The 72,089-nt window shown below is 39.5% G+C and overlaps 6 non-coding genes across 6 annotated transcripts; all 6 read left to right on the top strand.

The window, feature by feature from the left end:
* Positions 1-46,245: 46,245 nt before the first annotated feature.
* Positions 46,246-46,335, top strand: trnar-ucu (transfer RNA arginine (anticodon UCU)). The gene is given in 2 exon segments: positions 46,246-46,282; positions 46,300-46,335. It is a non-coding gene; the product is annotated as a tRNA-Arg (tRNA).
* Positions 46,336-47,168: 833 nt separating this feature from the next.
* On the top strand, positions 47,169-47,258 carry trnar-ucu (transfer RNA arginine (anticodon UCU)). The gene is given in 2 exon segments: positions 47,169-47,205; positions 47,223-47,258. It is a non-coding gene; the product is annotated as a tRNA-Arg (tRNA).
* Positions 47,259-49,578: 2,320 nt separating this feature from the next.
* Positions 49,579-49,652, top strand: trnat-agu (transfer RNA threonine (anticodon AGU)). The gene has a single exon. It is a non-coding gene; the product is annotated as a tRNA-Thr (tRNA).
* Positions 49,653-52,347: 2,695 nt separating this feature from the next.
* trnat-agu (transfer RNA threonine (anticodon AGU)) lies at positions 52,348-52,421 on the top strand. Its single transcript has one exon. It is a non-coding gene; the product is annotated as a tRNA-Thr (tRNA).
* Positions 52,422-57,886: 5,465 nt separating this feature from the next.
* trnat-agu (transfer RNA threonine (anticodon AGU)) lies at positions 57,887-57,960 on the top strand. Its single transcript has one exon. It is a non-coding gene; the product is annotated as a tRNA-Thr (tRNA).
* Positions 57,961-60,655: 2,695 nt separating this feature from the next.
* Positions 60,656-60,729, top strand: trnat-agu (transfer RNA threonine (anticodon AGU)). The gene has a single exon. It is a non-coding gene; the product is annotated as a tRNA-Thr (tRNA).
* Positions 60,730-72,089: the final 11,360 nt, after the last annotated feature.

Genomic DNA, 72,089 nt, shown 5'->3' with positions numbered 1-72,089 from the left:
ACCCTTGGTTCATGTGGTCCGAAAGACCTTTAAGACAAAAAAGAAAGTCAATACATGTATAGAAACTGAATGATCACCTACCTGTTACACACTCGCAGACAGATAGTAGCGAGTCACACACAGTTGCAGATGCACAGACCCTTGGTTCATGTGGTCCGAAAAACCTGTAAGACAAAAAAAGAAAGTCAATGCATGTATAGAAACTGAATGATCACCTACCTGTTACACACTTGCAGACAGATAGTAGACAGTCACACACAGTTGCAGATGCACAGACTCTTGGTTCATGCGGTCCGAAAAACCTGTAAGACAAAAAAAGAAAGTCAAAACATGTATAGAAACTCAATGATCACCTACCTGTTACACACTTGCAGACAGATAGTAGCGAGTCACACACAGTTGCAGATGCACAGACCCTTGGTTCATGTGGTCCGAAAGACCTTTAAGACAAAAAAGAAAGTCAATACATGTATAGAAACTGAATGATCACCTACCTGTTACACACTCGCAGACAGATAGTAGCGAGTCACACACAGTTGCAGATGCACAGACCCTTGGTTCATGTGGTCCGAAAAACGTATAAGACAAAAAAAAAAGTCAATACATGTATAGAAACTGAATGATCACCTACCTGTTACACACTTGCAGACAGATTGATAGCGAGCCACACACACAGTGGCAATGGAAAGACCCTTGGTTCATGCGGTCCGAAAAACCTGTAAGACAAAAAAAAAAAGTCAATACATGTATAGAAAATGAATGATGACTTACCTGTTACACACTTGCAGATAGATAATAGTGAGTCACACACAGTTGCAGATGCACAAACCCTTGGTTCATGTGGTCCGAAAAACCTGTAAAACAAAAAAAGAAAGTCAAAACATGTATAGAAACTGAATGATCACCTACCTGTTGCACAATTGCAGACAGATAGTAGCGAGTCACACACAGTTGCAGATGTACAGACCCTTGGTTCATGTGTTCCGAAAAACCTTTAAGACAAAAAAAAGAAAGTCAATACATGTATAGAAACTGAATGATCACCTACCTGTTACACACTTGCAGACAGATAGTAGCGAGTCACACACAGTTGCAGATGCACAGACCCTTGGTTCATGCGGTCCAAAAAACCTGTAAGACAAAAAAAGAAAGTCAATGAATGTATAGAAACTGAATGATCACCAACCTGTTACACACTTGCAGACAGATAGTAGCGAGTCACACACAGTTGCAGATGCACAGAACCTTGGTTCATGTGGTCCGAAAAACCTGTAAGACAAAAAAAGAAAGTCAAAACCTGTTACACACTTGCAGACAGATTGATAGCGAGTCACACAAACAGTGGCAATGGAAAGACCCTTGGTTCATGCGGTCCGAAAAACCTGTAAGACAAAAAAGAAAGTCAATACATGTATAGAAACTGAAGGATCACCTACCTATTACACACATGCAGAATATAGTAGCGAGTCAAACACAGTTGCAGATGCACAGACCCTTGGTTCATGTGGTATGAAAGACCTTTAAGACAAAAAAAGAAAGTCAATACATGTATAGAAACTGAATGATCACCTACCTATTACACACTTGCAGACAGATAGTAGTGAATCAAACACAGTTGCAGATGCACAGACCCTTGGTTCATGTGGTCCGAAAGACCTTTAAGACAAAAAAAGAAAGTCAAAACATGTATAGAAACTGAATGATCACCTACCTATTACACACTTGCAGACAGATAGTAGCGAGTCACACACAGTTGCAGATGCACAGACCCTTGGTTCATGCGGTCCGAAAGACCTTTAAGACAAAAAGAGAAAGTCAATACATGTATAGAAACTGAATGATCACCAACCTGTTAAACACTTATACAGATAGTAGCGAGTCACACACAGTTGCAGATGCACAGACCCTTAGTTCATGCGGTCCGAAAAACCTGTAAGACAAAAAAAGAAAGTCAAAACATGTATAGAAACTGAATGATCACCTACCTATTACACACTTGCAAACAGATAGTAACGAGTCACACAGTTGCAGATGCACAGACCCTTGGTTCATGTGGTCCGAAAAACCTGTAAGACAAAAAAAGAAAGTCAAAACATGTATAGAAACTGAATGATCACCTACCTGTTACACACTTGCAGACAGATAGTAGCGAATCACACACAGTTGCAGATGCACAGACTCTTGGTTCATGCGGTCCGATAAACCTGTAAGACAAAAAAAGAAAGTCAAAACATGTATAGAAACTGAATGATCACCTACCTATTACACACTTGCAGACAGATAGTAGCGAGTCAAATACAGTTGCAGATGCACAGACCCTTGGTTCATGTGGTATGAAAGACCTTTAAGACAAAAAAAGAAAGTCAATACATGTATAGAAACTGAATGATCACCTACCTGTTACACACTTGCAAAAAGATAGTAGCGAGTCACACACAGTTGCAGATGCACAGACCCTTGGTTCATGTGGTCCGAAAAACCTGTAAGACAAAAAAAGAAAGTCAAAACATGTATAGAAACTGAATGATCACCTACCTGTTACACACTTGCAGACAGATAGTAGCGAGTCACACACAGTTGCAGATGCACAGACCCTTGGTTCATGTGGTCCGAAAGACCTTTAAGACAAAAAAGAAAGTCAATACATGTATAGAAACTGAATGATCACCAACCTGTTACACACTTGCAGACAGATTGATAGCGAGTCACACACAGTTGCAGATGCACAGACCCTTGGTTCATGTGGTCCGAAAGACCTTTAAGACAAAAAAGAAAGTCAATACATGTATAGAAACTGAATGATCACCAACCTGTTACACACTTGCAGACAGATAGTAGCGAGTCACACACAGTTGCAGATGCACAGACCCTTGGTTCATGCGGTCCGAAAAACCTGTAAGACAAAAAAAAGAAAGTCAAAACATGTATATAAACTGAATGATCACCTACCTATTACACACTTGCAGACAGATAGTAGCGAGTCAAACACAGTTGCAGATGCAGAGACCCTTGGTTCATGTGGTCCGAAAGACCTTTAAGACAAAAAAAGAAAGTCAAAACATGTATAGAAACTGAATGATGACCTACCTGTTACACACTTGCATAAGGATAGTAGCGAGTCAAACACAGTTGCAGATCCACAGACCCTTGGTTCATGTGGTCCGAAAGACCTTTAAGACAAAAAGAGAAAGTCAATACATGTATAGAAACTGAATGATCACCAACCTGTTACACACTTATACAGATAGTAGCGAGTCACACACAGTTGCAGAGGCACAGACCCTTAGTTCATGCGGTCCGAAAAACCTGTAAGACAAAAAAAGAAAGTCAAAACATGTATAGAAACTGAATGATCACCTACACGTTACACACTTGCAGACAGATAGTAGCGAGTCACACACAGTTGCAGATGCACAGACTCTTGGTTCATGCGGTCCGATAAACCTGTAAGACAAAAAAAGAAAGTCAAAACATGTATAGAAACTGAATGATCACCTACCTATTACACACTTGCAGACAGATAGTAGCGAGTCAAATACAGTTGCAGATGCACAGACCCTTGGTTCATGTGGTCCGAAAGACCTTTAAGACAAAAAGAGAAAGTAAATACATGTATAGAAACTGAATGATCACCTACCTGTTACACACTTGCAAACAGATAGTAGATTGTCACACACAGTTGCAGATGCACAGACCCTTGGTTCATGCGGTCCGAAAAACGTGTAAGACAAAAAAAGAAAGTCAAAACATGTATAGAAACTGAATGATGACCTACCTGTTACACACTTGCAGAAGGATAGTAGAGAGTCAAACACAGTTGCAGATGAACAGACCCTTGGTTCATGCGGTCCGAAAAACCTGTAACACAAAAAAAGAAAGTCAATACATGTATAGAAACTGAATGATCACTAACCTGTTACACACTTGCAGACAGATAGTAGCGAATCACACACAGTTGCAGATGCACAGACCCTTGGTTCATGCGGTCCGAAAAACCTATAAGGCAAAAAAAGAAAGTCAAAACATGTATAGAAACTGAATGATCACCTACCTGTTACACACTTGCAAACAGATAGTAGCAAGTCACACACAGTTGCAGATGCAAAGACCCTTGGTTCATGTGGTCCGAAAAACCTGTAAGACAAAAAAAGAAAGTCAAAACATGTATAGAAACTGAAGGATCACCTACCTATTACACACATGCAGACAGATAGTAGCGAGTCAAACACAGTTGCAGATGAGCAGACCCTTGGTTCATTCGGTCCGAAAAACCTGTAAAACAAAAAAAGAAAGTCAAAACATGTATAGAAACTGAATGATAACCTACCTATTACACACTTGCAGACAGATAGTAGCAAGTCAAACAGAGTTGCAGATGCACAGACCCTTGGTTCATGTGGTCCGAAAGACCTTTAAGACAAAAAAAGAAAGTCAATACATGTATAGAAACTGAATGATCACCAACCTGTTACACACTTGCAGACAGATAGTAGCGAGTCACACACAGTTGCAGATGCACAGACCCTTGGTTCATGTGGTCCGTAAAACCTGTAAGACAAAAAAAGAAAGTCAAAACATGTATAGAAACTGAAGACATGTATAGAAACGGCAGACAGATAGTAGCGAGTCACACACAGTTGCAGATGCACAGACCCTTGGATCATGCGGTCCTAAAAACCTGTAAGACAAAAAAAGAAAGTCAATACATGTATAGAAACTGAATGATCACCTACCTGTTACACACTTGCAGACAGATTGATAGCGAGCCACACACACAGTGGCAATGGAAAGACCCTTGGTTCATGCGGTCCAAAAAACCTGTAAGACAAAAAAAGAAAGTCAATACATGTATAGAAACTGAATGATCACCAACCTGTTACACACTTGCAGACAGATAGTAGCGAGTCACACACAGTTGCAGATGCACAGACCCTTGGTTCATGCGGTCCAAAAAACATGTAAGACAAAAAAAAGAAAGTCAATACATGTATAGAAACTGAATGATCACCTACCTGTTACACACTTGTAGACAGATAGTAGCGAGTTAAACAAAGGTGCAGATGTAAAGGCCCTTGGTTCATGAGGCCACACACACAGTGGCAATGGAAAGACCCTTGGTTCATGCGGTCCAAAAAACCTGTAAGACAAAAAAAGAAAGTCAATACATGTATAGAAACTGAATGATCACCTACCTGTTATAGAAACCTGTTACACACTTGCAGACAGATTGATAGCGAGCCACACACACAGTGGCAATGGAAAGACCCTTGGTTCATGTGGTCCGACAGACCTTTAAGACAAAAAAAGAAAGTCAATACATGTATAGAAACTGAATGATCACCTACCTGTTACACACTTGCAGACAGATAGATAGCGAGCCACACACAAAGTTGCAATAGATAGACCTTTGTTGGCTGTATTCACCATCAGGAAGGGGGGAGCCATTGGTCCTGAAAGCCTGTAAGACAACAAAAAGGCAATACATGTATAGAAACTGAATGATCACTTACCTGTTACACACTTGCAAAAAGATAGTAGCGAGTCACACACAGTTGCAGATGCACAGACCCTTGGTTCATGTGGTCCGAAAAACCTGTAAGACAAAAAAAGAAAGTCAAAACATGTATAGAAACTGAATGATCACCTACCTATTACCTATTACCTTGCAGACAGATAGTAGCGAGTCACACACAGTTGCAGATGCACAGACCCTTGGTTCATGCGGTCTGAAAGACCTTTAAGACAAAAAAAGAAAGTCAATACATGTATAGAAACTGAATGATCACCTACCTGTTACACACTTGCAAACAGATAGTAGATTGTCACACACAGTTGCAGATGCACAGACCCTTGGTTCATGTGGTCCGAAAGGCCTTTAAGACAAAAAAAGAAAGTCAAAACATGTATAGAAACTGAATGATCAGCTACCTATTACACACATGCAGACAGAGAGTAGCGAGTCAAACACAGTTGCAGATGCACAGACCCTTGGTTCATGTGGTATGAAAGACCTTTAAGACAAAAAAAGAAAGTCAATACATGTATAGAAACTGAATGATCACCAACCTGTTACACACTTGCAGACAGATAGTAGCGAGTCACACACAGTTGCAGATGCACAGACCCTTGGTTCATGTGGTCCGAAAAACCTGTAAGACAAAAAAAGAAAGTCAATACATGTATAGAAACTGAATGATCACCTACCTATTACACACTTGTAGACAGATAGTAGCGAGTCACACACAGTTGCAGATGCACAGACCCTTGGTTCATGTGGTCCGAAAAACCTGTAAGACCAAAAAAGAAAGTCAATACATGTATAGAAACTGAATGATCACCTACCTGTTACACACTTTCAGACAGAGAGTAGCGAGTCACACAGTTGCAGATGCACAGACTTTTGGTTCATGCGGTCCGAAAAACCTGTAAGACAAAAAAAGAAAGTCAAAACATGTATAGAAACTGAATGATCACCTACCTATTACACACTTGCAGACAGATAGTAGCGAGTCAAACACAGTTGCAGATGCACAGACCCTTGGTTCATGTGGTCCGAAAGACCTTTAAGACAAAAAGAGAAAGTAAATACATGTATAGAAACTGAATGATCACTAACCTGTTACACACTTGCAGACAGATAGTAACGAATCACACACAGTTGCAGATGCACAGACCCTTGGTTCATGCGGTCCGAAAAACCTATAAGACAAAAAAAGAAAGTCAAAACATGTATAGAAACTGAATGATCACCTACCTGTTACACACTTGCAAACAGATAGTAGCAAGTCACACACAGTTGCAGATGCACAGACCCTTGGTTCATGTGGTCCGAAAAACCTGTAAGACAAAAAAAGAAAGTAAAAACATATATAGAAACTGAATGATAACCTACCTATTACACACTTGCAGACAGATAGTAGAGAGTCAAACACAGTTGCAGATGCACAGACCCTTGGTTCATGTGGTCCGAAAGACCTTTAAGACAAAAAAAGAAAGTCAATACATGTATAGAAACTGAATGATCACCAACCTGTTACACACTTGCAGACAGATAGTAGCGAGTCACACACAGTTGCAGATGCACAGACCCTTGGTTCATGTGGTCCGTAAAACCTGTAAGACAAAAAAAGAAAGTCAAAACATGTATAGAAACTGAAGACATGTATAGAAACGGCAGACAGATAGTAGCGAGTCACACACAGTTGCAGATGCACAGACCCTTGGTTCATGCGGTCCTAAAAACCTGTAAGACAAAAAAAGAAAGTCAATACATGTATAGAAACTGAATGATCACCTACCTGTTGCACACTTGCAGACAGATTGATAGCGAGCCACACACACAGTGGCAATGGAAAGACCCTTGGTTCATGCGGTCCAAAAAACCTGTAAGACAAAAAAAGAAAGTCAATACATGTATAGAAACTGAATGATCACCAACCTGTTACACACTTGCAGACAGATAGTAGCGAGTCACACACAGTTGCAGATGCACAGACCCTTGGTTCATGCGGTCCAAAAAACATGTAAGACAAAAAATAGAAAGTCAATACATGTATAGAAACTGAATGATCACCTACCTGTTACACACTTGTAGACAGATAGTAGCGAGTCACACACAGTTGCAGATGTAAAGGCCCTTGGTTCATGAGGTCCGAAAAACCTTTAAGACAAAAAGAGAAAGTCAATACATGTATAGAAACTGAATGATCACCTACCTGTTACACACTTGCAGACAGATTGATAGCGAGCCACACACACAGTGGCAATGGAAAGACCCTTGGTTCATGCGGTTCAAAAAACCTGTAAGACAAAAAAAGAAAGTCAATACATGTATAGAAACTGAATGATCACCTACCTGTTATAGAAACCTGTTACACACTTGCAGACAGATTGATAGCGAGCCACACACACAGTGGCAATGGAAAGACCCTTGGTTCATGTGGTCCGACAGACCTTTAAGACAAAAAAAGAAAGTCAATACATGTATAGAAACTGAATGATCACTTACCTGTTACACACTTGCAGACAGATAGTAGCGAGTCACACACAGTCGCAGATGCACAGACCCTTGGTTCATGTGGTCCGAAAGACCTTTAAGACAAAAAAAGAAAGTCAATACATGTATAGAAACTGAATGATCACCTACCTGTTACACACTTGCAGACAGATTGATAGCAAGCCACACACACAGTGGCAATGGAAAGACCCTTGGTTCATGTGGTCCGAAAAATCTGTAAGACAAAAAAAGAAAGTCAATACATGTATAGAAACTGAATGATCACCTACCTGTTACACACTTGCAGACAGATAGATAGCGAGCCACACACAAAGTTGCAATAGATAGACCCTTGTTGGCTGTATTCACCATCAGGAAGGGGGGAGCCATTGGTCCTGAAAGCCTGTAAGACAACAAAAAGGCAATACATGTATACAACCTCAATGATCACTTACCTCTTACACACTTGCAGACAGATAGTAGCGAGTCACACACAGTTGCAGATGCACAGACCCTTGGTTTATGTGGTCTGAAAAACGTGTAAGACAAAAAAAGAAAGTCAATACATGTATAGAAACTGAATGATCACTTACCTGTTACACACTTGCAAAAAGATAGTAGCGAGTCACACACAGTTGCAGATGCACAGACCCTTGGTTCATGTGGTCCGAAAAACCTGTAAGACAAAAAAAGAAAGTCAAAACATGTATAGAAACTGAATGATCACCTACCTATTACCTATTACCTTGCAGACAGAGAGTAGCGAGTCACACACAGTTGCAGATGCACAGACCCTTGGTTCATGTGGTCCGAAAAACCTGTAAGACAAAAAAAGAAAGTCAATACATGTATAGAAACTGAATGATCACCTACCTATTACACACTTGTAGACAGATAGTAGCGAGTCATACACAGTTGCAGATGCACAGACCCTTGGTTCATGTGGTCCGAACAACCTGTAAGACAAAAAAAGAAAGTCAATACATGTATAGAAACTGAATGATCACCTACCTGTTACACACTTTCAGACAGAGAGTAGCGAGTCACACACAGTTGCAGATGCACAGACTCTTGGTTCATGCGGTCCGAAAAACTTGTAAGACAAAAAAAAAAAGTCAATACATGAATAGAAACTGAATGATCACCTACCTGTTACACACTTGCAGACAGATAGTAGCGAGTCACACACAGTTGCAGATGCAAAGACCCTTGGTTCATGAGGTCCGAAAAACTTGTAAGACAAAAAAAGAAAGTCAATACATGTATAGAAACTGAATGATCACCTACCTGTTACACACTTGTAGACAGATAGTAGCGAGTCAAACACAGTTGCAGATGCACAGACCCTTGGTTCATGTGGTCCGAAAAACCTGTAAGACAAAAAAAGAAAGTCAAAACATGTATAGAAACTGAATGATCACCTACCTATTACACACTTGCAGACAGATAGTAGCGAGTCAAACACAGTTGCAGATGCACAGACCCTTGGTTCATGTGGTCCGAAAGACCTTTAAGACAAAAAGAGAAAGTAAATACATGTATAGAAACTGAATGATCACTAACCTGTTACACACTTGCAGACAGATAGTAACGAATCACACACAGTTGCAGATGCACAGACCCTTGGTTCATGCGGTCCGAAAAACCTGTAAGACAAAAAAAGAAAGTCAATACATGTATAGAAACTGAATGATCACTTACCTGTTACACACTTGCAGACAGATAGTAGCGAGTCACACACAGTTGCAGATGCACAGACCCTTGGTTTATGAGGTCCGAAAAACCTTTAAGACAAAAAAAGAAAGTCAATACATGTATAGAAACTGAATGATCACCTACCTGTTACACACTTGCAGACAGATTGATAGCAAGCCACACACACAGTGGCAATGGAAAGACCCTTGGTTTATGAGGTCCGAAAAACCTTTAAGACAAAAAAAGAAAGTCAATACATGTATAGAAACTGAATGATCACCTACCTGTTACATACTTGCAGACAGATTGATAGCAAGCCACACACACAGTGGCAATGGAAAGACCCTTGGTTCATGTGGTCCGAAAAATCTGTAAGACAAAAAAAGAAAGTCAATACATGTATAGAAACTGAATGATCACCTACCTGTTACACACTTGTAGACAGATAGATAGCGAGCCACACACAAAGTTGCAATAGATAGACCCTTGTTGGCTGTATTCACCATCAGGAAGGGGGGAGCCATTGGTCCTGAAAGCCTGTAAGACAACAAAAAGGCAATACATGTATACAACCTCAATGATCACTTACCTCTTACACACTTGCAGACAGATAGTAGCGAGTCAAACACAGTTGCAGATGCAAAGACCCTTGGTTCATGTGGTCCGAAAGACCTTTAAGACAAAAAAAGAAAGTCAATACATGTATAGAAACTGAATGATCACCTACCTGTTACACACTTGCAGACAGATAGTAGCAAGTCACACACAGTTGCAGATGCACAGACTCTTGGTTCATGCGGTCCGAAAAACTTGTAAGACAAAAAAAGAAACTCAATACATGTATAGAAACTGAATGATCACCTACCTGTTACACACTTGCAGAGAGATAGTAGCGAGTCACACACAGTTGCAGATGCAAAGACCCTTGGTTCATGAGGTCCGAAAAACCTTTAAGACAAAAAAAGAAAGTCAATACATGTATAGAAACTGAATGATCACCTACCTGTTACACACTTGTAGACAGATAGTAGCGAGTCATACACAGTTGCAGATGCACAGAACCTTGGTTCATGTGGTCCGAAAAACCTGTAAGACAAAAAAAGAAAGTCAATACATGTATAGAAACTGAATGATCACCTACCTGTTACACACTTGTAGACAGATTGATAGCGAGCCACACACAAAGTGGCAATGGAAAGACCCTTGGTTCATGCGGTCCAAAAAACCTGTAAGACAAAAAAAGAAAGTCAATACATGTATAGAAACTGAATGATCACCAACCTATTACACACTTTCAGACAGAGAGTAGCGAGTCACACACAGTTGCAGATGCACAGACCCTTGGTTCATGCGGTCCAAAAAACCTGTAAGACAAAAAAGAAAGTCAATACATGTATAGAAACTGAAGGATCACCTACCTATTACACACATGCAGAATATAGTAGCGAGTCAAACACAGTTGCAGATGCACAGACCCTTGGTTCATGTGGTATGAAAGACCTTTAAGACAAAAAAAGAAAGTCAATACATGTATAGAAACTGAATGATCACCAACCTGTTACAGACTTGCAGACAGATTGATAGCGAGTCACACACAGTTGCAGATGCACAGACCCTTGGTTCATGCGGTCCGAAAAACCTGTAAGACAAAAAAAGAAAGTCAAAACATGTATAGAAACTGAATGATCACCTACCTATTACACACTTGCAGACAGATAGTAGCGAGTCACACACAGTTGCAGATGCACAGACCCTTGGTTCATGCGGTCCGAAAGACCTTTAAGACAAAAAGAGAAAGTCAATACATGTATAGAAACTGAATGATCACCAACCTGTTAAACACTTACAGACAGATAGTAGCGAGTCACACAAAGTTGCAGATGCACAGACCCTTGGTTCATGCTGTCCGAAAAACTTGTAAGACAAAAAAATAAAGTCAATACATGTATAGAAATTGAATGATCACCTTCCTGTTACACACTTGCAAACAGATAGTAACGAGTCACACAGTTGCAGATGCACAGACCCTTGGTTCATGTGGTCCGAAAAACCTGTAAGACAAAAAAGAAAGTCAATACATGTATAGAAACTGAATGATCACCAACCTGTTACACACTTGCAGACAGATTGATAGCGAGTCACACACAGTTGCAGATGCACAGACTCTTGGTTCATGCGGTCCGATAAACCTGTAAGACAAAAAAAGAAAGTCAAAACATGTATAGAAACTGAATGATCACCTACCTATTACACACTTGCAGACAGATAGTAGCGAGTCAAATACAGTTGCAGATGCACAGACCCTTGGTTCATGTGGTATGAAAGACCTTTAAGACAAAAAAAGAAAGTCAATACATGTATAGAAACTGAATGATCACCTACCTGTTACACACTTGCAAAAAGATAGTAGCGAGTCACACACAGTTGCAGATGCACAGACCCTTGGTTCATGTGGTCCGAAAAACCTGTAAGACAAAAAAAGAAAGTCAAAACATGTATAGAAACTGAATGATCACCTACCTGTTACACACTTGCAGACAGATAGTAGCGAGTCACACACAGTTGCAGATGCACAGACCCTTGGTTCATGTGGTCCGAAAGACCTTTAAGACAAAAAAGAAAGTCAATACATGTATAGAAACTGAATGATCACCAACCTGTTACACACTTGCAGACAGATTGATAGCGAGTCACACACAGTTGCAGATGCACAGACCCTTGGTTCATGTGGTCCGAAAGACCTTTAAGACAAAAAAGAAAGTCAATACATGTATAGAAACTGAATGATCACCAACCTGTTACACACTTGCAGACAGATAGTAGCGAGTCACACACAGTTGCAGATGCACAGACCCTTGGTTCATGCGGTCCGAAAAACCTGTAAGACAAAAAAAAGAAAGTCAAAACATGTATATAAACTGAATGATCACCTACCTATTACACACTTGCAGACAGATAGTAGCGAGTCAAACACAGTTGCAGATGCAGAGACCCTTGGTTCATGTGGTCCGAAAGACCTTTAAGACAAAAAAAGAAAGTCAAAACATGTATAGAAACTGAATGATGACCTACCTGTTACACACTTGCATAAGGATAGTAGCGAGTCAAACACAGTTGCAGATCCACAGACCCTTGGTTCATGTGGTCCGAAAGACCTTTAAGACAAAAAGAGAAAGTCAATACATGTATAGAAACTGAATGATCACCAACCTGTTACACACTTATACAGATAGTAGCGAGTCACACACAGTTGCAGAGGCACAGACCCTTAGTTCATGCGGTCCGAAAAACCTGTAAGACAAAAAAAGAAAGTCAAAACATGTATAGAAACTGAATGATCACCTACACGTTACACACTTGCAGACAGATAGTAGCGAGTCACACACAGTTGCAGATGCACAGACTCTTGGTTCATGCGGTCCGATAAACCTGTAAGACAAAAAAAGAAAGTCAAAACATGTATAGAAACTGAATGATCACCTACCTATTACACACTTGCAGACAGATAGTAGCGAGTCAAATACAGTTGCAGATGCACAGACCCTTGGTTCATGTGGTCCGAAAGACCTTTAAGACAAAAAGAGAAAGTAAATACATGTATAGAAACTGAATGATCACCTACCTGTTACACACTTGCAAACAGATAGTAGATTGTCACACACAGTTGCAGATGCACAGACCCTTGGTTCATGCGGTCCGAAAAACGTGTAAGACAAAAAAAGAAAGTCAAAACATGTATAGAAACTGAATGATGACCTACCTGTTACACACTTGCAGAAGGATAGTAGAGAGTCAAACACAGTTGCAGATGAACAGACCCTTGGTTCATGCGGTCCGAAAAACCTGTAACACAAAAAAAGAAAGTCAATACATGTATAGAAACTGAATGATCACTAACCTGTTACACACTTGCAGACAGATAGTAGCGAATCACACACAGTTGCAGATGCACAGACCCTTGGTTCATGCGGTCCGAAAAACCTATAAGGCAAAAAAAGAAAGTCAAAACATGTATAGAAACTGAATGATCACCTACCTGTTACACACTTGCAAACAGATAGTAGCAAGTCACACACAGTTGCAGATGCAAAGACCCTTGGTTCATGTGGTCCGAAAAACCTGTAAGACAAAAAAAGAAAGTCAAAACATGTATAGAAACTGAAGGATCACCTACCTATTACACACATGCAGACAGATAGTAGCGAGTCAAACACAGTTGCAGATGAGCAGACCCTTGGTTCATTCGGTCCGAAAAACCTGTAAAACAAAAAAAGAAAGTCAAAACATGTATAGAAACTGAATGATAACCTACCTATTACACACTTGCAGACAGATAGTAGCAAGTCAAACAGAGTTGCAGATGCACAGACCCTTGGTTCATGTGGTCCGAAAGACCTTTAAGACAAAAAAAGAAAGTCAATACATGTATAGAAACTGAATGATCACCAACCTGTTACACACTTGCAGACAGATAGTAGCGAGTCACACACAGTTGCAGATGCACAGACCCTTGGTTCATGTGGTCCGTAAAACCTGTAAGACAAAAAAAGAAAGTCAAAACATGTATAGAAACTGAAGACATGTATAGAAACGGCAGACAGATAGTAGCGAGTCACACACAGTTGCAGATGCACAGACCCTTGGATCATGCGGTCCTAAAAACCTGTAAGACAAAAAAAGAAAGTCAATACATGTATAGAAACTGAATGATCACCTACCTGTTACACACTTGCAGACAGATTGATAGCGAGCCACACACACAGTGGCAATGGAAAGACCCTTGGTTCATGCGGTCCAAAAAACCTGTAAGACAAAAAAAGAAAGTCAATACATGTATAGAAACTGAATGATCACCAACCTGTTACACACTTGCAGACAGATAGTAGCGAGTCACACACAGTTGCAGATGCACAGACCCTTGGTTCATGCGGTCCAAAAAACATGTAAGACAAAAAAAAGAAAGTCAATACATGTATAGAAACTGAATGATCACCTACCTGTTACACACTTGTAGACAGATAGTAGCGAGTTAAACAAAGGTGCAGATGTAAAGGCCCTTGGTTCATGAGGCCACACACACAGTGGCAATGGAAAGACCCTTGGTTCATGCGGTCCAAAAAACCTGTAAGACAAAAAAAGAAAGTCAATACATGTATAGAAACTGAATGATCACCTACCTGTTATAGAAACCTGTTACACACTTGCAGACAGATTGATAGCGAGCCACACACACAGTGGCAATGGAAAGACCCTTGGTTCATGTGGTCCGACAGACCTTTAAGACAAAAAAAGAAAGTCAATACATGTATAGAAACTGAATGATCACCTACCTGTTACACACTTGCAGACAGATAGATAGCGAGCCACACACAAAGTTGCAATAGATAGACCTTTGTTGGCTGTATTCACCATCAGGAAGGGGGGAGCCATTGGTCCTGAAAGCCTGTAAGACAACAAAAAGGCAATACATGTATAGAAACTGAATGATCACTTACCTGTTACACACTTGCAAAAAGATAGTAGCGAGTCACACACAGTTGCAGATGCACAGACCCTTGGTTCATGTGGTCCGAAAAACCTGTAAGACAAAAAAAGAAAGTCAAAACATGTATAGAAACTGAATGATCACCTACCTATTACCTATTACCTTGCAGACAGATAGTAGCGAGTCACACACAGTTGCAGATGCACAGACCCTTGGTTCATGCGGTCTGAAAGACCTTTAAGACAAAAAAAGAAAGTCAATACATGTATAGAAACTGAATGATCACCTACCTGTTACACACTTGCAAACAGATAGTAGATTGTCACACACAGTTGCAGATGCACAGACCCTTGGTTCATGTGGTCCGAAAGGCCTTTAAGACAAAAAAAGAAAGTCAAAACATGTATAGAAACTGAATGATCAGCTACCTATTACACACATGCAGACAGAGAGTAGCGAGTCAAACACAGTTGCAGATGCACAGACCCTTGGTTCATGTGGTATGAAAGACCTTTAAGACAAAAAAAGAAAGTCAATACATGTATAGAAACTGAATGATCACCAACCTGTTACACACTTGCAGACAGATAGTAGCGAGTCACACACAGTTGCAGATGCACAGACCCTTGGTTCATGTGGTCCGAAAAACCTGTAAGACAAAAAAAGAAAGTCAATACATGTATAGAAACTGAATGATCACCTACCTATTACACACTTGTAGACAGATAGTAGCGAGTCATACACAGTTGCAGATGCACAGACCCTTGGTTCATGTGGTCCGAAAAACCTGTAAGACAAAAAAAGAAAGTCAATACATGTATAGAAACTGAATGATCACCTACCTGTTACACACTTTCAGACAGAGAGTAGCGAGTCACACAGTTGCAGATGCACAGACTTTTGGTTCATGCGGTCCGAAAAACCTGTAAGACAAAAAAAGAAAGTCAAAACATGTATAGAAACTGAATGATCACCTACCTATTACACACTTGCAGACAGATAGTAGCGAGTCAAACACAGTTGCAGATGCACAGACCCTTGGTTCATGTGGTCCGAAAGACCTTTAAGACAAAAAGAGAAAGTAAATACATGTATAGAAACTGAATGATCACTAACCTGTTACACACTTGCAGACAGATAGTAACGAATCACACACAGTTGCAGATGCACAGACCCTTGGTTCATGCGGTCCGAAAAACCTATAAGACAAAAAAAGAAAGTCAAAACATGTATAGAAACTGAATGATCACCTACCTGTTACACACTTGCAAACAGATAGTAGCAAGTCACACACAGTTGCAGATGCACAGACCCTTGGTTCATGTGGTCCGAAAAACCTGTAAGACAAAAAAAGAAAGTAAAAACATATATAGAAACTGAATGATAACCTACCTATTACACACTTGCAGACAGATAGTAGAGAGTCAAACACAGTTGCAGATGCACAGACCCTTGGTTCATGTGGTCCGAAAGACCTTTAAGACAAAAAAAGAAAGTCAATACATGTATAGAAACTGAATGATCACCAACCTGTTACACACTTGCAGACAGATAGTAGCGAGTCACACACAGTTGCAGATGCACAGACCCTTGGTTCATGTGGTCCGTAAAACCTGTAAGACAAAAAAAGAAAGTCAAAACATGTATAGAAACTGAAGACATGTATAGAAACGGCAGACAGATAGTAGCGAGTCACACACAGTTGCAGATGCACAGACCCTTGGTTCATGCGGTCCTAAAAACCTGTAAGACAAAAAAAGAAAGTCAATACATGTATAGAAACTGAATGATCACCTACCTGTTGCACACTTGCAGACAGATTGATAGCGAGCCACACACACAGTGGCAATGGAAAGACCCTTGGTTCATGCGGTCCAAAAAACCTGTAAGACAAAAAAAGAAAGTCAATACATGTATAGAAACTGAATGATCACCAACCTGTTACACACTTGCAGACAGATAGTAGCGAGTCACACACAGTTGCAGATGCACAGACCCTTGGTTCATGCGGTCCAAAAAACATGTAAGACAAAAAATAGAAAGTCAATACATGTATAGAAACTGAATGATCACCTACCTGTTACACACTTGTAGACAGATAGTAGCGAGTCACACACAGTTGCAGATGTAAAGGCCCTTGGTTCATGAGGTCCGAAAAACCTTTAAGACAAAAAGAGAAAGTCAATACATGTATAGAAACTGAATGATCACCTACCTGTTACACACTTGCAGACAGATTGATAGCGAGCCACACACACAGTGGCAATGGAAAGACCCTTGGTTCATGCGGTTCAAAAAACCTGTAAGACAAAAAAAGAAAGTCAATACATGTATAGAAACTGAATGATCACCTACCTGTTATAGAAACCTGTTACACACTTGCAGACAGATTGATAGCGAGCCACACACACAGTGGCAATGGAAAGACCCTTGGTTCATGTGGTCCGACAGACCTTTAAGACAAAAAAAGAAAGTCAAAACATGTATAGAAACTGAATGATCACCTACCTGTTACACACTTGCAAACAGATAGTAGCAAGTCACACACAGTTGCAGATGCAAAGACCCTTGGTTCATGTGGTCCGAAAAACCTGTAAGACAAAAAAAGAAAGTCAAAACATGTATAGAAACTGAAGGATCACCTACCTATTACACACATGCAGACAGATAGTAGCGAGTCAAACACAGTTGCAGATGAGCAGACCCTTGGTTCATTCGGTCCGAAAAACCTGTAAAACAAAAAAAGAAAGTCAAAACATGTATAGAAACTGAATGATAACCTACCTATTACACACTTGCAGACAGATAGTAGCAAGTCAAACAGAGTTGCAGATGCACAGACCCTTGGTTCATGTGGTCCGAAAGACCTTTAAGACAAAAAAAGAAAGTCAATACATGTATAGAAACTGAATGATCACCAACCTGTTACACACTTGCAGACAGATAGTAGCGAGTCACACACAGTTGCAGATGCACAGACCCTTGGTTCACGTGGTCCGTAAAACCTGTAAGACAAAAAAAGAAAGTCAAAACATGTATAGAAACTGAAGACATGTATAGAAACGGCAGACAGATAGTAGCGAGTCACACACAGTTGCAGATGCACAGACCCTTGGATCATGCGGTCCTAAAAACCTGTAAGACAAAAAAAGAAAGTCAATACATGTATAGAAACTGAATGATCACCTACCTGTTACACACTTGCAGACAGATTGATAGCGAGCCACACACACAGTGGCAATGGAAAGACCCTTGGTTCATGCGGTCCAAAAAACCTGTAAGACAAAAAAAGAAAGTCAATACATGTATAGAAACTGAATGATCACCAACCTGTTACACACTTGCAGACAGATAGTAGCGAGTCACACACAGTTGCAGATGCACAGACCCTTGGTTCATGCGGTCCAAAAAACATGTAAGACAAAAAAAAGAAAGTCAATACATGTATAGAAACTGAATGATCACCTACCTGTTACACACTTGTAGACAGATAGTAGCGAGTTAAACAAAGGTGCAGATGTAAAGGCCCTTGGTTCATGAGGCCACACACACAGTGGCAATGGAAAGACCCTTGGTTCATGCGGTCCAAAAAACCTGTAAGACAAAAAAAGAAAGTCAATACATGTATAGAAACTGAATGATCACCTACCTGTTATAGAAACCTGTTACACACTTGCAGACAGATTGATAGCGAGCCACACACACAGTGGCAATGGAAAGACCCTTGGTTCATGTGGTCCGACAAACCTTTAAGACAAAAAAAGAAAGTCAATACATGTATAGAAACTGAATGATCACCTACCTGTTACACACTTGCAGACAGATAGATAGCGAGCCACACACAAAGTTGCAATAGATAGACCTTTGTTGGCTGTATTCACCATCAGGAAGGGGGGAGCCATTGGTCCTGAAAGCCTGTAAGACAACAAAAAGGCAATACATGTATAGAAACTGAATGATCACTTACCTGTTACACACTTGCAAAAAGATAGTAGCGAGTCACACACAGTTGCAGATGCACAGACCCTTGGTTCATGTGGTCCGAAAAACCTGTAAGACAAAAAAAGAAAGTCAAAACATGTATAGAAACTGAATGATCACCTACCTATTACCTATTACCTTGCAGACAGATAGTAGCGAGTCACACACAGTTGCAGATGCACAGACCCTTGGTTCATGCGGTCTGAAAGACCTTTAAGACAAAAAAAGAAAGTCAATACATGTATAGAAACTGAATGATCACCTACCTGTTACACACTTGCAAACAGATAGTAGATTGTCACACACAGTTGCAGATGCACAGACCCTTGGTTCATGTGGTCCGAAAGGCCCTTAAGACAAAAAAAGAAAGTCAAAACATGTATAGAAACTGAATGATCAGCTACCTATTACACACATGCAGACAGAGAGTAGCGAGTCAAACACAGTTGCAGATGCACAGACCCTTGGTTCATGTGGTATGAAAGACCTTTAAGACAAAAAAAGAAAGTCAATACATGTATAGAAACTGAATGATCACCAACCTGTTACACACTTGCAGACAGATAGTAGCGAGTCACACACAGTTGCAGATGCACAGACCCTTGGTTCATGTGGTCCGAAAAACCTGTAAGACAAAAAAAGAAAGTCAATACATGTATAGAAACTGAATGATCACCTACCTATTACACACTTGTAGACAGATAGTAGCGAGTCATACACAGTTGCAGATGCACAGACCCTTGGTTCATGTGGTCCGAAAAACCTGTAAGACAAAAAAAGAAAGTCAATACATGTATAGAAACTGAATGATCACCTACCTGTTACACACTTTCAGACAGAGAGTAGCGAGTCACACAGTTGCAGATGCACAGACTTTTGGTTCATGCGGTCCGAAAAACCTGTAAGACAAAAAAAGAAAGTCAAAACATGTATAGAAACTGAATGATCACCTACCTATTACACACTTGCAGACAGATAGTAGCGAGTCAAACACAGTTGCAGATGCACAGACCCTTGGTTCATGTGGTCCGAAAGACCTTTAAGACAAAAAGAGAAAGTAAATACATGTATAGAAACTGAATGATCACTAACCTGTTACACACTTGCAGACAGATAGTAACGAATCACACACAGTTGCAGATGCACAGACCCTTGGTTCATGCGGTCCGAAAAACCTATAAGACAAAAAAAGAAAGTCAAAACATGTATAGAAACTGAATGATCACCTACCTGTTACACACTTGCAAACAGATAGTAGCAAGTCACACACAGTTGCAGATGCACAGACCCTTGGTTCATGTGGTCCGAAAAACCTGTAAGACAAAAAAAGAAAGTAAAAACATATATAGAAACTGAATGATAACCTACCTATTACACACTTGCAGACAGATAGTAGAGAGTCAAACACAGTTGCAGATGCACAGACCCTTGGTTCATGTGGTCCGAAAGACCTTTAAGACAAAAAAAGAAAGTCAATACATGTATAGAAACTGAATGATCACCAACCTGTTACACACTTGCAGACAGATAGTAGCGAGTCACACACAGTTGCAGATGCACAGACCCTTGGTTCATGTGGTCCGTAAAACCTGTAAGACAAAAAAAGAAAGTCAAAACATGTATAGAAACTGAAGACATGTATAGAAACGGCAGACAGATAGTAGCGAGTCACACACAGTTGCAGATGCACAGACCCTTGGTTCATGCGGTCCTAAAAACCTGTAAGACAAAAAAAGAAAGTCAATACATGTATAGAAACTGAATGATCACCTACCTGTTGCACACTTGCAGACAGATTGATAGCGAGCCACACACACAGTGGCAATGGAAAGACCCTTGGTTCATGCGGTCCAAAAAACCTGTAAGACAAAAAAAGAAAGTCAATACATGTATAGAAACTGAATGATCACCAACCTGTTACACACTTGTAGACAGATAGTAGCGAGTCACACACAGTTGCAGATGTAAAGGCCCTTGGTTCATGAGGTCCGAAAAACCTTTAAGACAAAAAGAGAAAGTCAATACATGTATAGAAACTGAATGATCACCTACCTGTTACACACTTGCAGACAGATTGATAGCGAGCCACACACACAGTGGCAATGGAAAGACCCTTGGTTCATGCGGTTCAAAAAACCTGTAAGACAAAAAAAGAAAGTCAATACATGTATAGAAACTGAATGATCACCTACCTGTTATAGAAACCTGTTACACACTTGCAGACAGATTGATAGCGAGCCACACACACAGTGGCAATGGAAAGACCCTTGGTTCATGTGGTCCGACAGACCTTTAAGACAAAAAAAGAAAGTCAATACATGTATAGAAACTGAATGATCACTTACCTGTTACACACTTGCAGACAGATAGTAGCGAGTCACACACAGTCGCAGATGCACAGACCCTTGGTTCATGTGGTCCGAAAGACCTTTAAGACAAAAAAAGAAAGTCAATACATGTATAGAAACTGAATGATCACCTACCTGTTACACACTTGCAGACAGATTGATAGCAAGCCACACACACAGTGGCAATGGAAAGACCCTTGGTTCATGTGGTCCGAAAAATCTGTAAGACAAAAAAAGAAAGTCAATACATGTATAGAAACTGAATGATCACCTACCTGTTACACACTTGCAGACAGATAGATAGCGAGCCACACACAAAGTTGCAATAGATAGACCCTTGTTGGCTGTATTCACCATCAGGAAGGGGGGAGCCATTGGTCCTGAAAGCCTGTAAGACAACAAAAAGGCAATACATGTATACAACCTCAATGATCACTTACCTCTTACACACTTGCAGACAGATAGTAGCGAGTCACACACAGTTGCAGATGCACAGACCCTTGGTTTATGTGGTCTGAAAAACGTGTAAGACAAAAAAAGAAAGTCAATACATGTATAGAAACTGAATGATCACTTACCTGTTACACACTTGCAAAAAGATAGTAGCGAGTCACACACAGTTGCAGATGCACAGACCCTTGGTTCATGTGGTCCGAAAAACCTGTAAGACAAAAAAAGAAAGTCAAAACATGTATAGAAACTGAATGATCACCTACCTATTACCTATTACCTTGCAGACAGAGAGTAGCGAGTCACACACAGTTGCAGATGCACAGACCCTTGGTTCATGTGGTCCGAAAAACCTGTAAGACAAAAAAAGAAAGTCAATACATGTATAGAAACTGAATGATCACCTACCTATTACACACTTGTAGACAGATAGTAGCGAGTCATACACAGTTGCAGATGCACAGACCCTTGGTTCATGTGGTCCGAACAACCTGTAAGACAAAAAAAGAAAGTCAATACATGTATAGAAACTGAATGATCACCTACCTGTTACACACTTTCAGACAGAGAGTAGCGAGTCACACACAGTTGCAGATGCACAGACTCTTGGTTCATGCGGTCCGAAAAACTTGTAAGACAAAAAAAAAGTGTCAATACATGAATAGAAACTGAATGATCACCTACCTGTTACACACTTGCAGACAGATAGTAGCGAGTCACACACAGTTGCAGATGCAAAGACCCTTGGTTCATGAGGTCCGAAAAACTTGTAAGACAAAAAAAGAAAGTCAATACATGTATAGAAACTGAATGATCACCTACCTGTTACACACTTGTAGACAGATAGTAGCGAGTCAAACACAGTTGCAGATGCACAGACCCTTGGTTCATGTGGTCCGAAAAACCTGTAAGACAAAAAAAGAAAGTCAAAACATGTATAGAAACTGAATGATCACCTACCTATTACACACTTGCAGACAGATAGTAGCGAGTCAAACACAGTTGCAGATGCACAGACCCTTGGTTCATGTGGTCCGAAAGACCTTTAAGACAAAAAGAGAAAGTAAATACATGTATAGAAACTGAATGATCACTAACCTGTTACACACTTGCAGACAGATAGTAACGAATCACACACAGTTGCAGATGCACAGACCCTTGGTTCATGCGGTCCGAAAAACCTGTAAGACAAAAAAAGAAAGTCAATACATGTATAGAAACTGAATGATCACTTACCTGTTACACACTTGCAGACAGATAGTAGCGAGTCACACACAGTTGCAGATGCACAGACCCTTGGTTTATGAGGTCCGAAAAACCTTTAAGACAAAAAAAGAAAGTCAATACATGTATAGAAACTGAATGATCACCTACCTGTTACACACTTGCAGACAGATTGATAGCAAGCCACACACACAGTGGCAATGGAAAGACCCTTGGTTTATGAGGTCCGAAAAACCTTTAAGACAAAAAAAGAAAGTCAATACATGTATAGAAACTGAATGATCACCTACCTGTTACATACTTGCAGACAGATTGATAGCAAGCCACACACACAGTGGCAATGGAAAGACCCTTGGTTCATGTGGTCCGAAAAATCTGTAAGACAAAAAAAGAAAGTCAATACATGTATAGAAACTGAATGATCACCTACCTGTTACACACTTGTAGACAGATAGATAGCGAGCCACACACAAAGTTGCAATAGATAGACCCTTGTTGGCTGTATTCACCATCAGGAAGGGGGGAGCCATTGGTCCTGAAAGCCTGTAAGACAACAAAAAGGCAATACATGTATACAACCTCAATGATCACTTACCTCTTACACACTTGCAGACAGATAGTAGCGAGTCAAACACAGTTGCAGATGCAAAGACCCTTGGTTCATGTGGTCCGAAAGACCTTTAAGACAAAAAAAGAAAGTCAATACATGTATAGAAACTGAATGATCACCTACCTGTTACACACTTGCAGACAGATAGTAGCAAGTCACACACAGTTGCAGATGCACAGACTCTTGGTTCATGCGGTCCGAAAAACTTGTAAGACAAAAAAAGAAACTCAATACATGTATAGAAACTGAATGATCACCTACCTGTTACACACTTGCAGAGAGATAGTAGCGAGTCACACACAGTTGCAGATGCAAAGACCCTTGGTTCATGAGGTCCGAAAAACCTTTAAGACAAAAAAAGAAAGTCAATACATGTATAGAAACTGAATGATCACCTACCTGTTACACACTTGTAGACAGATAGTAGCGAGTCATACACAGTTGCAGATGCACAGAACCTTGGTTCATGTGGTCCGAAAAACCTGTAAGACAAAAAAAGAAAGTCAATACATGTATAGAAACTGAATGATCACCTACCTGTTACACACTTGTAGACAGATTGATAGCGAGCCACACACAAAGTGGCAATGGAAAGACCCTTGGTTCATGCGGTCCAAAAAACCTGTAAGACAAAAAAAGAAAGTCAATACATGTATAGAAACTGAATGATCACCAACCTATTACACACTTTCAGACAGAGAGTAGCGAGTCACACACAGTTGCAGATGCACAGACCCTTGGTTCATGCGGTTCAAAAAACCTGTAAGACAAAAAAGAAAGTCAATACATGTATAGAAACTGAAGGATCACCTACCTATTACACACATGCAGAATATAGTAGCGAGTCAAACACAGTTGCAGATGCACAGACCCTTGGTTCATGTGGTATGAAAGACCTTTAAGACAAAAAAAGAAAGTCAATACATGTATAGAAACTGAATGATCACCAACCTGTTACAGACTTGCAGACAGATTGATAGCGAGTCACACACAGTTGCAGATGCACAGACCCTTGGTTCATGCGGTCCGAAAAACCTGTAAGACAAAAAAAGAAAGTCAATACATGTATAGAAACTGAATGATCACTTACCTGTTACACACTTGCAGATAGATAGTAGCGAGTCACACACAGTTGCAGATGCACAGACCCTTGGTTTATGAGGTCCAACAAACCTTTAAGACAAAAAAAGAAAGTCAAAACATGTATAGAAACTGAATGATCACCTACCTATTACACACTTGCAGACAGATAGTAGTGAATCAAACACAGTTGCAGATGCACAGACCCTTGGTTCATGCGGTCCGAAAGAGCTTTAAGACAAAAAGAGAAAGTCAATACATGTATAGAAACTGAATGATCACCAACCTGTTACACACTTACAGACAGATAGTAGCGAGTCACACACAGTTGCAGATGCACAGACCCTTGGTTCATGCTGTCCGAAAAACCTGTAAGACAAAAAAATAAAGTCAATACATGTATAGAAACTGAATGATCACCTACCTGTTACACACTTGCAAACACATAGTAACGAGTCACACAGTTGCAGATGCACAGACCCTTGGTTCATGTGGTCCGAAAAACTTGTAAGACAAAAAAAGAAAGTCAAAACATGTATAGAAACTGAATGATCACCTACCTGTTACACACTTGCAGACAGATTGATAGCGAGTCACACACAGTTGCAGATGCACAGACCCTTGGTCCATGTGGTCCGAAAGACCTTTAAGACAAAAAAGAAAGTCAATACATGTATAGAAACTGAATGATCACCAACCTGTTACACACTTGCAGACAGATAGTAGCGAGTCACACACAGTTGCAGATGCACAGACCCTTGGTTCATGCGGTCCGCAAAACCTGTAAGACAAAAAAAGAAAGTCAAAACATGTATATAAACTGAATGATCACCTACCTATTACACACTTGCAGACAGATAGTAGCGAGTCAAACACAGTTGCAGATGCAGAGACCCTTGGTTCATGTGGTATGAAAGACCTTTAAGACAAAAAAAGAAAGTCAATACATGTATAGAAACTGAATGATCACCTACCTGTTACACACTTGCAAACAGATAGTAGACAGTCACACACAGTTGCAGATGCACAGACTCTTGGTTCATGCGGTCCGAAAAACCTGTAAGACAAAAAAAAGAAAGTCAAAACATGTATAGAAACTGAATGATCACCTACCTGTTACACACTTGCAGACAGATAGTAGTGAGTCACACACAGTTGCAGATGCAAAGACCCTTGGTTCATGAGGTCCGAAAAACCTGTAACACAAAAAAAGAAAGTCAATACATGTATAGAAACTGAATGATCACTAACCTGTTACACACTTGCAGACAGATAGTAGCGAGTCAAACACAGTTGCAGATGCACAGACCCTTGGTTCATGTGGTCCGTAAAACCTGTAAGACAAAAAAAGAAAGTCAAAACATGTATAGAAACTGAAGACATGTATAGAAACGGCAGACAGATAGTAGCGAGTCACACACAGTTGCAGATGCACAGACCCTTGGTTCATGCGGTCCTAAAAACCTGTAAGACAAAAAAAGAAAGTCAATAAATGTATAGAAACTGAATGATCACCTACCTGTTACACACTTGCAGACAGATTGATAGCGAGCCACACACACAGTGGCAATGGAAAGACCCTTGGTTCATGCGGTCCAAAAAATCTGTAAGACAAAAAAAGAAAGTCAATACATGTATAGAAACTGAATGATCACCAACCTGTTACACACTTGCAGACAGATAGTAGCGAGTCACACACAGTTGCAGATGCACAGACCCTTGGTTCATGCGGTCCAAAAAACATGTAAGACAAAAAAAAGAAAGTCAATACATGTATAGAAACTGAATGATCACCTACCTGTTACACACTTGTAGACAGATAGTAGCGAGTCACACACAGTTGCAGATGTAAAGGCCCTTGGTTCATGAGGTCCGAAAAACCTTTAAGACAAAAAGAGAAAGTCAATACATGTATAGAAACTGAATGATCACCTACCTGTTACACACTTGCAGACAGATTGATAGCGAGCCACACACACAGTGGCAATGGAAAGACCCTTGGTTCATGCGGTCCAAAAAACCTGTAAGACAAAAAAAGAAAGTCAATACATGTATAGAAACTGAATGATCACCTACCTGTTACACACTTGTAGACAGATAGATAGCGAGCCACACACAAAGTTGCAATAGATAGACCCTTGTTGGCTGTATTCACCATCAGGAAGGGGGGAGCCATTGGTCCTGAAAGCCTGTAAGACAACAAAAAGGCAATACATGTATACAACCTCAATGATCACTTACCTCTTACACACTTGCAGACAGATAGTACCGAGTCACACAGTTGCAGATGCACAGACCCTTGGTTCATGTGGTCCGAAAGACCTTTAAGACAAAAAAAGAAAGTCAATACATGTATAGAAACTGAATGATCACCTACCTGTTACACACTTGCAGACAGATAGTAGCGAGTCATACACAGTTGCAGATGCACAGACCCTTGGTTCATGTGGTCCGAAAAACCTGTAAGACAAAAAAAAAAAAAAATACATGTATAGAAACTGAATGATCACCAACCTATTACACACTTTCAGACAGAGAGTAGCGAGTCACACACAGTTGCAGATGCACAGACCCTTGGTTCATGCGGTCAAAAAAACATGTAAGACAAAAAAAAGAAAGTCAATACATGTATAGAAACTGAATGATCACCTACCTGTTACACACTTGTAGACAGATAGTAGCGAGTCACACACAGTTGCAGATGTAAAGGCCCTTGGTTCATGAGGTCCGAAAAACCTTTAAGACAAAAAGAGAAAGTCAATACATGTATAGAAACTGAATGATCACCTACCTGTTACACACTTGCAGACAGATTGATAGCGAGCCACACACACAGTGGCAATGGAAAGACCCTTGGTTCATGCGGTCCAAAAAACCTGTAAGACAAAAAAAGAAAGTCAATACATGTATAGAAACTGAATGATCACCTACCTGTTATAGAAACCTGTTAGACACTTGCAGACAGATTGATAGCGAGCCACACACACAGTGGCAATGGAAAGACCCTTGGTTCATGTGGTCCGACAGACCTTTAAGACAAAAAAAGAAAGTCAATACATGTATAGAAACTGAATGATCACTTACCTGTTACACACTTGCAGACAGATAGGAGCGATTCACACACAGTCGCAGATGCACAGACCCTTGGTTCATGTGGTCCGAAAGACCTTTAAGACAAAAAAAGAAAGTCAATACATGTATAGAAACTGAATGATCACCTACCTGTTACACACTTGCAGACAGATTGATAGCAAGCCACACACACAGTGGCAATGGAAAGACCCTTGGTTCATGTGGTCCGAAAAATCTGTAAGACAAAAAAAGAAAGTCAATACATGTATAGAAACTGAATGATCACCTACCTGTTACACACTTGCAGACAGATAGATAGCGAGCCACACACAAAGTTGCAATAGATAGACCCTTGTTGGCTGTATTCACCATCAGGAAGGGGGGAGCCATTGGTCCTGAAAGCCTGTAAGACAACAAAAAGGCAATACATGTATACAACCTCAATGATCACTTACCTCTTACACACTTGCAAAAAGATAGTAGCGAGTCACACACAGTTGCAGATGCACAGACCCTTGGTTCATGTGGTCCGAAAAACCTGTAAGACAAAAAAAGAAAGTCAAAACATGTATAGAAACTGAATGATCACCTACCTATTACCTATTACCTTGCAGACAGATAGTAGCGAGTCACACACAGTTGCAGATGCACAGACCCTTGGTTCATGTGGTCCGAAAGACCTTTAAGACAAAAAGAGAAAGTAAATACATGTATAGAAACTGAATGATCACTAACCTGTTACACACTTGCAGACAGATAGTAACGAATCACACACAGTTGCAGATGCACAGACCCTTGGTTCATGTGGTCCGAAAAACCTATAAGACAAAAAAAAGAAAGTCAAAACATGTATAGAAACTGAATGATCACCTACCTGTTACACACTTGCAAACAGATAGTAGCAAGTCACACACAGTTGCAGATGCACAGACCCTTGGTTCATGTGGTCCGAAAAACCTGAAAGACAAAAAAAGAAAGTAAAAACATATATAGAAACTGAATGATCACCTACCTGTTACACACTTGTAGACAGATAGATAGCGAGCCACACACAAAGTTGCAATAGATAGACCCTTGTTGGGTGTATTCACCATCAGGAAGGGGGGAGCCATTGGTCCTGAAAGCCTGTAAGACAACAAAAAGGCAATACATGTATACAACCTCAATGATCACTTACCTCTTACACACTTGCAGACAGATAGTACCGAGTCACACAGTTGCAGATGCACAGACCCTTGGTTCATGTGGTCCGAAAGACCTTTAAGACAAAAAAAGAAAGTCAATACATGTATAGAAACTGAATGATCACCTACCTGTTACACACTTGCAGACAGATAGTAGCGAGTCATACACAGTTGCAGATGCACAGACCCTTGGTTCATGTGGTCCCAAAAAACCTGTAAGACAAAAAAAAGAAAGTCAATACATGTATAGAAACTGAATGATCACCAACCTATTACACACTTTCAGACAGAGAGTAGCGAGTCACACACAGTTGCAGATGCACAGACTCTTGGTTCATGCGGTCCGAAAAACTTGTAAGACAAAAAAAGAAAGTCAATACATGTATAGAAACTGAATGATCACCTACCTGTTACACACTTGCAGACAGATAGTAGCGAGTCACACACAGTTGCAGATGCAAAGACCCTTGGTTCATGAGGTCCGAAAAACCTGTAAGACAAAAAAAGAAAGTCAAAACATGTATAGAAACTGAATGATCACCTACCTGTTACACACTTGCAGACAGATTGATAGCGAGTCATACACAGTTGCAGATGCACAGACCCTTGGTTCATGTGGTCCGAAAAACCTGTAAGACAAAAAAATAAAGTCAATACATGTATAGAAACTGAATGATCACCTACCTGTTACACACTTGCAAACACATAGTAACGAGTCACACAGTTGCAGATGCACAGACCCTTGGTTCATGTGGTCCGAAAAACTTGTAAGACAAAAAAAGAAAGTCAAAACATGTATAGAAACTGAATGATCACCTACCTGTTACACACTTGCAGACAGATTGATAGCGAGTCACACACAGTTGCAGATGCACAGACCCTTGGTCCATGTGGTCCGAAAGACCTTTAAGACAAAAAAGAAAGTCAATACATGTATAGAAACTGAATGATCACCAACCTGTTACACACTTGCAGACAGATAGTAGCGAGTCACACACAGTTGCAGATGCACAGACCCTTGGTTCATGCGGTCCGAAAAACCTGTAAGACAAAAAAAGAAAGTCAAAACATGTATATAAACTGAATGATCACCTACCTATTACACACTTGCAGACAGATAGTAGCGAGTCAAACACAGTTGCAGATGCAGAGACCCTTGGTTCATGTGGTATGAAAGACCTTTAAGACAAAAAAAGAAAGTCAATACATGTATAGAAACTGAATGATCACCTACCTGTTACACACTTGCAAACAGATAGTAGACAGTCACACACAGTTGCAGATGCACAGACTCTTGGTTCATGCGGTCCGAAAAACCTGTAAGACAAAAAAAAGAAAGTCAAAACATGTATAGAAACTGAATGATCACCTACCTGTTACACACTTGCAGACAGATAGTAGTGAGTCACACACAGTTGCAGATGCAAAGACCCTTGGTTCATGAGGTCCGAAAAACCTGTAACACAAAAAAAGAAAGTCAATACATGTATAGAAACTGAATGATCACTAACCTGTTACACACTTGCAGACAGATAGTAGCGAGTCAAACACAGTTGCAGATGCACAGACCCTTGGTTCATGTGGTCCGTAAAACCTGTAAGACAAAAAAAGAAAGTCAAAACATGTATAGAAACTGAAGACATGTATAGAAACGGCAGACAGATAGTAGCGAGTCACACACAGTTGCAGATGCACAGACCCTTGGTTCATGCGGTCCTAAAAACCTGTAAGACAAAAAAAGAAAGTCAATAAATGTATAGAAACTGAATGATCACCTACCTGTTACACACTTGCAGACAGATTGATAGCGAGCCACACACACAGTGGCAATGGAAAGACCCTTGGTTCATGCGTTCCAAAAAATCTGTAAGACAAAAAAAGAAAGTCAATACATGTATAGAAACTGAATGATCACCAACCTGTTACACACTTGCAGACAGATAGTAGCGAGTCACACACAGTTGCAGATGCACAGACCCTTGGTTCATGCGGTCCAAAAAACATGTAAGACAAAAAAAAGAAAGTCAATACATGTATAGAAACTGAATGATCACCTACCTGTTATAGAAACCTGTTAGACACTTGCAGACAGATTGATAGCGAGCCACACACACAGTGGCAATGGAAAGACCCTTGGTTCATGTGGTCCGACAGACCTTTAAGACAAAAAAAGAAAGTCAATACATGTATAGAAACTGAATGATCACTTACCTGTTACACACTTGCAGACAGATAGGAGCGAGTCACACACAGTCGCAGATGCACAGACCCTTGGTTCATGTGGTCCGAAAGACCTTTAAGACAAAAAAAGAAAGTCAATACATGTATAGAAACTGAATGATCACCTACCTGTTACACACTTGCAGACAGATTGATAGCAAGCCACACACACAGTGGCAATGGAAAGACCCTTGGTTCATGTGGTCCGAAAAATCTGTAAGACAAAAAAAGAAAGTCAATACATGTATAGAAACTGAATGATCACCTACCTGTTACACACTTGCAGACAGATAGATAGCGAGCCACACACAAAGTTGCAATAGATAGACCCTTGTTGGCTGTATTCACCATCAGGAAGGGGGGAGCCATTGGTCCTGAAAGCCTGTAAGACAACAAAAAGGCAATACATGTATACAACCTCAATGATCACTTACCTCTTACACACTTGCAAAAAGATAGTAGCGAGTCACACACAGTTGCAGATGCACAGACCCTTGGTTCATGTGGTCCGAAAAACCTGTAAGACAAAAAAAGAAAGTCAAAACATGTATAGAAACTGAATGATCACCTACCTATTACCTATTACCTTGCAGACAGATAGTAGCGAGTCACACACAGTTGCAGATGCACAGACCCTTGGTTCATGCGGTCTGAAAGACCTTTAAGACAAAAAAAGAAAGTCAATACATGTATAGAAACTGAATGATCACCTACCTGTTACACACTTGCAAACAGATAGTAGACTGTCACACACAGTTGCAGATGCACAGACCCTTGGTTCATGTGGTCCGAAAAACCTGTAAGACAAAAAAAGAAAGTCAATACATGTATAGAAACTGAATGATCACCTACCTGTTACACACTTGTAGACAGATAGTAGCGAGTCACACACAGTTGCAGATGCACAGACCCTTGGTTCTTGTGGTCCGAAAAACCTGTAAGACAAAAAAAGAAAGTCAATACATGTATAGAAACTGAATGATCACCTACCTATTACACACTTGTAGACAGATAGTAGCGAGTCATACACAGTTGCAGATGCACAGACCCTTGGTTCATGTGGTCCGAAAAACCTGTAAGACAAAAAAAGAAAGTCAATACATGTATAGAAACTGAATGATCACCAACCTATTACACACTTTCAGACAGAGAGTAGCGAGTCACACACAGTTACAGATGCACAGACTCTTGGTTCATGCGGTCCGAAAAACTTGTAAGACAAAAAAAGAAAGTCAATACATGTATAGAAACTGAATGATCACCTACCTATTACACACTTGCAGACAGATAGTAGCGAGTCAAACACAGTTGCAGATGCACAGACCCTTGGTTCATGTGGTCCGAAAGACCTTTAAGACAAAAAGAGAAAGTAAATACATGTATAGAAACTGAATGATCACTAACCTGTTACACACTTGCAGACAGATAGTAACGAATCACACACAGTTGCAGATGCACAGACCCTTGGTTCATGTGGTCCGAAAAACCTATAAGACAAAAAAAAGAAAGTCAAAACATGTATAGAAACTGAATGATCACCTACCTGTTACACACTTGCAAACAGATAGTAGCAAGTCACACACAGTTGCAGATGCACAGACCCTTGGTTCATGTGGTCCGAAAAACCTGTAAGACAAAAAAAGAAAGTAAAAACATATATAGAAACTGAATGATCACCTACCTGTTACACACTTGTAGACAGATAGATAGCGAGCCACACACAAAGTTGCAATAGATAGACCCTTGTTGGCTGTATTCACCATCAGGAAGGGGGGAGCCATTGGTCCTGAAAGCCTGTAAGACAACGAAAAGGCAATACATGTATAGAAACTGAATATAGTGAGGCCCATGGGGTAGTCTTGGAAAGGAGATGGTGGGGGCTAATGATGATTCCTTATGGATGAAATGCAGACATCCTGCATATGAGAACAATCTTACAACATATGACGTATAGAAGGGTATAAAACATAAGGTGTTCCTTTGTCTGGGAGAGAGAGAAGAGGGGCACCCAGAATTGGCAGACTCCCTCCACACTGTACTTTTGTTTGGAATAAAATGTTTCATTGTTACAACTGAAAGACATTGGTCACGAGTCTCCATTCAAAAGAAGTCCTCTGAAGAAGAAGTAGAAGAACCACGACAAAGTTTATTGAGGTACCTGCTGGAACAGCCTGACAAAAGTGTGTTGCAATAATCTAACCGTGAGGTTAAGTGTTGTTATGGAAAATTATATTATAACCACATTATAATTTTATGTTGATTCATAATAGACTCATTTAAAATCCACTCATTTATTGTAATCATGCTTAGCCTGGTGATAGTGTGTGCTAACTATAATCATGTGTTGGCCTTGCAACTGCCTGTACGGCATGTTAAATCGCTCTTCTTTTTCCATGAAACGCTATTGTTTTTCCTAGCATAGATTACAGCTACATTGAGAGTGCACCTGACATATTTACAGCCTATCTTGACCTGCTAGTAACCTCTCGACCCAGACAATGTGTCCTCTCAGGCGCCAGCACTCTGATCTATGGGTCACAGCGACCTGAACAATGTATCTCTTCAGATGTCGGTGTGGCACGCACACCCTCTTCCCCTCGCTTTTCTCAACTCCCTAATCTATACTATAAATATGTACGTCAATTGTTTTTACCTCAGTCTGCACTGTGGTTTCGAACTGCTAACAGACTCAATAAAACTTTGCTACTCAATGCATATTCTTGTGTGCCTTATTGATTCTTGACAGAATTCCACGACAGTGTGTACTAGCTTTTCTGCATCCTGTAGAGAAGGAATTTCTTAGTTTGGCAATGTAGGCCGTCTTAGTTATTTAGCTATATGTTGCTCAAATGATAGATCCGAATTAAATAAGACACCAAGATTTGTAGCTGCTGGACCCGAAACAATGCAAAAAAACAGCCAAGTCTAACATTTAGTCTGAGTTTACTTCTAGTGTCTTTTGGACCTAAAAAGAGAACCTATGTTTTGTTACTGTTAAGGAGAACGAAGTCATGTGGCATCCAGAGTACATCCTTCACACAGTCCTCAATTTTCTTTAATCTAGAGTTACTATCAGGTTTGGCTGATATATAGAGCAGTGTCATTTGCATCTGTAAGTTAACATCCTGTCTGCTTATAACTGCCCTGTGGTAACATCTATAATGTAAATAATAGATACCCTTAAATAGAGCTTTGTGGAACTTCATATCGGACTTCTGTGTAATTTAGAAATACGGACTGATAGGGTTCGTTTAGATATGATTTGAACCACAATAGGGCTGTTTCTGTGATTCCAACCATGTTCTCTAATCTTTCAAAGAGAATAGTGTTATCTATAGTGTCAAAGGCTAAACTGAGGGCGAGTAGGGCTACGTAGCCTTGATCAGAGGCAAGAAAGAGATCGTTTGTAATCTTTACTTGGGCTGTCTGAATCCAGATTGGAATTTCTCATACATTTAATTTTTACTCTGGTATAAGCAGAGTTGTTGAGGCACAGCATTTTCTAATATCTTGAACAGAAATGTCAGGCTTGAGATGGGTCTGTAATTGACAGTACACCAGGACCAAGATTTAGTTTCTTAATTGAAGGTTTTATAACTGCAAATTAAAGGGATTTGGGTACATGGCCTTAGGTAAGGGATGAATTTACTATTGTTAAAAGAGGTCTGATTATAATTGGGAGTAATTCTGTCAGTATTTTAAAGGGAATTGGGTCGAGTGTACAGGCTGTATTATAAAAAATTTATTATAAAAATATTACTGGTTAAGGTAGTAGGGATCTGGGGTTGAGAATCTGCCTGGCATACCTGACTTAGGTTGTATATTTAACAGTCTAAATTTAAATTTATTTGTGGAAGTTACTGGTACTGGTAAGAATTGATATGTAAGTTTCCTTTTTTCCCCCCAAGACTGTTAAAACCAATTTTCTATTCTCAATATATGCTCGATACTGCAGGGTTTGTTTAAATGTGAGCAAGTGATACTAATATTACTTTTTTAATACAAGCAGAGAAAGGGAAGAACAAATGGTTTGAATATAGTAAATAATCACTTACCTGACAGATCTCAGGCAGCACAGGTGTAGCCTTTCTCGGTGGTAGAGGACAGAATGTCAAACCTGCGCGAAGAGTCAGCTGAATGGCTTGCTTCCTCGATCCTGTCGTCTGTTTTCTTCCAAACGGTGTCTGGAATTTAGTGTACTAGAGGTCTTCCAGGCCACAGGTACCGCAGCATTACTCTTTGGGCCCGATATTAATAATAGGTGCCTTTCTCACACTTTTCTACATCTGTTGAAGAAAAAATTAAGAAAAATCTCATTAACTTGTTTACTGTAAATGCAGTGTCTTGTCTGCTAATGATACTGAACATGTATACATCACTCTGTATTTAAAAGTAAAAATTAATTAGAACATTTTTGTGTACGATGTAAGCTAATTACAAATAATGCTAATGGGTACAATACACACAGTGCAGCATACGGAATGATGAAGCATCTGGTGCTAAGGTAGTGGTATGGGGGCCCCAAATGAAAATCTGCTTAGGGCCCCATAAAGTCTTGGGCTGGCCCTGGTCATGCTGATGCTCCCAGTGCCTCTCCATGGCCACCATATTCCTCGAAAGTAAACAGAAGTTAGTTTCTTTTTTTTCTTCCTTTTTTCTCTTTGTTGTTAGTTTTGTGGACATGAATTTAACAAGAAGAGAATCCTCAGCTGGCTACTGGAGACATTTTTCTGTTCATGTTCTCTCCTCTGCTGTGGAGAAAAGATTTTTGTTGGCCTGTTTGGCTATGCTGGTTCTATTTAGAATTACAGGTATCCTAATAATGTTCACTGGTACAAAAGCAGTAGCCTATATTTTGAAATTAGGAAGGTCAGATGGCATGGAACGATTGCTATGCCAATCTTTTATTTCAGTTTTGTTATCTTATCATATGAATGGCAAATAGTGCTAATGTTAATGTTCCTGGAATATTAATAGTTCTTATGGAGTTCTTATTTTGGTCCATAGGAGGTTGAACTTTGCTGAGAGAGTATAAGGATAGTAATGGTAGAGTTATTTATATAGAAGCCAATATAAATTGGGGGGGGGGGGGGTAAATAACACTGTGTAATATCTATGCTCCTAACATGGAGGACCCATCTTTCTTTCATGGAGTTAATAAATTGGGAAATGCCCAAGGAAAAATGCTTTTGGCAGGAGACTTCAATTAGGTCTTAAATGGGATATTAGATAAAAGTAAATAATCAGGTACCTCAACGCCGAAGGATAGAGCTGCCATTCACATGCTGATGGTGGACAATGACCTGATTCAATCCTAGAAACCAGGAATGCACATTTTACTACCATTGCCATAATTCCTACCCAAGACTTGACCTTGATTTTAATCTCCCAGAGTCTAACCAATAATATCACTGATAGCACTATCAACGCTATTTCCCTGTCGGACCATGCACCTGTTTAGCTTTGTGTGAATATACATTCAGACAGGCTTAGAAGAGGTAGATGGAGAATGAATACATCTCTACTACAGATGTCTGAAAACCTGTATTAGACCTGATCAATATTTAGCACTAAATGAAGCCACCCCCGCAGGTTATATGTACATAGCCCTAGATTATCAGGCAGAGGAGGTGGAGTATGCATAATCTACCAGAAAACGCTTGATATTCAAAAACACTGTATCAAATTCACTTTGTTTGAGATTCTCTACATTAATATATCAAATCCAGCCACAAATAAAAATGCATTCACACTATTATTTGTAGGCCTTCAGCACCACATTCTGAATTTTTAAAAGAATTGAGTGATTTTGCTGCAGACTTGGCAGTGTGCAACAACAAAGTTATAATAGTAGGAGACTTTAATATTCATTTTGAAAAAGCAGACAATCCATTAACAAAGGCCCTTGCATCGATATTAGATAACTGTAACTGGACCCACACATTACTGTAATCATACCCTAGATTTAGTCCTGACCCTGGGTGTTAGCATTAAGCTTAGTAACATCAGACCATTATCTAATCTCCTATGAGCTACATCTTAGGCAAAATGTTAATTTGGCCCCTTGCCACTTTTTAAAGCATGCAAAAACCCAATGACCACTGTACAGTTTACGGAAAACCTCCCAGACCTACCGACCTTAGCTTACACTCCGTTAGATTAAACATAGCTAGATAGATTAACAAACGGTCTATAAAATACCCTTCAATTAACCGTAGACAAGGTGGCTCCGCCCGCACAGTGGTACAGTGATCAAACTCGTACCTTAAAACAAACAGCGCAGAAACTACAGCAAAAATGGCGGACGACCCAAGTGTCCCAAGATTCCAGCTTCTTTAACCAGTAATGTTTTTATGGACTATTTTAATAATAAAATAGAAAGCATTAAACAACAAATCCAACACTCCTTATTAAATCAAACATTTGACCTTAAATCAAAATTGCCTGGTATAGCTGCTTTAGAACATAACTTGGTTGTAGAATAAAGGCTGGAAGCCTTCTACCCACTTCCACAGCCAGAACTAAAAAAAGATTTCCTCAGCAAATTGCACAACCTGTACACTTGACCCAATTCCCTCTAAAATACTATACGAAATACTCCCAATTTTAATCAGACCTCTTTTAACAATAGTAAATTCATCCCTTAGCTTAGGGCATGTACCCAGAACCCTTAAATTAGCAGTCATGAAACCTTTAATTAAGAAACCAAATCTCCTAGTCCATCCATGAATAAGAAATTCCTATCTGGATTCAGACCCCATCATAGCACAGAGACAGCCCTAATGAAGATTACAAAGATCTCTTTCTTGCCTCTGATCAAGGCTACGTATTCTTTATTAGCCCTACTAGACCGCAGTGCAGCCTTTGATACAATAGGTCACACTATTCTACTAGAAAGATTAGAGAAAATGGTTGGAATCACAGGAACAGCCCTACCGTGGTTCAAATCATATCTAACTGAACACCATCAGTTTATAAAGATAAAAGATTTATCATCAAATTACACAAGTAAGATATGGAGTTCCACAATACTCTATTTTAGGACTGCTATTATTTACATTATACATGTTACCACTAGGCAGTTATAATTTCCATTGCCATTGCCAATGACACACAGCTCTATATATCAGCCCAACATGTTGATAAATTTAGATTAAAGAAAATGGAGGACTGTGTAAAGGATATAAAACTCTGGATGTCACATAACTTCTTTCTTCTTAACAGTAACAAAACAAAACTTTTCTTTTTAGGTCCAAAAGACACTAGAAATAAACTTTTTATTTAGACTTAATGTTAGATAAGCTGATTTTTCCATTATCCCTGGTCCAGCAACTAAAAATCTTTTGACTGAATAAAGATTTGAATAAAGTAAACCATCACTTACCTGACTGGTGTGACTGGGTAAGGTCTTGGTGTAGCACCTTCTCAATGTTTCCGGAGAGCACAACAGGTTCCAGGCAGCAGAGGTGAAGCCTTTCTCTGTGATAGAGGACCGGACATCATACCCAATTTCATCACTTTAACTGGTGGTACTATTTCCACATATTTCTCAGACTAGGAGAAGCTGCATTTGCAAACACTAGTAAATGAAACTTCACAGAAATTAATCGGGCTGTCTTACTAATGAGCTAAAAAACACAGTCACTTAAAATCCAAGCACATTTGAGTTTGAGAACCTTGAGTTTGGAAAGCTCAGTCAACTTAGTTTGATATTGGATCATTAGATATTCACTTTGCCCCTCCTCTCACTCACAAACAAATCCCTTAAAACCTCAAACATGACTAAAAAAAAAACAATGGAGAACAAAGAAACTACACTCATTATATTTCCTCAACATTTCCAGTCTTTCCATTTGGACAAGGATATTTAATCAGAATAGCCAGAATTCCTGCAACAGGTGCTGTTGATGCTAAAAGACAAAATGTGCGGAAATCAAAAACTCTCAGAGATAAAGAGCTGCTGGTGTTACTTAAAGACAAACAAACCTACTGAAGAACAGAGAAGAAATTAAAATCAATGACAAACCTTAACTTCAACAAACAGATTTTTTTTGCACTTTAGAGGTTCTAAACATGCATGTAGTGCATTTTCATAATGAATAAATCACTACTGTGACACTGCCTATTTTAACCATTTTTAATGTAATATAGTTCCAGTTAAACATCCATAAAGCATATAAATCCAAAATCAGCTGTAGTGTAGAGAGACATCTGAAATATACTACTACCCTTAGAATAGCCAGATCACAATTTACAAAACAAGTACTTAAGAGAACCTGCAGATTTCTTGTGGACTGCTCACTAGTGCTTGAAGGTAGGTAAAATTTTGTCTGTACTCACCCTCTTATTAACGGTACTTACTTGAAGTCCATAGAACCAACCCAAAACATAGGAGTTGGAAAGCTCTCACAAAGTGGTTTGTATTTCAGACATCCTTCTTTCTGATAACAGTTTATAATCCTGGGTGTTTCCTTGTGAAAGGAAAGTCTGAACCATGGAAATCCCTGGTTTGAGTTACTGAGAGTCAATTCAGGAGTTACATTTGTCTTCTGTGTGTAAAGTCTATCCCAGTGTCCATAAGAAGAGCAAGTTAGTTGTAAGGACTGCAAATAGAGAAACAAACAAACAGAAAACAAGACAAAAGTGAATCTTTCTGCAAAAACAGAACAGAACAAAACCTCATGAAGCCACATCTAAACCACCTTGCTGCTTCATAGTTCCCTCCCTTTTGGCTTGTAACCTGGCCTACTTCCAATATACTGCCACATAGTGGATGGAGTAGGAATTACCATGAAAAAAGGTCACAACACTGGAGTCAAACGAGTGTCAGCTATGGCTTCAAGTAGGCCTAAGTTTTAGGATTTTTTTTTTATGCCAATATAGAAAATAGACAATAGGCAAGTGGTTTAAAGATCCAACCACAACAGGCCCAATGATACCTAAAGAACCAGCACAACAGGCCCAATGATAATGATAATTACAAATCAATACACATAACCAATCATCAAATTTATTGCATTTTCAACTAAAAAAAAAAAACATTCTGTTAATAGACATCTCATATGAAGACTTTTGTATCCTTTGAAAAGAACAAAATCTGGCATGTGTGACTGTCTCCTATAAATACTTATAAATAAATGAATACATTGTAAGGTGAATGCTGTGCCAAGCTCTCACAAAGTGGTTTGTATTCCAGACATCCTTCTTTCTGATAACAGTTTATAATCTTGGGTGTTTCCTTGTGAGAGGAAAGTCTAAACCATGGAAATCCCTGGTTTGAGTTGCTGAGAGTCAATTCAGGAGTGATACATTTGTCTTCTGTGTGTAAAGTTTATCCCAATGTCCATAAGAAGAGCAAGTTAGTTGTAAGGACTGCAAATAGAGAACCAAACAAACAGAAAACAAGACAAAAGTGAAGCTTTCTGCAAAAACAGAACAGCACAAAACCTCATGAATAAAACATACACAAAGCTTGACTGAATATAGAAAGAATTAAATGATAGTAAACTTACAGTGAGTGTTAGAACCTATAGTTCCACCAGTAAGGATCTTCATTACAGTGAGGCCTGAAGTGAGCCACATCTAAACCACCTTGCTGCTTCATAGTTCCCTCCCTTTTGGCTTGTAACCTGGCCTACTTCCAATATACTGCCACATAGTGGATGGAGTAGGAATTACCATGAAAAAAAAACAGTCACAACACTGGAGTCACACGAGTGTCAGCTATGGCTTCAAGTAGGCCTAAGTTTTAGGTCCTGCACAATTGTTTCTTATTTTAGTGACAAATAAATAGCAGTTTAATACATTTATAACTATTTTACAAAGTTAGTGAGATAATGTTTACATCAATCCTGATGCTTTAAATCTCTCCCACATGGTGAGGTATACGGTTTATTTATTTAACAATGGTATCGGATCGGTACTGTGTATCGATCAATAAGTTTATGTATTGGTATCGATTATGTATGGTGTATCTGTAAATGTAACATATAGGAAACAGCATATGACAGCATTATTGTAAGGCATTTCTGGCAACTTCACTGGTTAATAGAATATGCCTACATTGATAAATCCCCTTAAGTTGCACCCTGATTGGTGAATGTTTAGCATGTCAAATGTATGCTTGAATGTGATTGGCTAATACCAACCACAATAATTGACATATCAAGTCCTCTGGTCAGACTATTATAGAACAGGCTAAAGATGCAGCATGTAAAATTGCAGGTTGACTGGATGAATGGTTTCTAAGAGTTATGTACTATTGGCCTCGCTTTCTTGTGACAAATGTCCACCAAACTTGACATACCCCCTCAAAATAATGTGCAGAACAGATTTTGTTAAAATGGGCTTGTTCAAAGTCAAAGTGTTCAAAAGGTACAAGTTATTCCTTATAATTATTATTAATTATAAATATTGCAGGTATTTTGCTACCAGATGTGTGAGGATTGGCAAAAAAATTCTTGAAGTAGAAAGGATCAAGGAATTATCCCCCCCCCCCCCCCCCCCCCCAAAAAAAAAAAAAAAAAAAAGAATTTTGTGTGTAGGACACAGATGCTACAGACCAGATGCTATTGAATAAAAAACGCTTAATGCTTTGTTGTAACGCCACCATCAGGCCAGTGAATGTCATTTTTCTTGAAGCTGCTGTAACTTTGTTGTGTCCATATGCAATGTGTTTAATGCATATATTAAACAAATTCGTTGTTATGGATTTAGGACACTGGGGGGCACTAGTGGACTGTTTGAGGTAAGAGAAAGAAGAGAGGAAAGGAGGAGAAGAATAAACAAAATAGTAAGCTCTCTGTTCCATAATCGTGTGTGGTTAATGTCTGACTCTGAACGACAAGCAACACAACAAAGTGGCGACGAGAGAAGGAGTGAAGATACAGACATGGCTCTGCTCTCCTTGCAACCTCCTGCTGTGTTCCTGGACTGCCCAGGCAACCCGACAATTCCATTTGCTACTTGGAAAATGCTATTCGATAACTATCTGCTTGCTGTCGGGGGAGGCGAGTTTCCTGCCGAGAGGAAGAGAGCCTTGCTTATTCACTGCTTGGGAACGGAGGGTAACCGAATCTACAGCACCTTACCACTCGAAAAAGATGACTATGAGGGCTCAGTAAAGGCTTTGGAGAAGCACTTCAGTCCAAAACTAAACATTGTCGCAGAAAGATACCGCTTTAGGCAAAGAGCACAAGCTGTAGGTGAGTCAATTGATCACTATGTCGCAGCATTGCGTGAACTGGTAAAAAATGTCAGTTTGGAGCTATGGAGGATGAGATGCTTCGGGATCAAATTGTAGAGAAAACAAACAGTTCCCGCATCCGTGAAAGACTTTTAATGGAAGAAGGTTTGACACTGGATAAAACTCTGGATGTAGCCAGGCGTACTGAAGCCGCTATAGCTGTTAGCGATTTCTGTGACTGATACAAAGCCCGTTGCTGCTGTGCAAGTGCAAAAGAAGGCACGTAACCCAAAACAAAAACCTGCTCGTAAAACTGATGGTGCGAGGTCATGCTACCGGCGTGGTGCTGCTGAGCACAAAGCAAATGACAAGTCGTGCCCTGCAACAAACTCTAAATGCAAGTCATGTGGAAAATTGGGACACTTCTCAAGAGTATGCAAGTCCTCTCGAAAGCCAGTTAATGAAGTGACTGTGCCTGAAATGTGTGTTTTAAGTGTTGAAAATAATTTCACTGTTGATGCAATTTAACTAATGTGCCCTGTTACCATCACTCTACCAAATACTACTGCTGCATGTAATGTAAAATTGCTAGTTGATACAGGATCTGGCGTTTCTATACTGCCTAATAGTATTTACAATGCTAATTTTAGCTCAGTTAAACTGCATAATCCAAAAGTGCAGCTTGTGACGTATTCTAAGGAAAAACTGAATGTGATAGGATGTCTTAGAGCTGACGTTACTCACAATGGTAGTACTGCCTCTACTGACTTTTACATAGTGAAGACAGGGACACCTGTACTGGGCATGGACCTGGTTACTGCTCTCCAGCTGCAGATTAAAGGAGGACAGTTACTAACACAGGCGTCGGAAATCTGTGCAACGCTCCACCAAGCCAAAGCTCCATCTACTCACTTTGAACATGATGGTGGGTCACCTGCCACGTTCGGATGTGCGAGAAACTTCGTGCACAAAGTGAAGCTCCGGCCTGATGTGAAGCCTGTACGACAGAACCTCCGACACTTACCTCTCTCAGTTCGCGATGCTGTCTCCGAGGAACTCAAGGACCTGGAAAAACACGGCATAATTGAGAAAATTGATGCGTCTGAATGGGTCTCTCCAATTGTGGTCACCAAAAAAGAGAACTGGTGGCATACGCATGTGTGTTGACCTGAGGGAACTTAACAAGGCTGTGATTAGGGATAGCCATCCATTGCCACTGATTGAGGACATTCTGTCAGAACTGCGTGGCGCCGTGATGTTCTCAACTCTGGATTTGAAATCTGCTTACCATCAACTGACGCTGCATGAAGAGAGTAGGGGGCTCACTGCTTTCATTACACATGAAGGACTGTACCGGTACTGCAGAGTCCCATATGGACTGTGTTCAGCCCCAGCAGCTTTCCAAAAGATGATGATGCAGATTCTCAGTGGCATGAAGGGGGTGCAATGCTACCTTGATGACGTCATTACATATGGATCGTCAGAGGCGGAGCATGACGCCAACCTGAGTGCGGTGTTGCGCAAAATCAACGATGCTGGACTGAAGCTCAATGTTAACAAATGCCAACTCCGGCAAACCACACTAAGCTTCCTTGGTCAAAAGATTGGACCAGAGGGTCTGCTGCCAGATGACTCTCACGTTGCTGTTATTCTGAATGCACCGTCCCCTTCCGATCCTGCAACCTTGCGCTCTTTCCTTGGCCTGAGTGCATGGTACAGCAAGTTTGTGCCAAATTACGCAACTGTCGTTGAGCCCATGAGAGCTCTTCTTTGAAAAGATTGTTCATTTCACTGGAACAAGACAGCTCAAGCAGCATTTAAGCAAGTCAAGCAGTTGATTGTGCATAGCACTGCACTGGTGATGTTTGACCCCAGTAAGTCAACCATTGTTTCAACAGATGCCTCAGACTATGGGGTAGGTGCAGTCTTGACTCAGATGGACAGTAACGGGGCAGAGCAGACTGTTGCTTTTGCATCTCGCAGTCTTTCTGAGGCAGAGAGGAAATACTCTATAGTCGAGAAGGAAGTGCTAGCTTGCGTCTGGGCTGCCGAGAAATGGCGGACATGGCTGTGGGGAAGGAGATTCCTGTTACGCACTGATCACCAAGCACTTACCACGCTGCTGACTACCAAAGGCAATAACCGTGCTGGTCTCCGCATTACCCGATGGTCTGCTCGTCTCCTAGAGTTTGACTACGACGTTGAATACAGATCAGGGTCCCTGAACCATGTTGCTGACTGCCTGTCGAGACTCCCACTGCCTGAAACTGACACTGCATACGCAGAAGAGATCGAGTCAGTGGCTGCCATACTCACTGACCTGAGTGCTGTGTCTGAGGAAGACTTCCGTTCAGAATGTAATGACTGTCCAGTGCTCACTAAACTCCGTGCACAGATACAGAGAGGCTGGCCATCACGGAAGTCTACACTCGATCTTAACATACAGCCATACTTTCCAATTCGCCATGAACTTGCTGTCATGAATGAATGCATAGTCAGAGGGTCTCACAGATTACTTGTGCCAGAGTCATTGCAGAAAAGACTCATTGTGCTAGCCCATGAAACCCACCAGGGTATTGTGCGTACCAAACAACGCCTTAGAGAGTTGTACTGGTGGCCCAAAATGGACTCTCAGATAGAAATATGCATTAAGAACTGCTCAACCTGCCAACAGAATGACAAGACAACTGTCACCCATGATGCTCCACTGCAACCAGTTCCCCTACCAGCTGCTGCTTGGGAAAAGGTGTCCGTAGACATCATAGGCCCATTTGAGAAAGCTCCTCCTGATTGTAGATTTGCCATATCACTGGTAGATTACTTTAGTAAATGGCCTGAAGTAGCGTTTGCTCACCGCGTTGACACAGCTACTATTATACAGTTCCTGACTGCCCTTTTCTCTCGAGAAGGAATCCCAAAGACGCTGATAAGTGACAATGGTCCTCAATTTCTCTCTGCTGAGTTTGCTGACTTTCTCAAAGAGAGTGGAATACAACACCTGAGATCTTCAGTGTACTACCCAAGAGCTAATGGAGAAGTTGAGAGATTCAACAGAAGCGTTAAGGACTGCTTACAGACTGCATCCATTCAAGGAGAACCCTGGAAGTCATTCCTGAGAACTTACCTGAGGGACTACAGAGCAGTTAAAGCGTTACTGTTACATTAATAATACTGTCAGGTTCTTCTGAGTTACAAGAAGGTATTCTTTGTTCAAGAGGGAAGATGTTGTGTCCATATGCAATGTGTTTAATGCATATATTAAACAAATTCGTTGTTACGGATTTAGGACACTGGGGGGCACTAGTGGACTGTTTGAGGTAAGAGAAAGAAGAGAGGAAAGGAGGGGAAGAATAAACAAAATAGTAAGCTCTCTGTTCCATAATCACGTGTGGTTAATGTCTGACTCTGAACGACAAGTCAACACAACAAGCGCCTGTCTAGTAAACAGGAGATCCTGGCTTGGAATCCCAGCGGTGCCTTTTCCTTGGGTAATCTTTAATCAGTAACTGCTACAATGAGTAAATCAACCCTTTTTTTATTGGCGTCAGACTATGACTAACAGTATGCAGAGCTTTGGTGTGTGCTTAGACTTGCAGATAATCATCAGACCACTGGGATTTACATATGCATAGTAAATGTATTATTTGCCTCAAATATTAGCAGCACTACTGTTATTTTATAGGAAGGTTGGCCAAGGAACCAATTTCTTCACCTGGGCTCTGTGGCGCAATGGATAGCGCATTGGCCTTCTAGATAAATAGCTGGAGCAAGTCAAAGGTTGTGGGTTTGAGTCCCACCAGAGTCGAGAGTGTTCCCTCTTCTTTATAGCTCTGTCTACTACCTTTTTGTACTTGTATTTGCAAGATTTTCTCTAGTCTTTTTACCTAATTAATAGCAATTTCAAACTTTCAGAAATATTCTGTTTGATGTTGGGGTATTGGAACATATTTGTGCTGCAGAAGATTCTGCATGTATTTGTGAAAAGTGAGATGAAGCAGTTTGAAATGTTGGATTTTAGCCTTTTCTGAATCAGAATGATGTTTGCTGATCCATTAAAAGATGTTTAAACGGAACCTGAAGGGTAAACAAAAGATGCTAAGTTTTGTGTGTACATTCTGCGTGACAAGGTCTAGTACTCTGTACATGTATATGATAGGTTTAAGCAATTGAGACAAGCTTTCAGAGTTGATGTTATTTGTTTCTGGAAAATGCAGCGGTTCCTAATCAGGGAAGTTGTTTTTGCTGTCTGTGTGAAGTTTGTATGCAAGAGAATGTTTTTGAGTTTGCCTGAAGCTATATTGTATTGATATAGAAGACCTGTCAGGTAGGGCGCCGTGGCTTAGTTGGTTTTCGCGCCTGTCTAGTAAACGGGAGGTCCTGGGTTTGAATCCCAACGGTGCCTTTTCCTTGGGTAATCTTTAATCAGTAACTGCTACAATGAGTAAATCAACTCTTTTTTTATTGGCGTCAGACTATGACTAACAGTATGCAGAGCTTTGGTGTGTGCTTAGACTTGCAGATAATCATCAGACCACTGGGATTTACATATGCATAGTAAATGTATTATTTGCCTCAAATATTAGCAGCACTACTGTTATTTTATAGGAAGGTTGGCCAAGGAACCAGTTTCTTCACCTGGGCTCTGTGGCGCAATGGATAGCGCATTGGACTTCTAGATAAATAGCTGGAGCAATTCAAAGGTTGTGGGTTCGAGTCCCACCAGAGTCGAGAGTGTTTCCTCTTCTTTATAGCTCTGTCTACTACCTTTTTGTACTTTTATTTGCAAGATTTTCTCTAGTCTTTTTACCTAATTAATAGCAATTTCAAACTTTCAGAAATATTCTGTTTGATGTTGGGGTATTGGAACATATTTGTGCTGCAGAAGATTCTGCATGTATTTGTGAAAAGTGAGATGAAGCAGTTTGAAATGTTGGATTTTAGCCTTTTCTGAATCAGAATGATGTTTGCTGATCCATTAAAAGATGTTTAAAATGAACCTGAAGGGTAAACAAAAGATGCTAAGTTTTGTGTGTACATTCTGTGTGACAAGGTCTAGTACTCTGTACATGTATATGATAGGTTTAAGCAATTGAGACAAGCTTTCAGAGTTGATGTTATTTGTTTCTGGAAAATGCAGAGGTTCCTAATCAGGGAAGTTGTTTTTGCTGTCTGTGTGAAGTTTGTATGCAAGAGAATGTTTTTGAGTTTGCCTGAAGCTATATTGTGTTGATATAGAAAACCAGTCAGGTAGGGTGCCGCGGCTTAGTTGGTTATAGTGCCTGTCTAGTAAACAGGAGATCCTGGGTTCGAATCCCAGCGGTGCCTTTTCCTTGGGTAATCTTTAATCAGTAACTGCTACAATGAGTAAATCAACCCTTTTTTTATTGGAGTCAGACTATGACTAACAGTATGCAGAGCTTTGGTGTGTGCTTAGACTTGCAGATAATCATCAGACCACTGGGATTTACATATGCATAGTAAATTAATTATTTGCCTCAAATATTAGCAGCACTACTGTTATTTTATAGGAAGGTTGGCCAAGGAACCAGTTTCTTCACCTGGGCTCTGTGGCGCAATGGATAGCGTATTGGACTTCTAGATAAATAGCTGGAGCAAATCAAAGGTTGTGGGTTTGAGTCCCACCAGAGTCGAGAGTGTTTCCTCTTCTTTATAGCTCTGTCTACTACCTTTTTGTACTTTTATTTGCAAGATTTTCTCTAGTCTTTTTACCTAATTAATAGCAATTTCAAACTTTCAGAAATATTCTGTTTGATGTTGGGGTATTGGAACATATTTGTGCTGCAGAAGATTCTGCATGTATTTGTGAAAAGTGAGATGAAGCAGTTTGAAATGTAGGATTTTAGCCTTCTCTGAATCAGAATGATGTTTGCTGATCCATTAAAAGATGTTTAAACAGAACCTGAAGGGTAAACAAAAGATGCTAAGTTTTGTGTGTACATTCTGCGTGACAAGCTTTCAGAGTTGATGTTATTTGTTTCTGGAAAATGCAGAGGTTCCTAATCAGGGAAGTTGTTTTTGCTGTCTGTGTGAAGTTTGTATGCAAGAGAATGTTTTTGAGTTTGCCTGAAGCTATATTGTATTGATATAGAAGACCAGTCAGGTAGGGCGCCGTGGCTTAGTTGGTTTTCGCGCCTGTCTAGTAAACGGGAGGTCCTGGGTTTGAATCCCAACGGTGCCTTTTCCTTGGGTAATCTTTAATCAGTAACTGCTACAATGAGTAAATCAACCCTTTTTTTATTGGCGTCAGACTATGACTAACAGTATGCAGAGCTTTGGTGTGTGCTTAGACTTGCAGATAATCATCAGACCACTGGGATTTACATATGCAAAGTAAATTCATTATTTGCCTCAAATATTAGCAGCACTACTGTTATTTTATAGGAAGGTTGGCCAAGGAACCAGTTTCTTCCTCTGGGCTCTGTGGTGCAATGGATAGCGCATTGGCCTTCTAGCTGCATAGCTGGAGCAATTCAAAGGTTGTGGGTTCGAATCCCACCAGAGTCGAGAGTGTTTACTCTTCTTTATAGCTCTGTCTACTACCTTTTTGTACTTTTATTTGCAAGAGTTTCTCCAGTCTTTTTACCTAATTAATAGCAATTTCAAACTTTCAGAAATATTCTGTTAGATGTTGGGGTATTGGAACATATTTGTGCTGCAGAAGATTCTGCATGTATTTGTGAAAAGTGAGATGAAGCAGTTTGAAATGTTGGATTTTAGCCTTTTCTGAATCAGAATGATGTTTGCTGATCCATTAAAAGATGTTAAAACGGAACCTGAAGGGTAAACAAAAGATGCTAAGTTTTGTGTGTACATTCTGCGTGACAAGGTCTAGTACTCTGTACATGTATATGATAGGTTTAAGCAATTGAGACAAGCTTTCAGAGTTGATGTTATTTGTTTCTGGAAAATGCAGAGGTTCCTAATCAGGGAAGTTGTTTTTGCTGTCTGTGTGAGGTTTGTATGCAAGAGAATGTTTTTGAGTTTGCCTGAAGCTATATTGTATTGATATAGAAGACCTGTCAGGTAGGGTGCCGTGGCTTAGTTGGTTATAGCGCCTGTCTAGTAAACAGGAGGTCCTGGGTTCGAATCCCAGCGGTGCCTCTTCCTTGGGTAATCTTTAATCAGTAACTGCTACAATGAGTAAATCAACTCTTTTTTTATTGGCGTCAGACTATGACTAACAGTATGCAGAGCTTTGGTGTGTGCTTAGACCTGTAGATAATCATCAGACCACTGGGATTTACATATGCATATTAAATTCATTATTTGCCTCAAATATTAGCAGCACTACTGTTATTTTATAGGAAGGTTGGCCAAGGAACCAGTTTCTTCACCTGGGCTCTGTGGCGCAATGGATAGCGTATTGGACTTCTAGATAAATAGCTGGAGCAAATCAAAGGTTGTGGGTTTGAGTCCCACCAGAGTCGAGAGTGTTTCCTCTTCTTTATAGCTCTGTCTACTACCTTTTTGTACTTTTATTTGCAAGATTTTCTCTAGTCTTTTTACCTAATTAATAGCAATTTCAAACTTTCAGAAATATTCTGTTTGATGTTGGGGTATTGGAACATATTTGTGCTGCAGAAGATTCTGCATGTATTTTTAAAAAGTGAGATGAAGCAGTTTGAAATGTAGGATTTTAGCCTTTTCTGAATCATAATGATGTTTACTGATCCATTAAAAGATGTTTAAACGGAACCTGAAGGGTAAACAAAAGATGCTAAGTTTTGTGTGTACATTCTGCGTGACAAGGTCTAATACTCTGTACATGTATATGATAGGTTTAAGCAATTGAGACAAGCTTTCAGAGTTGATGTTATTTGTTTCTGGAAAATGCAGAGGTTCCTAATCAGGGAAGTTGTTTTTGCTGTCTGTGTGAAGTTTGTATGCAAGAGAATGTTTTTGAGTTTGCCTGAAGCTATATTGTGTTGATATAGAAAACCAGTCAGGTAGGGTGCCGCGGCTTAGTTGGTTATAGCGCCTGTCTAGTAAACAGGAGATCCTGGGTTCGAATCCCAGCGGTGCCTTTTCCTTGGGTAATCTTTAATCAGTAACTGCTACAATGAGTAAATCAACCCTTTTTTTATTGGCGTCAGACTATGACTAACAGTATGCAGAGCTTTGTTGTGTGCTTAGACTTGCAGATAATCATCAGACCACTGGGATTTACATATGCATAGTAAATTCATTATTTGCCTCAAATATTAGCAGCACTACTGTTATTTTATAGGAAGGTTGGCCAAGGAACCAACTTCTTCACCTGTGCTCTGTGGTGCAATGGGTAGCGCATTGGACTTCTTGATTAATAGCTGGGGCAATTCAATGGTTGTGGGTTCGAGTCCCACCGGAGTCGAGAGTGTTTCCTCTTCTTTATAGCTCTGTCTACTACCTTTTTGTACTTTTATTTGCAAGATTTTCTCTAGTCTTTTTACCTAATTAATAGCAATTTCAAACTTTCAGAAATATTCTGTTTGATGTTGGGGTATTGGAACATATTTGTGCTGCAGAAGATTCTGCATGTATTTGTGAAAAGTGAGATGAAGCAGTTTGAAATGTAGGATTTTAGCCTTTTCTGAATCAGAATGATGTTTGCTGATCCATTAAAAGATGTTTAAACGGAACCTGAAGGGTAAACAAAAGATGCTAAGTTTTGTGTGTACATTCTGCGTGACAAGGTCTAGTACTCTGTACATGTATATGTTAGGTTTAAGCAATTGAGACAAGCTTTCAGAGTTGATGTTATTTGTTTCTGGAAAATGCAGAGGTTCCTAATCAGGGAAGTTGTTTTTCCTGTCTGTGTGAAGTTTGTATGCAAGAGAATGTTTTTGAGTTTGCCTGAAGCTATATTGTATTGATATAGAAGACCAGTCAGGTAGGGCGCCGTGGCTTAGTTGGTTTTCGCGCCTGTCTAGTAAACGGGAGGTCCTGGGTTTGAATCCCAACGGTGCCTTTTCCTTGGGTAATCTTTAATCAGTAACTGCTACAATGAGTAAATCAACTCTTTTTTTATTGGCGTCAGACTATGACTAACAGTATGCAGAGCTTTGGTGTGTGCTTAGACTTGCAGATAATCATCAGACCACTGGGATTTACATATGCAAAGTAAATTCATTATTTGCCTCAAATATTAGCAGCACTACTGTTATTTTATAGGAAGGTTGGCCAAGGAACCAGTTTCTTCCTCTGGGCTCTGTGGTGCAATGGATAGCGCATTGGCCTTCTAGCTGCATAGCTGGAGCAATTCAAAGGTTGTGGGTTCGAATCCCACCAGAGTCAAGAGTGTTTACTCTTCTTTATAGCTCTGTCTACTACCTTTTTGTACTTTTATTTGCAAGAGTTTCTCCAGTCTTTTTACCTAATTAATAGCAATTTCAAACTTTCAGAAATATTCTGTTAGATGTTGGGGTATTGGAACATATTTGTGCTGCAGAAGATTCTGCATGTATTTGTGAAAAGTGAGATGAAGCAGTTTGAAATGTTGGATTTTAGCCTTTTCTGAATCAGAATGATGTTTGCTGATCCATTAAAAGATGTTAAAACGGAACCTGAAGGGTAAACAAAAGATGCTAAGTTTTGTGTGTACATTCTGCGTGACAAGGTCTAGTACTCTGTACATGTATATGATAGGTTTAAGCAATTGAGACAAGCTTTCAGAGTTGATGTTATTTGTTTCTGGAAAATGCAGAGGTTCCTAATCAGGGAAGTTGTTTTTGCTGTCTGTGTGAGGTTTGTATGCAAGAGAATGTTTTTGAGTTTGCCTGAAGCTATATTGTATTGATATAGAAGACCTGTCAGGTAGGGTGCCGTGGCTTAGTTGGTTATAGCGCCTGTCTAGTAAACAGGAGGTCCTGGGTTCGAATCCCAGCGGTGCCTCTTCCTTGGGTAATCTTTAATCAGTAACTGCTACAATGAGTAAATCAACTCTTTTTTTATTGGCGTCAGACTATGACTAACAGTATGCAGAGCTTTGGTGTGTGCTTAGACCTGTAGATAATCATCAGACCACTGGGATTTACATATGCATATTAAATTCATTATTTGCCTCAAATATTAGCAGCACTACTGTTATTTTATAGGAAGGTTGGCCAAGGAACCAGTTTCTTCACCTGGGCTCTGTGGCGCAATGGATAGTGTATTGGACTTCTAGATAAATAGCTGGAGCAAATCAAAGGTTGTGGGTTTGAGTCCCACCAGAGTCAAGAGTGTTTCCTCTTCTTTATAGCTCTGTCTACTACCTTTTTGTACTTTTATTTGCAAGATTTTCTCTAGTCTTTTTACCTAATTAATAGCAATTTCAAACTTTCAGAAATATTCTGTTTGATGTTGGGGTATTGGAACATATTTGTGCTGCAGAAGATTCTGCATGTATTTTTAAAAAGTGAGATGAAGCAGTTTGAAATGTAGGATTTTAGCCTTTTCTGAATCATAATGATGTTTACTGATCCATTAAAAGATGTTTAAACGGAACCTGAAGGGTAAACAAAAGATGCTAAGTTTTGTGTGTACATTCTGCGTGACAAGGTCTAATACTCTGTACATGTATATGATAGGTTTAAGCAATTGAGACAAGCTTTCAGAGTTGATGTTATTTGTTTCTGGAAAATGCAGAGGTTCCTAATCAGGGAAGTTGTTTTTGCTGTCTGTGTGAAGTTTGTATGCAAGAGAATGTTTTTGAGTTTGCCTGAAGCTATATTGTGTTGATATAGAAAACCAGTCAGGTAGGGTGCCGCGGCTTAGTTGGTTATAGCGCCTGTCTAGTAAAGAGGAGATCCTGGGTTCGAATCCCAGCGGTGCCTTTTCCTTGGGTAATCTTTAATCAGTAACTGCTACAATGAGTAAATCAACCCTTTTTTTATTGGCGTCAGACTATGACTAACAGTATGCAGAGCTTTGTTGTGTGCTTAGACTTGCAGATAATCATCAGACCACTGGGATTTACATATGCATAGTAAATTCATTATTTGCCTCAAATATTAGCAGCACTACTGTTATTTTATAGGAAGGTTGGCCAAGGAACCAACTTCTTCACCTGTGCTCTGTGGTGCAATGGGTAGCGCATTGGACTTCTTGATTAATAGCTGGGGCAATTCAATGGTTGTGGGTTCGAGTCCCACCGGAGTCGAGAGTGTTTCCTCTTCTTTATAGCTCTGTCTACTACCTTTTTGTACTTTTATTTGCAAGATTTTCTCTAGTCTTTTTACCTAATTAATAGCAATTTCAAACTTTCAGAAATATTCTGTTTGATGTTGGGGTATTGGAACATATTTGTGCTGCAGAAGATTCTGCATGTATTTGTGAAAAGTGAGATGAAGCAGTTTGAAATGTAGGATTTTAGCCTTCTCTGAATCAGAATGATGTTTGCTGATCCATTAAAAGATGTTTAAACGGAACCTGAAGGGTAAACAAAAGATGCTAAGTTTTGTGTGTACATTCTGCGTGACAAGGTCTAGTACTCTGTACATGTATATGTTAGGTTTAAGCAATTGAGACAAGCTTTCAGAGTTGATGTTATTTGTTTCTGGAAAATGCAGAGGTTCCTAATCAGGGAAGTTGTTTTTGCTGTCTGTGTGAAGTTTGTATGCAAGAGAATGTTTTTGAGTTTGCCTGAAGCTATATTGTATTGATATAGAAGACCAGTCAGGTAGGGCGCCGTGGCTTAGTTGGTTTTCGCGCCTGTCTAGTAAACGGGAGGTCCTGGGTTTGAATCCCAACGGTGCCTTTTCCTTGGGTAATCTTTAATCAGTAACTGCTACAATGAGTAAATCAACTCTTTTTTTATTGGCGTCAGACTATGACTAACAGTATGCAGAGCTTTGGTGTGTGCTTAGACCTGTAGATAATCATCAGACCACTGGGATTTACATATGCATAGTAAATTCATTATTTGCCTCAAATATTAGCAGCACTACTGTTATTTTATAGGAAGGTTGGCCAAGGAACCAGTTTCTTCACCTGGGCTCTGTGGCGCAATGGATAGCGTATTGGACTTCTAGATAAGTAGCTGGAGCAAATCAAAGGTTGTGGGTTTGAGTCCCACCAGAGTCGAGAGTGTTTCCTCTTCTTTATAGCTCTGTCTACTACCTTTTTGTACTTTTATTTGCAAGATTTTCTCTAGTCTTTTTACCTAATTAATAGCAATTTCAAACTTTCAGAAATATTCTGTTTGATGTTGGGGTATTGGAACATATTTGTGCTGCAGAAGATTCTGCATGTATTTTTAAAAAGTGAGATGAAGCAGTTTGAAATGTAGGATTTTAGCCTTTTCTGAATCATAATGATGTTTACTGATCCATTAAAAGATGTTTAAACGGAACCTGAAGGGTAAACAAAAGATGCTAAGTTTTGTGTGTACATTCTGCGTGACAAGGTCTAATACTCTGTACATGTATATGATAGGTTTAAGCAATTGAGACAAGCTTTCAGAGTTGATGTTATTTGTTTCTGGAAAATGCAGAGGTTCCTAATCAGGGAAGTTGTTTTTGCTGTCTGTGTGAAGTTTGTATGCAAGAGAATGTTTTTGAGTTTGCCTGAAGCTATATTGTATTGATATAGAAGACCAGTCAGGTAGGGCGCCGTGGCTTAGTTGGTTTTCGCGCCTGTCTAGTAAACGGGAGGTCCTGGGTTTGAATCCCAACGGTGCCTTTTCCTTGGGTAATCTTTAATCAGTAACTGCTACAATGAGTAAATCAACTCTTTTTTTATTGGCGTCAGACTATGACTAACAGTATGCAGAGCTTTGGTGTGTGCTTAGACCTGTAGATAATCATCAGACCACTGGGATTTACATATGCATAGTAAATTCATTATTTGCCTCAAATATTAGCAGCACTACTGTTATATTATAGGAAGGTTGGCCAAGGAACCAGTTTCTTCACCTGGGCTCTGTGGCGCAATGGATAGCGTATTGGACTTCTAGATAAGTAGCTGGAGCAAATCAAAGGTTGTGGGTTTGAGTCCCACCAGAATCGAGAGTGTTTCCTCTTCTTTATAGCTCTGTCTACTACCTTTTTGTACTTTTATTTGCAAGATTTTCTCTAGTCTTTTTACCTAATTAATAGCAATTTCAAACTTTCAGAAATATTCTGTTTGATGTTGGGGTATTGGAACATATTTGTGCTGCAGAAGATTCTGCATGTATTTTTAAAAAGTGAGATGAAGCAGTTTGAAATGTAGGATTTTAGCCTTTTCTGAATCATAATGATGTTTACTGATCCATTAAAAGATGTTTAAACGGAACCTGAAGGGTAAACAAAAGATGCTAAGTTTTGTGTGTACATTCTGCGTGACAAGGTCTAATACTCTGTACATGTATATGATAGGTTTAAGCAATTGAGACAAGCTTTCAGAGTTGATGTTATTTGTTTCTGGAAAATGCAGAGGTTCCTAATCAGGGAAGTTGTTTTTGCTGTCTGTGTGAAGTTTGTATGCAAGAGAATGTTTTTGAGTTTGCCTGAAGCTATATTGTGTTGATATAGAAAACCAGTCAGGTAGGGTGCCGCGGCTTAGTTGGTTATAGCGCCTGTCTAGTAAACAGGAGATCCTGGGTTCGAATCCCAGCGGTGCCTTTTCCTTGGGTAATCTTTAATCAGTAACTGCTACAATGAGTAAATCAACCCTTTTTTTATTGGCGTCAGACTATGACTAACAGTATGCAGAGCTTTGGTGTGTGCTTAGACTTGCAGATAATCATCAGACCACTGGGATTTACATATGCATAGTAAATTTATTATTTGCCTCAAATATTAGCAGCACTACTGTTATTTTATAGGAAGGTTGGCCAAGGAACCAATTTCTTCACCTGGGCTCTGTGGCGCAATGGATAGTGCATTGGACTTCTAGATAAATAGCTGGAGCAAGTCAAAGGTTGTGGGTTTGAGTCCCACCAGAGTCGAGAGTGTTCTCTCTTCTTTATAGCTCTGTCTACTACCTTTTTGTACTTGTATTTGCAAGATTTTCTCTAGTCTTTTTACCTAATTAATAGCAATTTCAAACTTTCAGAAATATTCTGTTTGATGTTGGGGTATTAGAACATATTTGTGCTGCAGAAGATTCTGCATGTATTTGTGAAAAGTGAGATGAAGCAGTTTGAAATGTAGGATTTTAGCCTTCTCTGAATCAGAATGATGTTTGCTGATCCATTAATAGATGTTTAAACGGAACCTGAAGGGTAAACAAAAGATGCTAAGTTTTGTGTGTACATTCTGCGTGACAAGGTCTAGTACTCTGTACATGTATATGATAGGTTTAAGCAATTGAGACAAGCTTTCAGAGTTGATGTTATTTGTTTCTGGAAAATGCAGAGGTTCCTAATCAGGGAAGTTGTTTTTGCTGTCTGTGTGAGGTTTGTATGCAAGAGAATGTTTTTGAGTTTGCCTGAAGCTATATTGTATTGATTTAGAAGACCAGTCAGGTAGGGTTCCGTGGCTTAGTTGGTTATAGCGCCTGTCTAGTAAAGAGGAGATCCTGGGTTCAAATCCCAGCGGTGCCTTTTCCTTTGGGTAATCTTTATTCAGTAACTGTTACAATGAGTAAATCAACCCTTTTTTTATTGGAGTCAGACTATGACTAACAGTATGCAGAGCTTTGGTGTGTGCTTAGACTTGCAGATAATCATCAGACCACTGGGATTTACATATGCATAGTAAATTCATTATTTGCCTCAAATATTAGCAGCACTACTGTTATTTTATAGGAAGGTTGGCCAAGGAACCAACTTCTTCACCTGTGCTCTGTGGTGCAATGGGTAGCGCATTGGACTTCTTGATTAATAGCTGGGGCAATTCAATGGTTGTGGGTTCGAGTCCCACCGGAGTCGAGAGTGTTTCCTCTTCTTTATAGCTCTGTCTACTACCTTTTTGTACTTTTATTTGCAAGATTTTCTCCAGTCTTTTTACCTAATTAATAGCAATTTCAAACTTTCAGAAATATTCTGTTTGATGTTGGGGTATTGGAACATATTTGTGCTGCAGAAGATTCTGCATGTATTTGTGAAAAGTGAGATGAAGCAGTTTGAAATGTAGGATTTTAGCCTTTTCTGAATCAGAATGATGTTTGCTTATCCATTAAAAGATGTTAAAACGGAACCTGAAGGGTAAACAAAAGATGCTAAGTTTTGTGTGTACATTCTGCGTGACAAGGTCTAGTACTCTGTACATGTATATGATAGGTTTAAGCAATTGAGACAAGCTTTCAGAATTGATGTTATTTGTTTCTGGAAAATGCAGAGGTTCCTAATCAGGGAAGTTGTTTTTGCTGTCTGTGTGAAGTTTGTATGCAAGAGAATGTTTTTGAGTTTGCCTGAAGCTATATTGTATTGATATAGAAGACCTGTCAGGTAGGGCGCCGTGGCTTAGTTGGTTATAGCGCCTGTCTAGTAAACAGGAGGTCCTGGGTTCGAATCCCAGCGGTGCCTCTTCCTTGGGTAATCTTTAATCAGTAACTGCTACAATGAGTAAATCAACTCTTTTTTTATTGGCGTCAGACTATGACTAACAGTATGCAGAGCTTTGGTGTGTGCTTAGACCTGTAGATAATCATCAGACCACTGGGATTTACATATGCATAGTAAATTCATTATTTGCCTCAAATATTAGCAGCACTACTGTTATTTTATAGGAAGGTTGGCCAAGGAACCAGTTTCTTCACCTGGGCTCTGTGGTGCAATGGATAGCGTATTGGACTTCTAGATAAATAGCTGGAGCAAATCAAAGGTTGTGGGTTTGAGTCCCACCAGAGTCGAGAGTGTTTCCTCTTCTTTATAGCTCTGTCTACTACCTTTTTGTACTTTTATTTGCAAGATTTTCTCTAGTCTTTTTACCTAATTAATAGCAATTTCAAACTTTCAGAAATATTCTGTTTGATGTTGGGGTATTGGAACATATTTGTGCTGCAGAAGATTCTGCATGTATTTTTAAAAAGTGAGATGAAGCAGTTTGAAATGTAGGATTTTAGCCTTCTCTGAATCATAATGATGTTTACTGATCCATTAAAAGATGTTTAAACGGAACCTGAAGGGTAAACAAAAGATGCTAAGTTTTGTGTGTACATTCTGCGTGACAAGGTCTAATACTCTGTACATGTATATGATAGGTTTAAGCAATTGAGACAAGCTTTCAGAGTTGATGTTATTTGTTTCTGGAAAATGCAGCGGTTCCTAATCAGGGAAGTTGTTTTTGCTGTCTGTGTGAAGTTTGTATGCAAGAGAATGTTTTTGAGTTTGCCTGAAGCTATATTGTGTTGATATAGAAAACCAGTCAGGTAGGGTGCCGCGGCTTAGTTGGTTATAGCGCCTGTCTAGTAAACAGGAGATCCTGGGTTCGAATCCCAGCGGTGCCTTTTCCTTGGGTAATCTTTAATCAGTAACTGCTACAATGAGTAAATCAACCCTTTTTTTATTGGCGTCAGACTATGACTAACAGTATGCAGAGCTTTGGTGTGTGCTTAGACTTGCAGATAATCATCAGACCACTGGGATTTACATATGCATAGTAAATTTATTATTTGCCTCAAATATTAGCAGCACTACTGTTATTTTATAGGAAGGTTGGCCAAGGAACCAATTTCTTCACCTGGGCTCTGTGGCGCAATGGATAGTGCATTGGACTTCTAGATAAATAGCTGGAGCAAGTCAAAGGTTGTGGGTTTGAGTCCCACCAGAGTCGAGAGTGTTCTCTCTTCTTTATAGCTCTGTCTACTACCTTTTTGTACTTGTATTTGCAAGATTTTCTCTAGTCTTTTTACCTAATTAATAGCAATTTCAAACTTTCAGAAATATTCTGTTTGATGTTGGGGTATTAGAACATATTTGTGCTGCAGAAGATTCTGCATGTATTTGTGAAAAGTGAGATGAAGCAGTTTGAAATGTAGGATTTTAGCCTTCTCTGAATCAGAATGATGTTTGCTGATCCATTAAAAGATGTTTAAACGGAACCTGAAGGGTAAACAAAAGATGCTAAGTTTTGTGTGTACATTCTGCGTGACAAGGTCTAGTACTCTGTACATGTATATGATAGGTTTAAGCAATTGAGACAAGCTTTCAGAGTTGATGTTATTTGTTTCTGGAAAATGCAGAGGTTCCTAATCAGGGAAGTTGTTTTTGCTGTCTGTGTGAGGTTTGTATGCAAGAGAATGTTTTTGAGTTTGCCTGAAGCTATATTGTATTGATTTAGAAGACCAGTCAGGTAGGGTTCCGTGGCTTAGTTGGTTATAGCGCCTGTCTAGTAAAGAGGAGATCCTGGGTTCAAATCCCAGCGGTGCCTTTTCCTTGGGTAATCTTTATTCAGTAACTGCTACAATGAGTAAATCAACCCTTTTTTTATTGGAGTCAGACTATGACTAACAGTATGCAGAGCTTTGGTGTGTGCTTAGACTTGCAGATAATCATCAGACCACTGGGATTTACATATGCAAAGTAAATTCATTATTTGCCTCAAATATTAGCAGCACTACTGTTATTTTATAGGAAGGTTGGCCAAGGAACCAGTTTCTTCACCTGGGCTCTGTGGTGCAATGGGTAGTGCATTGGACTTCTTGATTAATAGCTGGGGCAATTCAATGGTTGTGGGTTCGAGTCCCACCGGAGTCGAGAGTGTTTCCTCTTCTTTATAGCTCTGTCTACTACCTTTTTGTACTTTTATTTGCAAGATTTTCTCCAGTCTTTTTACCTAATTAATAGCAATTTCAAACTTTCAGAAATATTCTGTTTGATGTTGGGGTATTGGAACATATTTGTGCTGCAGAAGATTCTGCATGTATTTGTGAAAAGTGAGATGAAGCAGTTTGAAATGTTGGATTTTAGCCTTTTCTGAATCAGAATGATGTTTGCTTATCCATTAAAAGATGTTAAAACGGAACCTGAAGGGTAAACAAAAGATGCTAAGTTTTGTGTGTACATTCTGCGTGACAAGGTCTAGTACTCTGTACATGTATATGATAGGTTTAAGCAATTGAGACAAGCCTTCAGAGTTGATGTTATTTGTTTCTGGAAAATGCAGAGGTTCCTAATCAGGGAAGTTGTTTTTGCTGTCTGTGTGAGGTTTGTATGCAAGAGAATGTTTTTGAGTTTGCCTGAAGCTATATTGTATTGATATAGAAGACCTGTCAGGTAGGGCGCCGTGGCTTAGTTGGTTATAGCGCCTGTCTAGTAAACAGGAGGTCCTGGGTTCGAATCCCAGCGGTGCCTCTTCCTTGGGTAATCTTTAATCAGTAACTGCTACAATGAGTAAATCAACCCTTTTTTTATTGGCGTCAGACTATGACTAACAGTATGCAGAGCTTTGGTGTGTGCTTAGACCTGTAGATAATCATCAGACCACTGGGATTTACATATGCATAGTAAATTCATTATTTGCCTCAAATATTAGCAGCACTACTGTTATTTTATAGGAAGGTTGGCCAAGGAACCAGTTTCTTCACCTGGGCTCTGTGGTGCAATGGATAGCGTATTGGACTTCTAGATAAATAGCTGGAGCAAATCAAAGGTTGTGGGTTTGAGTCCCACCAGAGTCGAGAGTGTTTCCTCTTCTTTATAGCTCTGTCTACTACCTTTTTGTACTTTTATTTGCAAGATTTTCTCTAGTCTTTTTACCTAACTAATAGCAATTTCAAACTTTCAGAAATATTCTGTTTGATGTTGGGGTATTGAAACATATTTGTGCTGCAGAAGATTCTGCATGTATTTGTGAAAAGTGAGATGAAGCAGTTTGAAATGTTGCATTTTAGCCTTTTCTGAATCAGAATGATGTTTGCTGATCCATTAAAAGATGTTTAAACTGAACCTGAAGGATAACAAAAGATGCAAAGTTTTGTGTGTACATTCTGTGTGACAAGGTCTAGTACTCTGTACATGTATATGATAGGTTTAAGCAATTGAGACAAGCTTTCAGAGTTTATGTTATTTGTTTCTGGAAAATGCAGAGGTTCCTAATCAGGGAAGTTGTTTTTGCTGTCTGTGTGAAGTTTGTATGCAAGAGAATGTTTTTGAGTTTGCCTGAAGCTATATTGTATTGATATAAAAGACCAGTCAGGTACGGCGCCGCGGCTTACTTGGTTATAGCGCCTGTCTAGTAAACAGGAGGTTCTGCGTTTGAATCCCAGCAGTGCTTTTTCCTTGGGTAATCTTTAATCAGTAACTGCTACAATGAGTAAATCAACCCTTTTTTTTATTGACGTCAGACTATGACTAACAGTATGCAGAGCATTGGTGTTTGCTTAGACCTGCAGATAATCATCAGACCACTGGGATTTACATATGCATAGTAAATTCATTATTTGCCTCAAATATTAGCAGCACTACTGTTATTTTATAGGAAGGTTGGCCAAGGAACCCATTTCATAAACTGGCCTCTGTGATGCAATGGATAGCACATTGGACTTCTAAATGACTAGCTGGAGCAATTCAAAGGTTGTGGGTTTGAGTCCCACCAGAGTCGAGAGTGTTTCCTCTTCTTTATAGCTCTGTCTACTACCTTTTTGTACTTTTATTTGCAAGATTTTCTCTAGTCTTTTTACCTAATTAATAGCAATTTCAAACTTTCAGAAATATTCTGTTTGATGTTGGGGTATTGGAACATATTTGTGCTGCAGAAGATTCTGCATGTATTTGTGAAAAGTGAGAGGAAGCAGTTTGAAATTTTGGATTTTAGCCTTTTCTGAATCAGAATGATGTTTGCTGATCCATTAAAAGATGTTTAAATGGAACCTGAAGGCTAAACAAAAGATGCTAAGCTTTTGTGTGTACATTCTGTGTGACCAGGTCTCCTACTCTGTACATGTATATGTACATGTGATGTTTTTTGTTTCTGGAAAATGCAGAGGTTCCTATTCAGGGAAGTTGTTTTTTCTGTCTGTGTGAAGTTTGTATGCAAGAGAATGTTTTTGAATTTGTCTGAAGCTATATTGTATTGATATAGATTACCTTTCAGGTAGGGCGTAGTGGCTTAGTTGGTTGTAGTGCCTGTCTAGTACACAGGAGATCCTGGGTTTGAATCCCAGCAGTGCATTTTCCTTGGGTAATCTTTAATCAGTAACTGCTACAATGAGTAAATCAACCCTTTTTTATTGGCGTCAGACTATGACTAACAGTATGCAGAGCTTTGGTGTGTGCTTAGTCTTGCAGATAATCATAGACGTTCAAAAATCAATTTTAACAACCCAATCAGAATCAACAGCGCTTCGTGATGTCCGAGTACTAGCAACTCCTGCGTTAAGTTTGGGCTGTTAAACGTACGGTCTCTAACACGTAAAGCCGTCATTGTCAATGAAATTCTAACTGTAAACCTCCTCAGTTCACTGTGTCTCTGTGAACCGTGGGTTAAACCTAATGAATTATTGCTGTGAATGAATCAACTCCCCCAGGCTTTAACTACTGCAGTTATCCACTCAGGTGTGGTCGTGGTGGCGGCGTTGCCACAATCTATGATTCAGTTCTAGGCATAATCCTAAACTCAGGTTATGAAGCTAAATCGTTTGAAGTGCTTATTCTTAAAGTGGCAGGCTTTTCTCCGGCTTCTAAAAAGCAGCTCTCTTTCCTGCTTATTACAGTCTATCGTCCTCCTGGACCTTATACAGATCTTGTTAGTGAAATTGCTGACTTCTTTTCAGAAGTAGCTGTCTCTACTGTGTCATGAAAAATATTGTAATCATGCTGATTCATAATGTATCCATTTAATCTTGTATCCCCTTAATATTTCGTATTCGTAAATCATGTTCTGTTCTATATAATCTACTGCACAGTTGTACAGTACATTCTGATACTATGTCTGGCGCCAGCCGAGGCCAGATAAGAAATATATGGGTAAGCATTAGCTGAAACAGAGCAGTTAATCATGTTGTCCCCTTACTCACCCTCACACTCAGGGGCACAGTGTCTTAAATCTATCAACAATAGGCAGAAAAGTGTGCCAGAGGTCACACACCACTAGTGTTAATTACATACACTCCTTCTTAGGAGGTGCCAGGTGTCGTAAGTCATGACTTCAGGATGCGTATGCAACATGTGAGGGTGACCCAATTAGTTCATTAGTATTTAATAGACGATTAGTTGTTGACGTCACCACGCATATTTCTTGTGCTAACTCGGACCGTTTGTACATGGATCACATGTTCTGGTGAGTTTCACTTACTTGTCAAAGCAAGCTACCATAGTGTAGATTTATTGGACCATGTATGTGATACAGATGTTATTAGTCATTGGTAGTTGTGAATACTGATGGAGCAAAATTCATTTTAGTTTGTGTATATGCGATTAACAGTATTGTGATTAACCAAATATTTGAAGCAGACCTTTGTAGGAAGATAAAGTAATGGAAGGTAAAATACTCGACAGATCAGGTTGTTATAGGAGAAGACTTTAATGTAGTTCCAGATGGCTCAGTTGACCGTCTTCCCTCTAGAGGGCAGCATCATCTTTTTGATTATATTTTCAATAACTTAGTCTCCAATACTAATCTGACAGACTGTTGGAGGACAGGAAACCCCAATGCCAGACAGTACACCTGGTTTAATGCTTCCAATAAAGGTCAGTGTTCAAGGCTACACTACTGGTTAATCCCTCACAATGTGACGGATAGTATTTTAAGCTGTGAAATTTCAGCATCTCCTTTAACTGATCACTGTTCAGTTACCTTGTTCCTCTCTTGGGAACAAATGTAAATCACCTTTGAATTCAATTTGGAAATTTAATAGTAACCTTTTACTTAATTGAAGATATTTCACTACTGGAAATTTCACCTCTGAACAAATGGGAGTGGTTTAAATGCAATGTTAGGGCAGCAGCAATTAGGATAGTATGCGTCTAAACAGATGAGGGCCCAACAATCCCAACAGACACACACAGACTCGTTTAGCATTGATTAGGAAGTGAATATGGGTTGAATGCAGTCACTCTGACGCCCACTTTCCAGAGTGTGTGAAAGTGTGTAAAAAAAGAAAAAAGAGAGAGACATTTTTAGGTAAAATAAAGTTTATTTTATTATCTTTATCGGTTGTTAATAAGAATGAGAATTATATCAGTGGTATATTAATTTAATTTAGAAAATATCAAATTGACATTTACGTTGTATTAAAGGACAGAAACAGTCATTGTAGGAAATGAAACTAGACGCTAGATGGCAGCATGGAGTCAGGAGTCAAATGCTTCAACAGCACTGAACTGTGTTAATACTCTGAAAAGCTTCTCAATAACCATCTCTACACCAAAGCTGCTCAAGTACTTCTAATAAGGAGAGGATGTAGTTTGTACCTGTTTGATAATTGCTATGCAGACGATGGCGGTCCGGTCGAGTTGTGCAGCCATGTGTTTCTTTATGAAGGTAAATGTGCCTAAATGAACCAGTAGGTGGGATATTTCTACAGGCTAAAAGCATCATATCAGAGAATGCTCCCAGCAGACGTATATGAGAGATATAGTGTTAGTGACTATATGAGAGTAATAATTATGAGGTAACAGAGGTGATAAGAAATCGTTTTTTATTACTTTTATTTTTTTAATCACAGTTTACACTTTTTCACTCTAGCAAATATGAACGGTAAGCAGAGATTGCATGAAGCAACGAGAAAAACAGAATTATCATGAAAAACACATGAAAACTGTAAAAATAATTGGTCCGCGCATGCGCAGAATCGACTCAAACAGAGCTAGTTGTGCACTAATGGCGCCCCCTGTGGAGAGTCTTAAGCTTGCGGGAGCCATTACAGCACAGTGTGTAATAAAAACTGAATAAAAATTTCTAAAGAATTTAATTTAATTTAATTTAAAGAAAAATGATATCACTCTCCAGTGTAAATTAGACCTTAGTTTATTAACTTAGCAGTAAATATTCACTCAGCTTCTAGTTTAAGGAAACAGTGGCGTAGGGTTCAATTAAACTCCTCATACCACTTTATATTTATACAAGGAAGCTGTTACTGACATATAATGATCGCTAGATGGCGTTTCTTCCACACGTCATTCAGTTGGGTGTAGAGATTCTCGATATGCCAGGTGAGTTTAAACTGTTCACTGGATGTTCAAAAATAATATTATTATAATTAAAAGATATTAAATAATAATAGTAATAATAATAAGGACTTCCTGTTCGTTTCTGTTCATTTGTGTTGATTCATTGTTCATGTGTTTCACCTGGGACTGGGAGTACTAAAGGAGCGTAGTTCCCTTTGTTCACTGCCGTGAATTGACTCTACTGGAATCCCTGTGACGCTCTGGGATTCCTCACACGTTACCGCCGTGTTCAGGTCAGCTCTAGTTTTGCGGCCCATGTTTAGGAGAGATTCTCTGTCCGACTCGGAGGCAAGCCAGGTACGTTCGTTTCCTGCTCAGGTTCCATGGTGAACCAAGTTCTAGGCAGTACTCTACAGGTTCAGGTTAGGTCGGCCTTGCTTTCTGGTCTGGCAGCTGGTTCCCCCGCTACCTTTGTTTGTACACAGAGCTCGGCTCTGTCCTTAGTATCTCCCCTCTCTGCCCAAGCGAGGTTTGTGGCTTTGTGTTTATACCCCTTTAGTTTTCCCCCTCGTTTCACTCTCGTTTAGCTCCCTGCTCCTCCCAGTCCCAGGTTTGTTTTGTTTGCCATCTGACTTGTTGCGTTTTGGTTCTGTTCATGGTTTTGCCCATGTTGCTGCACTTTGCTTTTTGGATCCCATTGTTTTGTATTTGGTTAATAAAGTATCTTGCTTCGATTTCCATTTCTGCGAGTGTTCATCCCTTCAGGTCCGGCCGTACACGCCATGACAATAACATTAACAGGTGAACGTCATTCTTTATTTTAGTTCATTTATTTTGATTTTCATTTGTTGTATTTAATAATCATTTATAGTGAGACAAAAAAAAGTATTTAGTCAGCCACTGATTGTGCAAGTTCTCCTGCTTAGAACAATAAGAGGTGTGTGAAACTATGAAAGACAAGGGAGGACAATGAGGAAAACAAATCCAGGAAATCAGATGGTAGAATTTTTGTAAGAATTTATTTGTAAATTATGTTGGAAAATAAGTATTTGGTCACCCACAAACAAGCAAGATTTCTGGCTCTCACAGGCCTGTAACTTCTTCTTTAGGAAGCTATTCTGTCCTCCACCTGTTACCTGTATTAATGCCACCTGTTTGACCTTGTTATCTGTATAAAAGACACCTGTCCACAGCCTCAAACAGTCAGACTCCAAACCTAACCATGGACAAGACCAACATTAGATAAACATTAGAGCTTAAAATGTTGGGCTGATTTAAATACAATCAGGGTCACAAGTAATTGGACAGTGACTGAATGTGTGTAATTTAGCTTCAGTACACCACCTCAGGGGATCTGAAATCAAGTAGTCACACAAATGAGCTGGGCCTTGGCATCGCCTTCCACACCTTCAGCTTCCTCTGGTTTTTCTGTTCTTTCTGTCATTAGCAGTGCAAGCTGTTGTAGGAACCAGTGTGATGAGTATCACAGATCTGCTCCTCAAGGGTTGTTTTAACAACAGCAAGATTTATTTCCTACAGAAATGGTACATTTATCTTCTGAGGTGTATTTTTATTAAATTAGACTAATTATTGTAACTGTGCATAATTATTAAATATACATATTTTAGTTTCAGGATTCGAGGAATCGTTCCTCTGCAGGTCAGTACGGCCTCAGGAGGAAACTAGTACCTACTAGACGGCTGAAGTACTTGCAGCTAAAAAGTAGACTTTCTAAGGCCAAAGCTCCAGAGATCTCAATACAGGTGTTGAGCTCCAGGCTGGTCCACACTTACAGCTGCATCTCCAAGTCTGTAAGTACTCCTCAGCAGGTAAATCACACACCAGCACAACCTAGAACCCCTTCAACCATGATCCTCCCTCATTTAATAGACTCCTCCTTCAGATCAGAGGTAGTAAAGCTCCTCTGTAGATGAGGTGAAGAACATTCAACCACTGCACTTTAATGATCACTTCTCTTGTAAATAAATGTACTTTTTCTCTCAGAACAGATGTTTAATCATGAGCTGCATGAAGAATTGTACAATGAAATGCAGATATTGTTAAATTTTATTGTAAAAAGATCTTTTTCAAATTTCTCCTTTTCAGTTGTTTAAAACTAACCTACTTTCAGACCTACCAAAAAAGAAAAAGGTAAAGGTGCATGTATTTGTCACTGCACAGCGAAATGTGTCCTCCGCATTTAACCGATCTGTGGTAGTGAACACACACACACTAGTGATCTAGGGGCAGGGAGTACACACACACCCCGAGCGGTGGGCAGCCAACTCCAGCGACCCAGGGAGCAGAGAGGTTAAAGGGCCTTGCTCAAGGGCCCAACATTGGCAGCTTGCCAAGCCCAGGAATTGAACCCACAACCCTGTTATCGATAGCCAGACGCTCTCATGTTTCTCTCATGTTTAATCATGAGCTGCATGAAGAATTGTTCAATAAACTGCAGATATTGTAACATTTTACTGTAAAAATATTTGTAAAATTTGGGTTGTCTAAAACTACTTGCAAACCCTTTCACTTAACCCACACTATATGCCCAAATGTTTGTGGACACCCCTTCTAATAAATGCATTCAGCTACTTTAAATTGCACCCATTGCACATATATGCAAATGCACACACTTTAGTCTTTGTAGAGAAGTAGTGCCAACAGAATAGGACTCTCTGGAGCATTCATCTATTGGCACCATGCTGCCTAATGCCAGTCGTGGGGCAGAGGGGTATAAAGCCCCCCAGTATTGAGCTGTGGCACAGTGGAACTGTGGAATGTTCCACTGCGCCACAGTTCAAACACATTCTCTGGAGTGATTAATGGTGTTTCATCCAATATTTTTGGAATAAGTTGGGGTGGTGATTATTTAACATCCTGACCTTACCAATGCTCTTCTTGCTGAATGCAATCAAATCCTCACAGCAATGCTCCAAAATCTAGTAAGCTGTCTCCAGCCTTCCCTAGACACTAGAGACAGTCAATCCAATAAAACAGCATCAAGAATGAATGAGCAGGTGTCCCAATACTTCTGTCCATGTAGTGCATGAGTCTCACTTATCCTACACCTCAAACACCTATAAAATAAAGCATAACACTACTCATAAACCTAATTCCAATCCAAAACCTTTAACTAACTTTACCCTGTTGAACATACACTGAGATGGTGATGATGGTGGTGGTACGCTGGATGAAAGCTAGTCTGTGTGTGTGTGTACTCACATTTCACTGATCTGTTGACAGGGTCCCTGCACCTTCCCCGCCACTGTGTGTACTGACTGACAGACAGACAGACAGAGACATTATCAGGCTGACAAATGATCTGCATCATCTGCAGAATTATCACCATTAACAATATTATCATGATCCAGATTCAGTGGCTGCTTACCTAAATCAAGTCAAGTGACTTTTATTATATAGTATATGATACACAAATTCAAATCCAGAATCTATACACATAAATACACACTATTTTACACTATTCTGCAAGGTCTGGATGCAACAACTAAGATTAGTTTTAAATTTAGTTAAATAAAAAAAATTAGTTGATGTCATCACTCATGTTTCTCGCACTAACCAGGAACGGTTTGTGCATGGATCACGTTTTCTGTCAATGTTACCATAGTGTATATTTACAGATAAAGCTGCCTAAATACACCAGTAAGTAGGAAATGATGATAGACTAAAATCATTATATGAGAGAACGCTCCCAGCAGGAGAGTGTAAATCACCATGTCAGTGTAAATATAAGCTAATAATGGTAATAAGAAATCATTTTTATATATTTATATATATTAACACCCAAGTAAATCCTCAGATTCAGAGATATATAGTAATGAAGTAGAACTACTTCAGTACTGTACTTAAGTACTAAAATACTGTATCTGTATCTACTGGAGGATTATTTTATCTCCTACTTCCACTTTTACTTCACTACATATTTTGGATGAGTTTAATACTTTTTCTCCATTAGATGTTTATGTGCTGCAGCTGCAGTGAGGACACTAACGCTAGAGCTCTGTAGTTTATTCCGAGATGGAAGAACCACTAGAAGAAACACCACCTTCCCCACCTTCAAATACTCGTATGTGGCCGAATGGTTCATGTTCATGAACTCAGTCTTCTACAGTTCTGTCCTTCTACTACAGCCAGAGGAACTGTGACAGTACTTAAGTCTGAGCATTTGAAATAATAGAAACACTGATACTCAGACTTTTGACTGCTTTCTGTAAGAACTACAGAACACAATACTGTACTTTTACTTTCAGTACTTAAGTAACTACATGCAATACTTAAGTACTTCCACAACACCAGTCTTCTGCGGCACGGCAGAGGAGAGGTGCGTACAGCTTGAGCTCTAGTTCTTAAACTGTTTAAAGAGTTAAAACTCATGATATGCTTAAAAGAAGAGAAAGCTTTAGTGAAAGCAGACTCGTTTAGCATTGATTACGAAGTGAGTATCGGTTGAATGCAGTGGATTAAGGTTTGGCCTCTATACAACCTTAACATCTTGTACAGAAATGGTACATTTATATGTAAAAAATAGTAATATTTTAAACTGTGCAAAATAATTAATAATAATAATTAAACATTCGTATTTTAGTTTCAGAATTCAAGGAATCATTCCTCTGCAGACCAGTACGGCTTCAGAAGGACACTAGTATCTACAAAACGGCTGACTTGGAGGAAATGTCTGCATTAGAGCTGCTACACTGAATCTATAAAATTGATAATAATCGATTATTAAAAGTGTTGGCAACGAATTTCATTATGGATTTGTTGTGTCGCACGATGTATGTGTTACTCGCCTTGTCATATCAGCTCATCTCCGCTTACGTTACCTGTGGCGCTTTGTCTACTCTGGAAAAAAATTATAAATAAGAGGGAGATGAGCGAAGCGAGTCAGAGCGGAGGCGTAATCTTTAAAATAAATTTAACATCAAGAAGTAAAAATATTCCAAAAAATTAAACATGAATGACGCAGAACAGAAGTTCAGCTTAAATCCTCACCAATGTGGGAGCACAGTCACTACAATAACCCCAGTTAGTTCTGTTTTGAAGTGAGGAAACATAACGGTGCACTCACACTATGTGAACCGGTGTAACACGGCACATGCTGTTTTTTGCTTAACTGGACAATGACAATGATAGAGTGTGTAAGTGTGTGTATGTGTTACTTTTATTATCTGTGTAATTCACTTAAGCAGTGTTTAAATGTGCTTTATAAAAGTTTAAAAAAAAAACATACAAACTAAAGGCAATTCATCCTGTCTCACTCCTCACTCCAATACAGTGCAGTGTTTGCATCAGCAATGCACTTATTTTTCTTTATTATTTCATTTATTTTATTTTTAATTTATTTAATTTATTTAATAATGTAATCTATTATTATTGAATTATTGTACACACTTATTTGCTCTGTTATTCAATGTTCTATTTTTAAATAAAGACATGGAAATGTATTTTTTTTCGACAGATTAATTGATTATTAAAATAATCTTTAGTTGCAGCCCTAGTCTGCATCTCCACGTCTATCAGTACTCCTCAGCAGGTGAACCACACACCAGCTCAACCTAGAAACCCTTCATCTATGATCCTCCCTCATTTAATATACTCCTCCTTCAGAGCAGAGGTAGTAGATGGAAGCTCCTCTGTAGATGTAGATTTAGGTCCAAAAACAACTAGTTGAAGAAACAGATCAGGAACAATCATACATGACTCAACTGAAGATGTTCAGAAATTAGGTTCTGAATTTTCTTGTTGTGCTTCTTGATTCAGACTGCCTTCAGAACACCCACTGCTCCTGATTGAGTCCCAGAGACGAGCTTCATTGGTGGAGAGCCTCCCTGCTGTTCCATGGCCTCAATATGGATCACTATCCAGTCCTCCAGTCCTAGGCTGGTAAATTAAGCAGTGTCTAAGTCCAAATATTTGTGGACACCCCTTCTAAACAATGCTTTCAGCTACTTTATGTCCCGCCCTTCAACAAAAACAACCAATCAGGTTGCTGCTTACAGATTAAGTCCCGCTCTCCGGTAACGAGCTAAAGTCTCTTGACTACTTTGTGGCTCTGGCCAGACCCCACAAAATAAAAGTGACTAATACAAACGAATCTGCAACATAAAATACTTTTTGACTGAGAAAATTACTGTCTTACATTAATTCCCACTTCCACTTTTATTTTGTTGTTCATCCAAAAATGTATATGAAAACTGATTAAGGGAAAACTGATCTATTTTTGTTATATTTTATTGCTGCTACATTACTAATCCTTGGGTTTAAAATTTAAAAGAGAAAAGGTATTGGAGTTTTATTAATCTTTTATATTATATAACTTTTATATTAGCAGCGTAATTCATTAACACAGTGAATTTCTGACTAAGTTATAAATTTTTTATGAACTTAATTGTTACTTAGCAAATACCTTAAACTACCTCAAGCTAAATCAGTTATTTATTTCAATAATTGTCAGATTATTCGATTGTAAAAATAGCCCTAATCTGCTGCAGCCTGAGAAGCTTAAAAATGAATAAAGGTTTTATTTTAATTGAAGTGTTTGTCATTACTGAACAGTATGACTATTACTCCACTGAGTGTCATTT

Source organism: Salminus brasiliensis, chromosome 4 (genome assembly GCF_030463535.1).
Source record: "Salminus brasiliensis chromosome 4, fSalBra1.hap2, whole genome shotgun sequence".
NCBI lineage: Eukaryota > Metazoa > Chordata > Actinopteri > Characiformes > Bryconidae > Salminus > Salminus brasiliensis.
This window is presented reverse-complemented; position numbering and strand designations above follow the sequence as displayed.